This window comes from Sylvia atricapilla, chromosome 15 (genome assembly GCF_009819655.1).
Source record: "Sylvia atricapilla isolate bSylAtr1 chromosome 15, bSylAtr1.pri, whole genome shotgun sequence".
Classification (NCBI taxonomy): domain Eukaryota; kingdom Metazoa; phylum Chordata; class Aves; order Passeriformes; family Sylviidae; genus Sylvia; species Sylvia atricapilla.
Window position 1 is genome coordinate 134,140 of NC_089154.1, and position 71,842 is coordinate 205,981.

A 71,842-nucleotide genomic window follows, 5' to 3' on the forward strand; every position below is an offset into this window, starting at 1 on the left:
TTCTCCAGATTTGCTTCAAATCTCGTTATCCTTGGAAAATTCTGGAGTGCTCCCAAAGGTTGGAAATCAGGAAGAAATAGATTTGGAGGTGGCAGAAAAGCTGTGATGGAACATCCTGTCAAGCCTCATTATAAATGGAATTCAGCTTTCCTGGCTGACTTGGCAGGTCTGAAACACCTGGGAATGATCTTTTTTTTTGCTGTAAATTGGGAGTTTTAGGGCTCTGGCAATGTCAGGAATGGCCCCACTTCACCCTGGGTTTCCTGTGCTTCGTGATGGGTTTTAAAGAACTCAACAATTACTTCCTGTTCAGATAGAACTTTGATACAGAAATCTCTCTAAAATACATTAATTACAGCTCATAAAAATAACTTCTGGATTTTTACACCCCAGTCAAACCCAGTTGGAGATTCCAATCTGTTGTTGGCTCAAATAAAGCAGCAATTATCCAAAGAGGAAGGAAGCACCATCCATCCTCATCCAACACCACCTCACTCCTCACACTGAGGACTGAAATTCCATCACCTGTGTGTTTTGCAGGGAATGGCATCCCCAATAGGGAATTTAAGGATTGTGAAGAGAATCCAGTCCCAAAACACCTTCCCAGAACCATTCCCAGTGTGTCCTGATAATTGTTCCATGTCCAGCACAGACCCTGAGGACACAACTTCTCTCCCCAGAGCTTGGGGTTTGTTTTTCTCCAGGACTTGCACGTGAAGGAGAAATCTTTGTGTTGCTGAGGGCAGAGAGGGCTGGAAAAGATCCAGAAATGGAGCCAAAAAAAACCCTCCAAAAAAGTTTGCAATTCCCAAACCTGCAGCAGCCCCAGTTTCTCTGGTCCCAGAGGAGCAGAAGAGCAGCAGCCCCATCCCACAGTGCTGGGGGTGTTCAGCAGCTTTGGTAACTTACTCCCAGGTTACACCTCAGTGCAAGTGGTGACTCTGCTCTGCTTCCCTTGTCACCAAAAGAGCTCCTGGCTCCCTGAAATCCCAAATCTTTCCAAGCAGCTCTTGAGGAGGAGAGGGAGATGGTCTGGGATGTTTTGCCAAAAGTGGAGGAATCGAGGGATGAATCCTCCCTGGAACCTTCAGGTGTCTCACCCAGCTGTGCTCAGGCAGCCTCAGACTCTGGGGTTCATGGGGGGCTTCAGACCCTGCAGGGAAAAGGAGCAGTTTGACCGCAGCAGTTTTAGGGAATCCCTTCCCCAGAGAATTGTTTTTCCCACCCAGCTTACCTGGGCTGTAGGTGAGGGGTTGCCTTTGGGAAGGGGCACAGGAGGAGCTTTTATCTCTGCAGCCTGGAATAAAATGAGGTTTAAATGTCACTGGGGGTGTCAGAGCAGCTGCAGAACCTCCTCAGCCCCAGCCCCCCTCATCCTGCAGCGTTTTTTCCTGCTGGAAATCCCAGGAATTTCCACCTGTCCATGTGCAAGGGGGGACCAAAACACAAATACAAGGGGTCTAGGTCTGTTTCAGAAGATACTGAACTATTCCCGATATTCAAATTTCTATATCCAAGTTCACACAGTGGGATTTAAATGTAGTATATAATTGAAATATCAGGTGGATATTTTATAATTTCTTAAATATTTAGGTATTTTATATTATTTTCTGGTTTTATTAATTTTATTAATTTTAATTTTACATTTTATATTTTAGAGTTTACATTTCTTTTTATATTTTATGCTTTCTTTATATTTTTATATTTTATAATTTTATCTTTCATATTTTTATTTTATATTTTAAACTTTATATTTTATACTATATATTTTAAATTTTGTATTTTACATCTTACGTTTTACATTCTACATTGTCCTGACCCACTTTTTGTGCAGGCAGCACCCCGCAGTTGTGTCACCAGAGTGAGGATGGATTTTACACCCTCATAACAGGGGGGCAGAGGGCTCAAATGCTGAGATGGTGAATATATGAGGCAGGTATCCTCTTTTAGTTAGAATGGTTTCATTTATTAATGAGAAATAGAACCATTCCTCTGCGTTCTTACAAATGTAAAACCCAGCACATCTCTGCCATGCAGGGACCCTCACAGGCACAGTTACACCTCATTTAAATTGTGTTTACACCTGAAATCCCTCTTGGATTAAGCTCCAGCTACTGAGGTGTGCTTCAGATGCCTTGTGGAAGATTCCCTGGCTGATGGGGAATATTTGTGCAGTTTATGATTACACGGCCAAAAAGGTGACTCTGACCCTAAAAATGGCTGGGATTTTAAACGGATCTGAGGATTTGGAGATTAATTCCTTCTCTCTGTCTTCTGTGAGCAAGACAAGGTGATTTTCCTGCTGTCACAAGGTACTCACCTGGCCTGAAGGCAGCCTTGCACTGGCTGTCCCGGATGGAGCAGGTGCCCATGTAGCAATATCCCTCCCCAAAGTTGCAGGGGTGCCCCCTGACCCTGAAACGATCCTGGGAGCAGCTGGAGGAGCGGCCTGTGCACATCTCAGCCAGGTCACAGTCGTGTTTCACTGCCCTGCACACTGAGCCCGACTTCTTGTACTGACAGAGGGAAGAAATGCCACACTCAGCACCCAGCACCTCCACACTGCACACAAAACCAGCAGCTGGAGGGGGAAAACAGGGATGAAAATCTCATCTCACTGCACACGGTGTGTGAGGAGCAAGAGCCTTGTATCACTCTGTGTTGGATGTGTAACTTCACAGGGTTTTGCCTCCTGTGCCACAGCTTTTACTGCCAGGAGAAAATGGCCAAGCAAAGAAAGGGCTCATTTCTCAGGTATCCTGGGTTGTGAGTATAAGATGTGCACTTATTCTATCACCATCTCATTCTATCTCATTCTATCACCATCCTCATGAACTGTTGAATCCAATTGTTGGAGCGATGCTCTCCCCAGGCCCCCTCCCTCTGGGTGCCTTCAGTTAATGGCCCATCAATGCCTTGCCCATGGCTCACAGAGAACTCCCTCCGGGAGCTATCTCTCTTTAATGGGCCATCAAGGAGCCCCTGTGGGACTCATCATCCCATTGGGAGATTCTCCACCCAGGGGGAGGAGCCAAGTGTTCTCACCTGGATATAAGCTGGGATTTGGGACAGTACAGGCAGCTCTTACCCATTGGATTTCCAGAGGACCAGAGCTACCAGACCTTTTCTACAAGATCACTGCTTCAGGAAGACCACCTCACCTGGACTGCTTCTATCACCCTGCTCAGGTTGTATTCTGACTCTGTCAGTGGTCTTTTGTATTATTGCATTTATTTTATTTTACCTTTTTTCCTTTTTCTTCTCATTAAGTTGTATTTCTGACTTGGAGCCTCTCACTCATTTTACTTTCAAACCACTACATGATGGGAGGCTGAGGGGGTTGATGGTGGTGGTTAAGGATGGGCTGCTGGGCAGTGACAGGGGCTGAGGGAATGGCAGGTGTTCAGGGAGGATCAGGCTGGAGAGCAGGGAAAGGCTGGATTTTGGGAAAGGCTCTTCCCCCAGAGGGTTCTGGCAGTGCTCAGGCTGCCCAGAGAAAGGGCACATTCCCAAATCTGCCAGAACTCCAGGAGAGCTTGGACAGCACTCCAGGGATGCCCAGGGTGGGATTTTGGGGTGTCTGTGCAGGGCCAGGAGCTGGATCAGTGATCCCACATGTCCCTTCGAACCCAGGACATTCCATGATTCCATGACAGTGCCCTTGTCAGTGCTATTAAACATGGAGGATCAGTTCCTACCTTATCCCAGAGGGAAGGGAAAGGGAAAGGGAAAGGGAAAGGGAAAGGGAAAGGGAAAGGGAAAGGGAAAGGGAAAGGGAAAGGGTCTCACCTGGCAATTCTCACAGCAGTCCCCATGCACACAGGCAGCTCCTGAGCTCAGCTTGCAGCTCTCGGGGTCACTGCATTCGTTTGTGCACTCCTAGGACAGAAGCAGCAGTCAGGGCTGGGGACAGGGACACCAAAACACTGGCCCTGGCTGGGATGGAAATCTTGGACCTGCCCTTGGCTTTGTTGGGAAGCACCTTCCCTAAAACTCCCGTGTTTGGATGTGGGAGCTGTGCAGGGAACTTGAGGTTTGGGCTGAGCCCTGGGGATGGCTTTGTCCCACTCTCAGCTCCTCTGTCACCCCCTCCTGACAAACCAGGGCCTCATCTTTCCCAGCACTCTGCATGTCCCCAGCCACCCCAGCTCAGCAAGTTGATGACCACAATTTCTGCTTCAGCAAGATCTGATCTGAAGGACTCAGCCTGGACAAAACCCTTTTTGCTTTTCCTGAGGATTCTCCCATTACCAGGTACCTCAGGAGTGCCTGTCACATTCCTCTCCCTTCTCCACGAATCTATTGCCACAGGACAGAGGGGCAATGATGCTGCTCAGCTCTGGGATGTTGGTCAGGCACCTGGGCATGTCAGCCAGCATGAATTTCTGAAAGCTCTGCAGGAGATGAACTCCATGGGAATCAAGGAGCTGTGGTGGGAAAACAGGAGGATTTGTGGTTGGCACAGGCAAGGAGGAGAAACACCCTTTGGGAGAGAGTTGAAACAGGTGACTGAGCCCACAGCTCTTGGGTGTAATGTTTTTCTAAATACACAAAGTAGTTTTGGGTTGGTTTTTTTGTGGGGAAATATCTGACAATGGCCTGGGATTTCCATCCATTTTTAAAAAAATTTCACTTTTTTCTTTATGATTTGAATAGAATAACCTCACTGGACAAAAACCACTGCCCCAGTTTGTCCCCACAAGTCTTAGGTGTAAATATTTTTCTAAATATAGAAAGCAGTTTTGAGCTGGTGGGGGGTTTTTTTTTGTTATTTTTTTGTTTTGTTGGCTTTGTTTTTTTGGGGGTCTTTTTGTGGGGGGATATCTGACGATGGCCTGGGATTTTCATTTCCCACATTTCCTACAGGGAGCTCCCAGCTGCCATAGGTTGTTGAGCCCAGTCCAGATGTCAGTGGGGATGCCGGGCATGCACCAGGTCGTACACAAAGACGTTTTCTTCCCAGCTGGGAATTGCTCTGGCAAAACAGAGCAATTCAGGGCAATCAAAGGGATGTGTCAGCAAATGGACAGGCTATCCCTAAGCATTCATCCCACCACAGCAGCCTGGGCAAATGGGTCCCCTGCTTCTTCCTGCTGTTGGTTACTTTCCTGGGTCTAAGCAAGAGAAGTGTAGTGTTGGTGAGAGCTGGGGGGGGGGGGGGGCGGGGAAAGCCTCTGTAATCATGTTTGTAGGCGAATCTGCGGACACCAGGGACAAGGAATTCTGCCAACCTGTATATTCTAGAACACGTGGTTTTATTGCAAGGGTCGTGGGTAAAAGGGCCTTGCCTTCAGCCACCAGCCTTGGCTGAAGGGAAGTCCCAAAGAGAGAGGGAGAAAGAACAGGAGAGTGAGAGCTGAGAGAGAAGGGAGCGAGAGAGCAAGGTGGCAGGGGGAAGAGAGCAGTAGAGAGCAAGAACAGGGGGAAGAGGAAGGGTAAGAGTTAAGAGGAGAGGTAAGAGTTAAGAGGTAAGAGCTAAGAGAGCTAAGAGTAGCGAGAAGGAGAGGAGGAAGAGGTAAGAGAGTGAGGTCCTTGTTCCAATACATTATATCTTCTTTCGTGATGAATATTCTAATTTACAGTGACCAACCAATACAAGACACAAAATCCTATAGAATCTACATACAGCCTATAAGAACTACTATATTACCATACTGTGTTATATTTTAAACTCTAAAAACTACTCTTTAGACTTCTGTTTTACTACATTGACCTTTGGATCCCTTAGCCAGCAGAAGGGTATTGTTCAATCAAAAGGGATTCTCCTTCAGCTAGCTAGGCTATTATTTTCAGGTTATATAGTAACTAAGACTCAGTATCCTACAACTCAAAGTAAGCTTTCATTTCTATTTCGATTATAAGTTTCATATTTTCAGAATCTTTTGCTAAGCAATCATATTTATAAGGTTTCCCTGATTCATCTTCCCCAACAATGTTGTACTTCTATCCCTTTTCTATCCCCTGTGTAAAAAACACAGTTTGGGGAAATTTAGGGAATACTATGCCAGCTTTTCTTGCCAGTCCAGGAAAAGGCATTTATTTTCTTTACTGCTTTGGTGTGACCTGTGCATCAGCCTTGACTGGGCCACTGCTGCAGAGGGATGTGTGGCTGGAACATGAGCCTGCAGCTGACACAGAGGCTGTGATGTGGGAATGGGACTTTGTCCCCATTTTCCTTCCTCCCCAGGCTGTGTCAGCAGGGGATGACACGTTTCTGCACCTCTCACCTGTGGATGGAGGCCAGCTTGGCTGATCTGATGCCAATGGAGAACTTGGCGCAGTAGAGGTCGGCTTCAGCCCAGGTTTTGTTGATGGGGAAGTACCGGTAGCAGTGGCCCTCGTACTCTGTCCAGAAGAGTGGGCAGGAGTAGGCATGGACGGGCTCAGGCATGGCTGGGGGCAGAGCAGAGGACATCCAGCAGCTGGTGATGAGACAGCTCAGCCAGGAAGCCAAGTAGGTGGTGGAGGCAGCAATGCCCAGCCCTGCTCTCTCACCTCACCCAGACAAATAACCTCCAAACAAATGCAGGGAAAACCCAACTGCTGCAGGAGCTGTGCACAAGTTTGCAAAAGGCAAAACACATTTTAAAGTTGCAAGTTTCTCAGTTTCAGCATATGTCTAAATCAGGAGGGACATTCCAAGCTAGCTTGACATCATTTTAGGTAGAGGATGCTTAAAATAAAGGCACTGACATTTGCTACTGGGAAAACCAAGATAAGTAAGGGTTTATCCTCTCAGCTCTATCAGCACCACTGGAGCCACTGTGCTGGGATGGAGCTGACAGCCAGGGCTGCAGGGTTATGGCCATGTTGTGCCCTCCTGCAAGGACAGCCTGCACCTCGTCCCTCCAGGAAAGGCCCATCCCCTGTCCCTGTCCCTGGATGCAGCCATGCACGTAGGATTTGGATCCCAGCCCCAGGAATAGCCGCAGGGAGCGGTGCCAGCCTATCTGCCTCCCACCAAGAGATAACACACAGCTGCTCCTCCTCCCCTGTCCCTTCTCAGCAAAGTGGGGAAGTTGCCCCAAAAGAGGCTACTGTGGGGGCAGGATGTCCTTTGGAGCCTTTGTAGTTGCCGCTGTGTAAACACAGCGGTGGCATTAACAGTGTTCCAGCCTCCTCTGTTCTGCTCCCCCACATGGGGGAAGGATGCAGCACTTGGGACCCTCCAGTCTTGGGGCACACAGACTTAACTCTCTCAGCTGGTGGTTTGTGAACAGGGGGGAGTTGCCATCTCCCCTTGAGCCAGTTCCACATCCCCAGGGAGTTGTGGTCTGGGGTCAGTGCTGCTGTTGAAGCTAGTGGGGCAGTGGGCAGGGTGGGCGTGCAGGGGGTGAGGGCAGATGTCAGATGCCATCAGACTATCCAAGCAGGTAACAGGCTCAAGCCCAGAGAGGTCAGGGTGGTGCCTCCACTACTGAGGGGCCAGGGGAATGGCTTTTCCCGAGGGTGAGGAGAGCAAAACCCTGGCAGCAGCAGCAAGGGATGTGGCAGAGGCAAAGGAAGCAACAGTGTGAAGAAAAGGAGAGGCAAGGTGAATCCAAAGCAGCTATGTGCCAGTGCTGGCAGCTCTGGGTGATAATTTCATCTTTCATCAGCTCTTTCCACATGGGGAATCTCTGAGTGTTCTACAAACAGCCACCAGCCAGCTCCCAGGGTCCCTGCTGCCACAGCCCCCTCCCAGGTGACAAACCACAAATGCAGAGTCTTTTTTTGCCTCCTTAGCAAGACCAAGTCAACTGCCAAGCTCTGTGGGGCTGTCACCCCATCAGCCTGCCTTGAGACCCCCAGCCATCCCTCCTGAGGAGCTGAGACTGGGGGCAGCTCTGCACCCTTCAGCAACAAACCCTTGAGGGGCTCAAGGGGCTCTGCCATCCTCATCAGCACTAATTATGGGCTATGGAGGAAAAAAGGTAAGGCTTGCTGGGCTGGAAGAGCAAAATAGCCTTTGGGGAGAGTGGGTAAGATAAAGACAGCTCAGAGGTGATGCAGAGTTCAGTTCTCTGATTCATACCCAGCCATAATTGCACTGGGAAGACCTTAGAACAGCCCTAGGAGATGCAATTTCCTTCACTGTAGCAATAGAGCAGGACCAGGAATTCCAAAAGCTGATGTGATTCCTGGGAGTCAAGCCCTGCTCCCCTCATGCTGGCCAGGGCTCTCTGTCTCCACCAAACCAAAGCAGAACAAAGGTCAAACCTTCAGTATGAAGCTTCAGCTTTACCACCAGGTCACAGGTGAGGCATTTACCTCCATTCAGGACAGGGCTGGGATCTGGTCCTGGCTTGCAGAGACTCCAGGTTGCTGTTCCTTCCCGCCAAGGACAGCCCAGAGCCTGTGCCAGACAAGGCACCACCAGCTGCCCAAGCAATTGGGATTTCATTATAATGCCTTGACAAAAATCCTCACCTCTGGCAGCGTAGTGGCAAAATTCATAGGGCTTAAACCCAGCAGCATCCCCTGCAAATGGAGCCTTCACTCCGAAGTGCTAATTGCAGTGGGCATCCCACTGTCCTGGCTCAAAACTGGTCCATGGGCACCCCAATTGCCAGGGAAAATCAGTTTGTTCAGAGCAGCTGAAACCAAGTCAGAAATTGAGACAGTCCTTCTTTGTTATTCCATACTGCTTCCCATTAAGTAGCATTAATTTTATGAGCTTCAGTGAACCAGAGGTGCCTGGAGGAATTTAAGGTTAAATATACCAAAAAGAAAAATATGGGAGGGCAGCTTTTAATTAGCATCTTTTCTGTTAGGTCAGGATCAGAGGCTTTGGCTGTCTCTTTGGAGGAGAACTTCTGGTCCCAGTTTTTCAGGCAGGAACAATTAGAGGAGCTGCTTATTGGAAATACTTGTAGCAGAAAGACCATAAGAAATCTGATGTTGGTGTTCTGAGTGTAAGGGCCTACTCACAGCTCTACAGGAAAGCCTCACAACCCAAGCCAGCAGCTGTGTGTGGTATTTTGATCTAGAAGGTGACAGGGGAAGTATTTGGGATTTTTTTAGACCTAATCCTCACTTTTACGCACCCCAGCAAAACATCAGCTCCTCCACACAAGGCAGGATCAGCACAGCTAGTGCCTGTAGCATGGGGGTTCGGGCCAGCCCCAAGTCAGTTCATCCATTTATAAAGTTTTGCCCTCTCTGCATTTGTGTCAGTGCCAAATTGGAGTCTTTTTTATTTATTTACTAGCTGAGCCCCACTGTAGAAGTACCAAGAAAATCACTTCTCAAAATCTTACAGAAGCTGGCACTGCTCTGCCAAAAACATTTCACTTCCCCAGCTGGCCTATTTCCAACTAGAAATAATTAACTGAGAAAATCCTAGCCAGCTTCGCAAGGGTTTCTCTTCATTTCAGGATGCTCCTGGAAAAAAACCCTACCACTACAGTTTCCCTGGACTCAGCTGGTGAAAAGCAGGTTTGCTCCTGAAAACTTTATCCCAAGGAGCAATGCTGTCTCACTTCCAGGGATCTGCAAGTTTGAGATGTGAAATATGAGGCTAGGACAAGATTAGCAAGAGTTGCCCAGGCAAGAAACACTCCTGAGGGGCTGCAGCTCCATCAAAGGGTTTTGGGCATCCCACCAGCTCAGGTCAGTGCTGGCAGCAGATACTCTTCTTGTTGCAGAGAATCAAAGAACTCCATTTCATCAACAGATGACAGCTTTCCTCAAAACTTAGAGGTGCTAGGAGACACCCCCCCTTGGCACATCCATAAGCTAATGCTGCCATCTGACCTGAAAAGGCAACTGGCAGCAACTGTTCTCTGTTGACAGCAGCTGAGAAGATCCCTGTCCTGTGCAAGTATGGGTCCTTCCCAGGGCAGAACCCCTCCCCCAGGATCTGAGGGCTGTGGTGGTGGGAGTGAGGGCTGGGCAGAGGTCCCAGCTGGCAGAGCTGGGGCTCAGGAGCAGTATCCTGGTGCTCACCAACACCAAGTCACCTCTCACCAGCTCAGGCCACGGGGAGGACCAGCAGCAGGGCTTTACCCAGGCTCGGAACTGCTGAAGCTGTGGGGAGTTAGAGGGGATGGGTGAGACAACAGGGCTGGGACAGGGGACCCCCAGAACCCACCCCCAGGATGACTTCAGCAGGACCTGCCTGTGGCTGAGCTGGAGGTGCCAGCTGAGCCAGGTGTCCATCCCACCACATCCTCTTTGTTGAGTAAACCCACAGAATCAACATTTAAACGGGGTTGGAGGGCAGGAGCATGTGGCAGGGACCAAGACAGTGCTGTTGTGTGATGCCTCAACTCCCCCACGGCTTTAGAAGCAAGTCCTTAAGCCCTGATATTATAGTCACCATGGGCAAACAATGCCACCTACATGTTACTTGCAGTATTTGTTTTTCATTAACAGATGAAAGAGTGTCACACTGAGCATCCACCTTCAAAGGAAGGGATCAGGGGAGGGACCTTGGTCTCAGTGTATCTGAGTGTTGTATGGAGCTGCAGGGGATGGTATGTTCAGTGATGGGCATGATTCTCATAACTGGGCAATATTTTACACACCCTGAAGTGCTTTTAAGGCACATGTTACAAGTTTTCAAGTAAAATATTAAACATCAGTTGAAGTCCATCAGGAGAGACATCCTCTCACACTGAGGGCTTTGCTTTTAAAAATTCTTTAATGAAACCAAGCTGGTTTTACAGCTTCAAATCCTCTGCCAGGTATGTTTGTAGTCGTGAGGCTACAGCCGGCAGCAACGCTCTTGCAGCCGGCACTGACAGATAGAACTTATCTCACAGTTTTTTTCCTCCTTAATTAGTTTTGGCAAAGCTCCCACGGATTAGGCGTCTGGCAGGAAAGCCAGGCTTGTGTCGATCTCTTTTCTCACCAAACAGCACTTAAGGAGTCCCTTTCCACTCACAGTCTCAATAAACCTAACAGTGTTCAAACTAACTTGGTGCAGCAACTCTCACTTGCACCGACACGGTGGAAAAATTTGGAAGAAACCTAAGTGACATACAGCAGACAGCAGCAGCTCGGAGCAAAGAAGGGGAATAAGGGAGAACCCCGTATTTGTTTTACACGCAGTAAGCGTGAATAAAGGAGGAGCCCTGATGGCCCTCAGCCTGTCCTGTTGGGCTGCATGGGCACAACCCTGCACCCTCCATGTGCTGCCTCCTGCAGCGATTCCTGCACCGCACCCGGGCACGGTCAGGGGCAGGGCCACGGCAGTGTGGCTAGCAAAGGCCAAAGAGCCGACCTGCCACACGGTAACAAAGCCACTCCACACCTGCCATGTTAGAAATGACCAGGGCAGGAGATGATATTAACTCCTTAAATGCCTTTGTTTAAAAAGGGGAAACTCGAGGGATGGCCTACGCCCCTGCTGCTCCACCGAGGAGGAGGTCCAAGTCGGTCCTGCCACTGCCCTCGTTGCTGCAGAGCCGCTGCAGGGCCGGGAGTTCGCCCTCCCGGGTGTTCTCTGGAACTCAATTTGGCACGTCTGGTCTAGGGTTGTCACCTTTGCTCAGTTCTCCAGTGGTCATGGCGAGAAGGCAGAATCAGTCCTCCGGTAGCTGAGGGTCCTCTCAGTATTGTAGTGTCTTTCCTTTATTTGGATTTTGTATTGGGTTGCAGCTTTTGGACCATTTTGCCAGCAACTCCACTTCCTCTTGGAGTGGAGCTTCATGGGAGTCCTTGGGTTTTCCATAAGGGTGGCAACAGCAGTTTGATGGGCAGGCCGGGCACTGGCAGGGAACGGGAAGTGGAGCAGGCAGAGGGCAGGCGGGAGGAGCAGCAGAGGCCAAGGGGTGTACAATACAAGGGGTAAGAAACTGGGGTTTGGGATACAAACTCTTGAGGGAAGGTAAGGGGCATGCAAGTTGTTATGGATACCAGTGCACTCAACAGTAACAAGTAACAGTAACCAAACTTCCAACACTTGAACAACTAGGAGTCCCTTAATTTTATTCACTTCATGCCACACGAAAACAAAGCCACTCCACAGACCTCGGTCAACGTCGGGGTCGCCCTTGGCGCGTCCCCATGGCGAAGAAAAAAGCTGATTTCAGAGAAAGTCAGGGATTTCTGGAGCAGGGGGAAGCCAGCTGCCAGCCCTGCGGGAGGCACACCCTCTCCGTCCCTGTCGCCATTATCGCCGACGAAATTACCGCGCCGAGTACTCACCTTGGCCGATCCTGATGTTGGTCTGGGGGAAGGCGTGCGCGGCCAGCAGGGCGCACGGCGGCCGCTCCCGCTCCGCCGCGGGCTCCCCCGGGCGCGGGGACGCTCAGGGCTCGGGGGCCCCTCCGGCTGCGGGTCCCGGGCAGGTCCCGCCGGCTGCGGGGGTCGCGCTCGGGCCGGGCCCCGCGGGCTGTGGGGTGGCCGCCGGGCGGGGCGGATACAGGGGCCACGCTGCCCCCTCCCCTGAGAGGCAGCTCCTCCGTCCCCGGGCCCGCTCAGCGCATCCCACAGGGGACCCGCCCCCGGGGCGCTGCCCTCAGCCCGCCCCCGGCTGAGTCCGTCCGCGCTCAGCGCGTCCCGGCCGGGGCCGAGGCCGGAGTCCCGTGCACTGCCCCTAGCCCGGCTCGGGCGTACGCTGCTCTCAGAGAGTTGTTGTCACCCGCCGGGCCGCAGGCGAGTAAGGACATCATCCCTCCTCACCCTCCCAGGTGCATCCCGGGGCAGTGTTCAGTGTCCCCATCCCGGGGCGGTGTGCGGTGTCCCCATCCCGGGGCAGTGTTCAGTGTCCCCATCCCGGGGCGGTGTGTGGGGTCGCCATCCCGCAGCGCCCCTCGGGCAGCCCCGGAGGAGGCTCGGGGCAGGCCGGCACCTCGGGGGTGACAGACGGGACCCCGCTCCGGCAGGGCCCGGGCAGGCGCGGCGGCGAAGGGCGAGGGCTGTGATCACACCGGGAGCGGGCACCTGGGGAGGGAGGCAGGGAAAGGCTCCCAGGGCTGCAGGGCAGTGGGGTTTAACACGGCAGTGCCCCATTGTGTGGTGCTGTTTTATTTGGTTTGGTTCAGTTTGGGGGGGCTGGGGTTTATTTTTTTTGTTTCCTGTATTTGGTTTTGGATTTTTTCCCAGAGCAAGGCAATGTGCTGACACACCTGAACAGCCTGGGAGAAGGAACCCCCAGCTGTGCCCAGGGCTCAGAGGCTATTTCAGGAATTCACTCTGTGCCCATCTGCCAGGTCCATGCTGGGTCCATGCCATCATGTAACAGCAGAAAACTTGATACAACAGTCTGTACAAATACAATCCAGCATGTCTACTTCCTGTGGTCAACATTTTGTTACACATAAACTTCAAATTTTTAAAAACCCTGTATAAAATCCTTTTCTAACTGTTGCACTCATAAGCAAATAGTACAGGCACAAATACTAGACAATTTTGTAGGCCTGTTCAGTTTCCAATTTATGCCTTAAATCAGCACTGAAGGAACTGCTTGGGAATACTCTCAATGCTGTTCCCTTTTTATTCTTAGCTACAGATTAACATTTTCAGCATTTTTGACCCATTTTTAGAGATTCAAGTATGAACCATTTGGGGTGACACCAAGCTTTCAGTACAGTAAAGCATCCAGACTTACTCCAGAGACAGTAACTCGTTCAATCAACTTTTCTATATAAAGTTTTCTTCATATTAAATAAAGGCTTTTAAGAATACCTCCCCCATTCCATACATTGATCTGAAATTATCTGGTTCAAGGAAAAGCCTACTGCTACAGCAGAGCACTAAAAATTAAGGAATTGTGATTATCAGAAGACATGCCTATTCCCTTCTTTCCTGTGTGCCATCCTCAGATACAGCCAGTGTTACAAACAACTTCTAGCAAACTATGGAGCAAAAAATCCTTGAACATATTAATCTACTCCCAAAGAACAAATTCATGTTTAAAGGGGGAGCAGAGATCCTGAATAATTTTTATCCTGATTTCTAACAGCCAGACTCGTGGCAGCAGCATCCTCAGCACAGCTGGGAGCAGGGAGCCCCTGTGCTGCCCCTGAGCCTCAGCCCTGAGCCTGGCACAGCAGCTGGGCACCGGCTTTGCTCCCAGCACTGGGAAGCACCAGCACGTCGTGCACACAGTGCCAGCTGGAGCTGCAGCTGCACTCTGCGTTACCTTCCAGCTTCACCAAACTTGAGATGTGCTTCACCTGCTGGCTGCAAAGCCAGGAGCACAGCCACAATTCATCCCTCCTGCTCCTCTCCCTGCCACGCTGTTCTGTTTGCTCTGCAGGCCAGGAGCTCCCCAGTATGCTTCTGTTCTGCTCTTATTGACCTTCCCTCTGGGTACCCTCACCAATTGTTGGCATCCTGTGTACATGACTGCTCCTCCCTGTGGAACAGACACCTTGTGGCTTCAAGGACAGACTCCAGTAAGATTACCTTCTGTTCACATTTCATCCCCAGTTCTGAGCAAAGCATGTGTCTGCTCTTCTGGATGTCCTGAGCTCATTCTCAGGCCCCACATGGAAGAATAATAATGTCAACCACAGTAACTGCTGGAACCATGGCCCCTTGCCTGAGCCTTCATGAGTTACAGGAACAGCCTCCTACAGCATAAGCTCTAACTGCTCCCAGTTCATCTGCAGTGAATAACAATGGGGTAACTGCCAACATTCTGGCTTTTTTTCTGCCATAGGCATAACTGAAGGAGCTCAGCACAAAGGTGAATCCAACAAGTATTACCCCAATCTATGTGACACAATTAAATATAATTTTATTTTCAATAAATATACAATCTGCATCATACCGGACAATATGCTGTGGAAAAATAAAATGTACAGAAGCAACCAACAGAAGAGTTTGACTGTAGCTAAATTCACTTGGTGACCTGAAGAACTACCTGGGTAAACACACACAACACAGAAAGAGCCACTGCAGTCTGTGAGAAAACTAAAATTGTGTTTTCTGGGTCTTCTTAACTTCCAAAGTCCCTGGAGCAGGTTGTTTTTTTTTTTTTGCACAGCACATGTTTGAAAGGACACGAGCTGGTTTTCCCAATAGAAATGCTATTGGAAATGTTTGTTTTGCTATATGAGCGCTGAATCTACTACGCACACAGACTGCTATGAGACTGGCAGGTCACCGCTGATGGGACATGGGATCTGTGTGGGATCCACATCCCATGTGGGGCCACACAAACACACACACTAACAGCAGCTGAATTCTGTTAAAACTAGTACAAAGACAAAACTACAGTCAGAATCGATTTCACCACAGGTTCTACCATTTAAAAAATATTCTAGCCTAATTACCACATTCATCAACAAGAGCACACGGGTACTTATATCTCTGAGAGGATGAGCCATGGATTTGGACTGGAAGGACGACAGAGGCAACTCCCAGCTCCTCCACCCACTCCGTGCTTCCCGTGCACAGCCCCGTGCTCCTGCCGTGGGGTGCAGCCAGCTGAGCAGTGCTGGGGGCAAGCAGCCAGAGCTCCGGCCCCAGGGGAACAGCTGTCCCCAGTGGGACACGGATCGCTGAGGCCAGCACGGCTGGCTGGGTGCTGGCAGCCACTTGAATCCAACAGAGCTGCTGTGGGGTGCGTGTGGGGTGCGAGGTGGGGTGTTTCAGTCATTTTGGTTTGGTTTTTAATCCGGTCGATTGCCCCCTCATGTGGCCTCAAGGGAGGCGGGCGAGACGCGGTCGCAGTCCTGCCGGGAGCGCAGGCTGTGCCACTGCTCCACGGCCGTGCGGTGCGCGCTCAGCATCCGCCGCCAGTGGTTGGACTCGGGGGCGCCCGTGGAGTACTGCCCGATCACAATCCTGCCAATGAAGTCATTGCTGCTCTTCATGTTGTGCCCGTACACTGGGGAGAGCAGAAACAAACACTGTTCAAGGTACAAACACCACTCGCCCCCCTGGAACCCTGCCCCAGGAAAACAAATGTCCTACAAATGTCTCCCCCAACACCAGGAGCCACCATTTTTGGCATGTAACTCGGCATCTGAAAAATGTAAGCGAAACAGGAGCTTGGGAGGAATAAAATAACCTGTACTACAGACTGAAATACAATTCAAATAAACAAGACACAAACTCACGGTTACTACGGTACTTACCATGAATAGGTAAAGCAGATTCATAAAATTATGTAGGTTGGAAGGGATGTCAAAGATCATCCTATTCCAACCCCCTGCCATGGACAGGGACACCTTTCACTGGAGCAGGCTGCTCAAAGTCCTGTCCAGCCTGGCCTTGAAGGAGAGTTACTTCATGTAAAGAAGAGCCAAAAGCTCTGCCTGGGCATCATGAAATCACAAAAGCAGCCCAGCAGCCTGAGCCCAGGGAAATGCAGAAGCAGCATCCCAAACTGCCCTCCTCCAAACGCACAGCACACAAAACATTCCAGCGCTAATGGACAGCCTTCCCTGCTCGGAGACAGGAATTACACAGGTCTAGGCTGTCAAGTAGGATGTTTACACAGTAACAATTTGCCATAATTATCACTGCAGCTACTTGTTAAATGTCCAGGAAAGCAACTGAGGGATAGACATCAACCCAACACCCTGTCCTTTGGATTAGCCCAGTCTGCTGGAACAGAAGATCGCAGACAGCAGCAAACCCTAATGACGGGCCTGATCCTGGGAAAGGCTGAACACTCCCACCAGACAGGATCAAAAGCATTTGGTGTGTTGCAAACTGAAGCCCTGCCTCAACTCATTAGAAAGTTGAAACAAAGTCTTTGCAAGTTGAAGCCAGGATATCCACAGGCACTGCCTGGAATATTAACGATTTAAAAATCTCCTCAGAAAAGAGAGGGATTTTTAAGGGCAAATGTCTACAGGAGGTCCAAATCCAGCTGGGCTGGTGCAGCCAGAGCATGGTTCAGCCAGAGCCTGGCATGGAGCCCCTGCTAGCAGCACCAGCTCTCCAGGGCTGCTGGAAACCAGCACCGGCAGCAAAACAAAGTTAGGGAACCCCCATGGCATCACCCCGATGTGTGCACATTTTCACAGGCAGGCAGGACACCAAGCACAACACACTCAGGCTCACTTTTAACCACGTACCTTTGTCAAGGCTGTGCATTTCCTATTATAATACACCCCCAACTGATCAGCATTACTTTAACCTGCCCCTCTGCCATGTCCACACTCTGCACAGACTGGTTCCTCACCTCTGTACCAGTCTGGGAGCTTGTTCTGGGAGACTCAGGCACCACCTGCCAGTGCAGTCCTGACATCAAGTACTGCCAGGTTACATCTCACTTTATCCATTCCGACAGGTCTGACACAAAGAGTTTATAGGCAGAGATGCTTCTACTCACCAAATCACCTGTGGATATTTTAGGTGACAGCAAACCTTCAAATGCCCAAGTAATTTGTTCAAATAATTGCTCTAAAAAAATCTACCCTGCAACTCACAGCCCTGTAAGTCTGTCTTCAAACGACATTTAGAAATGATCTGGGGTTCACCACCCCAGCAGGAAGGCTGCTTCTCTTCTGCCTGTCACCATCAGTTATCTAGGGCTGATGCCATCAGGACGTGTGCCCCTGTCAAGGGGCTAGGCTGGTGTTTTTTGGAAAGGCCACCTTCTGAGGACACAGTCAGGAATTCAAAGTCATCCATCTCCAACTAATACACAGCTTGTCAGGGTTATTAACGAGTTCTCCCACAAGGCAATGGATCACAGGTGTAGCTAGCAGGACTACAATAAATGTTTTGCTGTGATTTATTAGCCTACAGAAATCAAAGATAGTGATAAAACCATGTAAAAATATCCCCAACCCAAAATTTTCAATAGGATATTTGGGTTGTTTTGGTTTTGGGGGTTTTTTGTGGGGTTTTTGTTTGGTTGGTTTTTTGTTTATTTTATTTTGTTTGGTAAAATGAAAGAAGATGCAGCCTAATCCTGGGAGACAGTACCAAGTAATCTAAACCCAGAAGCCTTACAGGTCATCAATTAATCACAGAATAAATTAACAGTGGAGAATTACCCCAGACATACCAATTCTCCAAAAATACTCCATGCCAGGACTGTGGAACAAGCAGGTGTGCTATATAAGGGCAGCTGTTATTCTGCTGTTGATCCAAGTATTTTGAATTCTTGTAATGCAGCCTGCTAATCTCATTGTGTCAGGTAATTAGCATGCTGAGTCCTTTGGGGTATTAATGGGCTAATTATACAAGCATTGTTGCTTCTATCATTAACTGCTGCAGATAGCACAGAAACATACTGCTCAGAAACAGAGAAGACATTTTTCCAAGGCCAAATGTTTATTCACACATAGACCATAAGAGGTAGCACTAGAGTGACCTCAGGTTTACAAACTCACCGCTTCACCACAGCAACTTTCTCAGAAGATGAGAGGTCTTTGTGTGCTGAAAATTCAGCTTTACCTATCAGTTCAGAAGCCTTTTAAACTCAAGGACATACCTTTCTGGGAGGCTAACTGCTGTATTCCACTGATAAATGGCCAGGATTTGCTGAGCAATCTGCTGATGGCTGAGTTCATCAAGCTGTGGAACAGACCTTACCGGAGAAGGGGCTGGAGTTCACATTGAGAAGATAAACCCTTTCCTTTGCTCACATTCAGCAGCACCGTTTCCCTGTTGCTGACACCAGTACTTCAAGACCAGCTTGAAGTAGGAGCCACGGGCCCAGGTGAGCAGCTGGAAGCAGAGACTGGTGCTCCTGTCCTGACACAGGAAGGGGAAGCATCTCCCCCAGTCCTCCCCTGGCTGCAGCAATCCCTTCTCAAACAGGGGAGGAACCATTTCCTTCAGCACCAGCAAGCACCAGCTATTGCTGCAGTGTTTGCACTCAGGTCTGACCCTTCAGCCTGCCCCACAGCCCTGCAGTGGCAGCACACCCCAATGCACACACAGAACCCTGTGCACCACCCAGGGACCCACCTGCACTGCTGTGCTCAGGCACAGCCCCACAGTTACAGCTGCCCAGACACCAGGTGAGCTGCACTCCAGTGTGGGGCTGGCCCCTGCCCTGGCTAGAAGGGGATCTGCTGGTGCAGCAGTGTCCCTGGAGAGCCCCTTGGAGCAGGAAAGCCCTGCAGAGCTGCAGCACAACCTGCAGACAGGCAACCTCTGCCAGAGTCCTGCACACAGAGGCAGAGTGACACACACACAAGCTCACACCTTCAGCCTTGAGGGGTAAGAAGCTCCTACTCTTCCAGCTAGTTCCACAAGTGAAGGTGGAGAAGCTCCACAGGCAGCAGTTGAGCACTGTGCCACACACTGAGTCCAGGTGACTGTGCAAGTGGACTGAGTTGTGTTCCCCGATGTCTGAACATCCCCTGACGAAGTCTGAAAGGAGCTCATAGTAAATTTCAGATTCAATCTGCCCTTGGCCATACAAACAGTGACACCATAGAGCTGCTCAATAGCAGAATATTAAGTAATTAACATTTGGGATTTTCAGACTGACCAAGACTCTGGTTATGGTAGATGCTGCTTTTCATTTAAGAAGCATATTTTCCTCAGAGAAGCTACACACCTGGTCTCATGAGCTCTTTTTCCACTGTCACACACCCATTTCTAGGCCAACACAGAGCAAAAAGCAATTAAAAAAGCAGAGGTCAAACCAATTCCTTCTGCAGCTGCTCTTTAGAGGGACACATTTGGAAACAGAAAGGCTTCTTTAAAAGGCATTCTTTATAATAGAAGTGCTGAAATACAGAAGAAAATTGCATTTACTTATGTCCATTAAAAGGGTTGAATGCTTGAGGACAAGGTACATGACGTAAATAAAACATTTTCCAGTTATGTACTTACTGATGCAGTCCTCCTAAAGGATCCATACCCAACTGATGGGGGCCTGGGTGCCACATGCAATGTTTCTTTGGGGTCAGGACCCATGTCCCCCACAGGGGTCCTGCACAGGAGGGAGGCTGAGGCCCCCAGCCTGGCTGCCTGCTCCCTGCAGGGTGGAGGCCAGGCCATGCCAGGCACTGTATGCCCAAAAGCTGCTGCCCAGGAGGGCAGCCACTTCCAGGGGATTCAGTGGGCCTTGGAGCTCCAACATCTGGCTCTGGAAACAGCTCTAGCCTGAGCTTTCCCTTTTCTCCTCCAGCGTCAATCACATGGAATCACTTTTTGCCAGTCAGCTGTTTTCCATGTCACTCTGTAATTAAACATAGTGGCCTCAGCCCTGGCACCAGATCCAGCCAAAATGCCAAAATGCCTTTCATCTTTCCCTCTCCTTTGCCTCTACAATGCTTGCAAACTGATTACTTGTGCAGAGCACAACTGCAAATCATTGTCATCTGTGAGTCATATGCAATAGTAAAATTGAGGCTGGCATTTCAGAAACTAATTCACCCTTTGATTGAACATATTAGAATCCTTGGAATGATGAGGGAGGAGCACTAACTAAGAAAATTTCCTTAAGCTAACTTCAAGGCTATCAGTATTATTATTATAATTATATCATTATTGGAATGGGGACAAGCTTGAACCTTGCAGCTGGGGCCATGAAACATCTGCATCTCCTGCAAACCCTCTGCCAGGTGTGCTGGGCAGTTCCTCAGCCATTACTCAGCAGTTCCTCAGCAGTTCCTCAGCAGTTCCAGCTGTGCTGTACTGCCCAGTATGGCCACACAGCACCTCTGCTGCTGCCTCTCCAGGAGCAGCAGCAGCGAAACCTCAGCGTGCTGCAACAGCGGAGATAATAATAAATGCCACAAATAATTAACTTTTCTTCAGTCACCTACACCATCACCTGCAATGTAATTAAAACCATTTATCTCAGAGAAAAGAAACACTAACAAAAACATGCCCAAGCCTCTACACAGGCATGTGGGGGGCAGGGTCCCCCTGAGGACACGGATCTCATGGGTCTCTCTGGCAGAACCACAACCCTCTTGGCACTGACCCATTCACACTTCCTGCATTTCCCATTCAGTCTCAGCACTTGGTGAGGTCTCAGAAAGGGCCCCTTTCGCACACCTGCCCATTCAGGCAGGTAGTTCCTCACCCCATCCTTGGCAGGCAGCAGCCAGTGCCCAGCAGCCAGTGCTCAGCCCTTTCTTGCCCAGCCCTTTCTATACCCAGCCCTGCTCGTGGGGCTGAGCTGCCAGGTTAAATAGGAAACAGGAAAACTGCTTCTGAACTGCTTGACATCAATATTAAAAGGTTGTTTAGTGCAGAAAGGTGCTACGAGGAGCAGCAGCAGCTGGGCTAATGATGCACACTGAGAAGGTCACAGACATGGCCCAAATCCTGCCTCCTGCTCCTCAAGCATGGCCTCTCATATTTAGTAGAAAGGAGATAAAGGCACGGGAGAAGATTTTGTGGTTTCTCATTTATCAATTTAATCTCCATCAGGGTCTGATGGGCACATCAAACTCTCTTTCCAGCATTCCTCTGTGTGACTACTCTCTGCAGTGGCTGCACCTGCCCAGCTCCAGAGGGAATAGGAGCCGCTGGAGTACACACAGACCCAGCACACAGCTGCCGCCCCAGGGGGGAGTGTGCCACACCAGGAGACTCTCTGGAAACCTCCCCCAAGGGCAGCCTGTGTGCTCTGGCTGGGGCTCCCTGCATGTGTACCCCAAACCAGGTGTTTGCCTAATCACAGAGCAAAGTCCTGCAGCAGACAGCAGTGACTCAGGGTGCAGGGAAAGTGCAAATGCACAAGTGTGTCTTGCAGAGATCTCAAGGGCATGCAAGGGATGACACATCATGGAATTACCTCATCAGGAGAACTGGAATAATGGGCTGGATGCATCTATTGCAACAGCCCAGAAGACACTGAAAAGCAGGATCTATGGCTGGCTTTTTCCATTTCCAGTTCCCCCTTTTCTTAAGACTGTATCTCAGTTCTCTGCATTATGAGCCCCAGATGCAGCAAAGCACACAGATGACTTCATGCATATTTACAGACCTCACAGGCAGAGGCTCCAGCAGCAGTGTCACTTACCACCTGCAAACACAGGCAGGGACAGCCATGCAGGAGAGGCAGCCTCTGCCTGCACCATCATCCCTCTCCTGTGACACAGGCCAGACACTGCTCTGCTGCTCACAGCAGCTCCTGCTACCCAGACTTTTCTTCATTTGATACACAGGCAGATTATGGCCTTGCAAGACATTTGAACAATTCCTTTCACTACAGTGTGAGCCAAACAAGATGAAGGGCTGAGGTCAGGAGAACCATGACACTGCTTAAATTAACGTGCTTGGCAAAAGGAGCAAGAACTCATCGTCAGCCTGGAGAGAGGAGGGTTTTCTCCTTCCTTTAGGAGAAAAAGACTACCAAAAGATTCCAGTTGTTATAACCATGATGGAATTAATTCGTTCTTTCTAGATAAATATCCTGTATAAAACATACGCTATATCAAATGCCTCTGTCTCCTTGAAATAAAAGGATGGTGCAACTACGGCTTGTTTCCAGGAACAGGATAACCCCCATCTACAAAATAAAAGAAGGAGTCTCCTGAAGGAGATGGGCCTTCTCCTGAGATAAGATTACTAACGACCCGATGATCTTCACCTGACTGGAACCTTATCTACAAACGGACCAGTGGCTTTGTATAAGAAGTATCAGCTCTGCCTGGAATCCCATTCATCAGACCAGCAGAGGGAAAGAAAAGAAATATGAATTTGAAACTGCCGCAGAGTGGACAATGGGATGAGGCAACTTTTGCCTCAAGCAAGAAAAACTGTATAAAACTAGACTGTGTGCAGGCAGGATTTGTGAACGGGGAGGGATACGGCACGCTGTCACACCTGAGGTTCACCCAGCACTTGATCCTGGGGTCCATGCTCTCTGATTGATTTTGGCTTTTTCCATAAAACTCTATTTCACAATATTCTATTAATAAATTGGCATTTTTTATGAAATTAGACTCGATATTTATAACACAGAGAACTCCAGGACAGACAGTTTCTGCCACATCAGATACAGTAGATTTATTAAGCAAGGCCACTTGATGAATCTAATTCTGCCTTCTAAGCAAGCAACAGATCGGATCAGGAAGCATCAGCATCTTTGTTGCTCTCACCCTGATTAATGGCATTTCACTCCTTGGTAACGCAGTTAGCCTGCTGCAAAAAGCCAAATTCAACCCCAGAGCACCTTCCCTGAGTGACCCCAAAAGAGGACTGACCTGCAGGACCCCACTCAGCATCTCTGACAGACACTCTGCTGTCACCTGCTCCAGGCTGATCCAGTACCTGCCATGGGAGTCACAGAGGCGGACTGAGAATGGAGAGCAGTGGGGTCCCTTCTCCTCCCACAGGAGATTTGTACATCAGGAAATATACACAGAGCCACTGTGAAGAGACTCTGCAGGCAGGCTGGGCTTCAGGGACCAGCACATCTCCCTGAGCCCCTCTCCCAGTGTCCTGCTGGGCCACCAAACCTGGAGCAAGGCCTGGGAGGGCAGGAGGCACCAGCCAGGAGCTCACTGCTCTCCCCAGACCTGGGCATGGACCATATGGTGTCTGCTGCATAAATGAATGAAGTGTTCTGTAACTGCAGACACAAAGGCCAAATTCTGATCTAAATTCAACAGGTATAAATCCCCAGAAAACAGTGCTGACATCAGTGGGGGTTTTCTTCCCATTTTTTCTCCTTTGGCTAAGATAGGATTACACAGGTTTAATCAGGGATCAGGTTTTGCTTCTGAGCTCCAGATATGGGAAATACACACACAGTCCAATACTTCCAAATGTCTAGTAGATGACAAGAAACAATTTTCTAGCAGTGAGTTGTCTAATTATTAGTCCATCTAAGATGTGGTGCTCAACATGATAATATTTAAAAAAAGAAACCACTTCCTCCTCCTGCATTCCAGCATGGGGAAAAAACAGTTTCATTTGACTCATATATTAGAGAAGATTTCTTCCCTATGTTATAAATATTGGGGAATTCATTCGGTTTTTTAGATAGATATCCTGTATAAAAATATATACTGTATCAAATGCCTCTGCCTCCATGAAATAAAAAGTGTGATGCAACTACAAGCTGCTTCCAGGAATAGGAGACACATTCATCTACAAAACAAAGAAGGGTGTCCCTACCAGGAGATGGGATTGCCAACGACCTGGTGATCATCACCTGATTGGGATATTATCTACATCGGACCGATGGGCATGTGAATGCCAAGCTCCCGTAAACCTACTCAAACGCCCCAGCACTGCCTGGAAAACCATTCACCAGACCAGCAGAAGGAAAAAAAAGAAATACGAATTTGAAACACCAACAGAGTTGACAATGGGATGAGGCAACTTTTGCCTCGAGCAAGAAAAGCTGTATAAAAGTGGACCATGCAAGGGCAGACTTTGTAAACGTCTGGAAAGGGAGGATATGGCATGCTGCCGGTTCTAGAGTTCACCCAGCATCAATCCCAGGATCCATGCTGTCCGACTGACTTTGGCCTCTTCCATAAATTCTATTATGCAAAATTTAACAATAAATTGGCATTTTAATGAAATTAGACTCGCTATTTATAACACCTGCATCTGTGTGCAAAATACAAAGTGCCTGAATGTTTGTGGGAAAGCAAAAGCAAGAGGAGAAAGTAGAGATGAGCAAGTCAAAATGTAGATGTGTGATTATTTCAGACACATGGTGGTTTCTATCCCTGCAAACAGCAGCTAGAGGTGATGCTGGTATCTCAAGGTCAGACTTCCACATAGCCAAGGAAATCAAAAGGCATATTTCAAGCATATTTCTGGAGAAGCCTCGGGACAAAAACTTTATCAGCCTTCAACCTCCTAAGCTAATTGGGTCATTTGGAAATTAAAATAAATAAGTATCACTAAAAAGCCTTGCTATCTCTGCATCCTGTTGAAACAGACAGCATTGCTTAAAAAAGAAAACATTTCACTGAAAGCAACCCAATAACCAGAACTACACCATTATCCATACACACCAACAATCACTATTTTTTCCCCTTTAAAAATACAAACTTCATTAAGTGGTCTCCGTATATTCCTAAAGGCCAAGGGAAAATGACCCAACAGAGGAACCAGGTATATGGCTATTGAACTGCAATCTGTTATTTTAATCAAGTACTGCCTATTAACTGGAAGATAATTACAGCCCTGGAATGAAGCATTTTCCCGGGGTCTGAAGACACAGTTTTTACAGCACCTGGGGCACTGAGGTGGCTGATGGCATTGCTGGGCCCCTCTGCTGTAGCCTTTGAAACCACAGCTACAGGTCTGCAATGTCTCAACACTCTCTCAGAAAAAAAATACTCAGAAATAAAATGGAAAAATTGGTTCTAAATCTTTACAGAAAACAGAAACATTGGCAATTTAAAAAACATAGTGAAGAGTGAGTAGGATCATCACATCCTGCTAGAAGACAGAATTCCCATTAGCTGCACCCTCAGCCAGGACTGACTGTGAAGACCTCAGCAGTGCAGGTCACATGCATATCCAGGTCCTTCTCTCCACCAACAAGCACACCCTGCTTCCCTCTCCCACGCAGAGCATCCTGCCCTGCTGGAGCCATGGCCACTTTCCACACAGCAATGGAGCAGTGGGCTGAGCCCCACCCCTGCCCCCCATCAGACACCACACCCCAGGGTACTTCCTAGCCCAGCTACACTTTCAGCCAGGTCAGAAGGCAAAGCAGATTTTACCTCTACAGTTGCACAGAGAGCACCCAGAGCATGAAGATGATTTCTCCCTCTTTGAGGACCCTACTTGTGTCACAAACCATAACGATCCTGCCATGCAAACATGTCCAAGAGCTGATTTAAATGGATAAAGAGACACAGTCACCACAAGGACCTTGGGGAGACAAACATCCCCTGACTGTGAGTACTGAAGGTTGTCTTTTTTATGGTAAGTGAAGAAAAGATGCTCAGAAGTCACTGAGCCACAGTTTGCTCTGGAGTGCTGGTGGTTTTTATTGGGCCATCTGGGCTTTACTGAAGTGCAAACAGCATTACTGACGATTGTTATTAACATCATAATCATTAACAAAATACTAGAGTGCTCAGGTTTTGTCTGTTGTCTGCATTCCTGCTGCACAGCCCAAGCTTTCTGACAGGCTGAGATTTAGAGGACAGCCCAAAATCCCTCAGCAGGGAGAGCACAGTGTCTCTGGGTGCCCATCATCCAGCCCTCCCAAGCACAGAGGCTGCACTTGCATCTCAAATACTCTTTTTTCTTTATGGAAATGACCTTGGGCAGCTGCTGCCAGAGCTGCTGTTGGGGCCAAACTCCACCTTCCCCTTGTCATCAGACAGAGTAACTAACACCCCGGTCCACAGGTGTACATGGTAGGAGAACACTCTGCCTTTCAGAGTCTACCCCATTTCCCCACAGGAGGGGAGTCCATGGCTGGCCTGCAGTCAAGTAGAAGATAGCACACAGTGGATATGTGTCAGGTTGCCAAAAAAAAACCCCAGAAAATGGAAAAAAGAACCACCCACAAGAGTGCATTTCGTTCCAATATGCATATGGCTGCTCATTACCTAGACAACATTTGATGAAGTAAATGAAAATCAAACATCCTCTCTATCAGCTGTTGCCTCACTTTTTTTTTTTTTTTTTTTTTGGTCAGGACATTAAACTTGTTATGAGTATCAGTGGCTTTCCTGGTTTCAGCCTTTTTTTTTTTTTTTTTCTGGGAGAAGCTGTTAACAGACAATACTTGTACTTGCAGCAGCAATCCTGACCCTGGCTGCTTTTTCCTGGAGGGGATATTACTACAGAGCTCATCCCACCTCATTCTGGGCACTGAACTGGGACATGAGAGCTGGTGACAGCTCCAGTAAGCGTCTGAGGAAGGAACAGAGAGGAAGGCAGGAAGACAGCTGGTACAAGGTGTCCTGCACCAGTGTGGAAGGAGAAGCATTTTGGTCTGTTAATGCAAATAATTTACAGTATTGAATCTCTGTATGCCTAAGGAGGAGGAAAGACCAAAGAAGCAGTCCAATCACCCCCTCCTCCAATCCTGGCTAAGGCAGAGCTCTTCCTGTGCTCATCATCTTGGAGGCACCCAAGGCCCCTCTCCAAAACCAGCTTTGCTTCAGCCCTGAGTTTGGTCTGGAGTTCAGCTCTCCAGAGCACCCCCCAGGAATGCAGGAATGGTGCTTTACCATATGTCTTCAATGTTTGCACACACAACCTTTGCTAAATCACAGCAAAACAGTGCAGAAATCTATACCAGAGTGCACTGAACACAGATAGCTTGATTCAAGATACACAGGAGAAAAATACCCAGGGGGTAAAACAAAGTTAATCTTACTTTGTCTGGGTAGTGCCTTACTTTGCAGTGTGATACCAGCCCCACTTGGAGCCAGGAGCCCCAGCTGATGGGAACTGGCAGAATTCCAGGGCTTTCTAGTGAAACCAAGCCAATGTAAAGACAGCTGCAGACTGGGTCCAAAATCAGAAGCCACAATAAACATTCCTTTAAATTATTGAAGACATACTCACTTCTGGCTCCCATGACTGCTTTTACAGTTCTCTCTCTCCATTCAAAGCATCATCACCCACCCTTAAAGTAGGATTGTTTTGTTTTCAATTGGACTTTGACTCAACAGCAAATTTAATTAACTGACCTAATGGACTAAAGATGTGGATTAGAAGAGAAAATAAATAAAAAACAATTCCAAACAAAACACACAAGATCACTGCAGCAAAAAAAGAACCCCAAAGCACCTAAGTTAAAAAAACAACAAAACTACACCCCAGCTATGCAGAGATGCAAAATAGAGCTCCTCACATTGCAAGACACCCAAATTGGCAAACATTTGTTCTTGATTATTCTTAACAGAGTGTGGTAAATGTAATGTATAAATTCGTGTATCAAGGATTTGGTTTATTAAAAGCTACTTCCAAGCTACTCCTTGGAATCTCCGAGATTCCAAGACCTGTGGTGCAAGCCTCGAAACCTCAAAATTTGCAACAGAAATGACATAGCCGGACTGGAGATGGCCCATTCATCAAGGATGGGCCTCCACTTAACAGCTGCTTGACATCTGATGCCAATCTTGATAGAGGATCCTGGAGGATGACCAAATCAGCACCCCAAAGACGAGATCCGGGAAGACTATCAAGTCTTCTCACACTTACACGGGAACCTCTGACAAGACCTCGCTTGGAAATAAAGAGATACACCAATATTTGGACTTTCAATGGATTTAGCCTCAGGACAAATAAACCGTATAAAAACCCTTACACCAGGACATAGGGTGTGTGGTTGAGGTTGGACGGTACCGTTGTTACTGTCACTCTGCCCACCCAACATTCGATCGATGTTGTCCAATTTTTAATTGGCTTTTTAATTGTTTTTTTATTGTTTTTTTAATTGTCTTTTTAATTTGTTAAATAAATTCTGTTATTTTTAATTGGCTTCTTCTCATTTATAACAAGAGGATCCCAAAGCCCTCCATGAGTCCTTAAGCTGCAGGATACTGTACAGTGCCAAGAAGTAGCTCTATGGGGAACATCACAACCCCCTTCCCAGAACTTCAGAAACTCATTTCAGCAGAATCCCACAGATGCACACAGGAATAAACTGGTGCTGCACTCTCTGTTGGGGACACACCTCCACCAACATCAGGAGCAAATCTGTCACTCGGATGAACACTGAATGTGGGTCAGCATCTTCACCACCACCATGTCCCCTGATCCAGAGGTCCTTGTGACAGACAGTGCAGGCACTGACCCAGCAGGAGGCTGTACACACAGCAACATGACCAGCACCCCTGGCTCCAGCTCTCTGCTGCCTACACCAACCCCACATCTCACACCAAAGTGTTCCAGGCTCAACAGAGGCAATGAGATATTAATTTTAAGGAATTAAGGACTTTAGTTAAAATAGATATTGCTGACGTAGACTTCCCTTTACATTTTGAAGAATAAAGGACTTTAGTTAAACTAGACATTGTTGACGTAGACTTCCCTTTTACTAACTAGACATTGTTGAGGTAAACTTCCCTTTTTTTTTTAACATAAGCCTGATTTAAGGAACCAATAAATCAGGAGACCTGTCAACTTAATCAATAGACTCCAAGAACACAATGTGATCATAAATCAGATAGTCTTGAGAAAACAGGATCCAGGTGTCACCAACACTAAAAGGTTAAAAAGGCAAAGCGAGGAAGACCCATCTTACTTCATCATTTTGAGACCCCACCCCATAAAAAGGACCACCGACCCATTTCAAAGAACAAACTACACATGCTTAATTGCTTTTGGCTAATTACCATACGAAGTGGGGAATGGGATGGACCAGAGTCATGAATATGCATTTGTGTTTTGGGTATTCAACACTTTTGTACATAAAAAGACCCTGTGATCATCTGTAAATTGCGCGTGTGTATTTGGGAGCTATCCCTCACGCTGCCCGGCGTCGTAATAAACATCCACTTTCTAACTTCAAACTGTTAGAGAGTCTTTGTCCATCATAGTTGGATATTGGTGTTAGATCAATATCCATATTTTTTTAACAAATCAGCACCAGCCCAGGGAGCCCAGCAGCACTGTGACCACACTGCTCCTCACCCTTCAGTCCAAGAGCACCCAGGGGAATGGCCCCACAGCTCCTCCCAAAGCTCTGCACCTTCCTCCCCAGCTTTGGGATTGCTGGAGACACCTCTGGCCTGGGATTATTTATTGCAACATTTAGAGCAAGCAATATGTCACTTGGAAATTGAAGCCTCACTTAGGAGGCTCAGTGCTGAAATCTGACTGTGTGACACAGGCTGATGAATCAGCCAACTTCCCACTGGCTCATTTGGGAATACACCCCTTTGCAGAAAAAAAACAAACCTCAAGAGATCCACTCATTGATCCTAACTTCATTCACTGTGGTGAGGAGGGTGCAGGGTGTTTCTCTCACCCTCCCTATTGCAGAGAGGTTTTACTCTGTTTGCCTTTTCCAGTAGGAAAAGGGGAAAACCAAGAATCAAGTGATTCACACCTGTCACAGGATCACCTGATGGAAGCTTCCAAGAACAAATTCAGTGCTGCACATGCAAAGTACAGTCAGGGTGACATGCATGCCAAGCAGTGATAAATTACAGGTGTTTTGCTGAGGAAATTTCTGAGCATGAAGGGCAAAATTTAAATTGCTAATCAGCATCACTTTTTATTATAACATGTTTGAAAACAAACTAATGAGTTGGAGTAAGCCTCCTTGAACCAGCTTTGACACCTGTATCTTCCAAGCAGAAAGTAAAATTTAAAAATACTTTGAAATACATCCTTTCAGAAGCAGATTCTTTTCATCAAAAGAAATGGTGGGCAATGGGTGGCAAGTTGTCAAAAAAGTATTTGTGAAGCATGAGAGTCCATGTGGTGAGAGAGTGTGGGCCCCACCACCCAGCCTCTCTGACCCGGCAGAGGGCAAGGTCTGCCCCTGCTCCTGATGATGCCTGAGCTCCACAGCGTGGGTGAAGTCATGGCAGGGGAGGGACCCCCACCCTCCACAGGGGTCCTTGCAGCCCTGCTCAGGGCTTTTATGGTAGCAAAAGGCAGAGAATGCCACCAGCCTCAGCAGGTTGCTGGCTAGGACTGCAGCCCAGCCAGGGACCATCCCTGTGCCCTGCCACTCCTGCTCACAGCACCAAGGCTCCACTGCCTGTCTTCATGCCTCAAGAACAAATACAGGAGATTCAGGAAGTGTTTAAAAATAGAAATTCCTATCCCAGCCAAGCATTTCCAGCGCTGACAAAACTCTTGAGTGAGGTCAGCACTGAGCCTGCTCGTGGCCCCCAGGCTCTGGGGTCTGGATCTGGGTCCATCCCAGCTGTGCCACACAGGGCTTGGTACTGAGTCCCAGCCCTTTAGAAACAAAGACATGAGCAAGCCCTGCTTACAGAACAGCCAAGGTCACTGTGGAACACATTTAGGTGCATCCTCTCACCAGCAAACTACATCAAGTAACAGAAGTTCTTCTGCCAGTGCCTGGGCTCTGTGATTGTTCACTGCTGTCCTCTCATTCTTCTCAGCTTTGACTTTATGCCCAAGTTGGGTGTCACTGAGAAGGGCAATTATTGCTCCTCCTCTTCCTCTGCACAGAAGCATTTCAAATGAGACCAGTTAAGCACAGAACCGACTCCCAGCCAGATCCAGCTGTCGGGGGGCAATGCTGGGGACAGCTTCTGCAGAAGACAGAGTGCTAATTAAGCTCCCCAGGAGCCTCCAGTGATGGGCACCCCTTGCAGGGTGGGACAAGCAGTCTCCTGCACATCAAGAGTGGCTGCTTTGTTCATCTCAGAGCCAACCACGACCCTGCAGAGCTGGTACCACCACCACAATTACCTGTGAACACCAGGCTGGCATTCTCCAGCTCCTCCTGTGGAACCTTGAAGCTGAAGGACTCATTGTAGAAGGGATCTATTGTGCCCCGCATGCAGGAAGTCTTCTTAGTCTTTGTTAATTTTAATCCATGAACAAGCTGAATTTTCACAAATGGATCTGGCAAAAAGCACAAAGCACAGGCCCTGTGTTAGGGGGACCATGAGTCAGCAGCCCTGTGCATGAGGGCTGGGCCCCACAGGGATGGACTGTGCTTCGAAATGGCCTTTGGAAACGGCTGGGACCTGGACCCCCACACTGCTCGCAGAAATTGGCAGAGTGGGGACAAAAGTCAGGCAGCTGGATTAAAAACATTCCCTGCCAAAACCACAGTTAATGCCAGCCTTGACAGAGACCACATATACTGTTCTTTTTGGAAAATGTCAATATTCTGGCGGCAGCACAGGCTGGGGCAGGAACGTGGGAAAACCACCTGAGGACAGAGGCACAAAGCAGTTCCCAGCCAGAGCTCCCAGAGCCAGCAGGGAGCAGTGCCCACAGGCCTTACAGAGCACAGCACAGGGGGATCAAAGCTCCTGCTTCCTCATCTCAGCCTGGCTCAGAGATCTTTACTTCAAATTTGGCAAACCCTCCATTGTATCTCAGGGTAAGTGTTCCAAATACTTTCATTGTTGTTATCTATACATACAAGACAACAAAGCTTGTATTAACAGGACCTGAGCACCAAATCCCCCTGGGTCCCCCACAGATTTCAGCCTCACTGGTCTGCTTTAAAGGCACATACAATCTGTGCATGAGTAATGTGAGAAATGCACTGCCCTTTACCTGAACCTTGGCTCATGTCTGTCTGAAGCAGCTGTTTTGCTCTAATGATGTCCACGTTCAGTCTTCCTGCACTTGGTAGGTAGTTTAGAGACAACAGCAGCTCTCCCAGCTCCACTTCATTCTGCAGAAGAGAACGTGGAAAAGAGAACGTGGAGGTTTAGAACAGAGCTTAGAGGGGAAGAGAAGGGAGAGAAACTAAATAAATCCCTTTTGTCTAAGTGCCTGAAAAATTACTTTTAGTCACGCTCTGAACTGCAACCAAGAACCATCTGGTGGCTCCTCGTGCTAAGCAGAAACAAGAAAGAAATTATCCCCAAACAAAGATCTTTCTCTAATCACCAATCCTTTATTAGCTTCCCAATAGCCATGCAAAGAGGACCTATAAGGAGGCAGGGGGACATGGTCAGTAGCTTCTACCTGCTCCATCTGTAATGGTTCCAGGTACCTCTGACCTTATCAATGTGCAGAACACAGACCCACTGGAGAAGACATTCTCTTCCTGCCCAGCCACTTGGGAAGTTCAGACATGCAGTGGTTAAAGCATCCCTGGGTCACAGCAAGGCAGTTGAGAGGAGATATTCCCTTGATCTACCAGAGCCCATGGCACAGCCTGACTGTGCCCTTGCTGCTCACCAGCCTGCACCATGGCCACAGCTCCACATCAATACAGCTGCTCAACCATCATTGTTTTTCCTTTTACTTAATGATGCTTAAAACTAGTAATTAAAGAGCTGGAGAGCTCACATCATTACTCCTCAGACATGAGGATAACCTCTTCCCCCCTTGCCACGACCTGGCTCTGAGAGGCTCTTACTGTCAGATGCAAAATACACATACTGAAACAGCTCTGGAGACTGGAAACACACCAGCCAGCCCAGGTAGGGAATTGATCCATCTGCCTAATGTCAAGTCCACTCAGGAGTGCAGAGCTAGTGCTTCATCCCAAACAGTCAAACAGTCCAAAACCAACCTAGATCAGGCGTCCGAGCCCATTTCCAAGAGGAAAAGGAGCTGCAATGGTATTGCAATCCTAACAAAAGGTTCAAATATCTTTACTGATCCCCCAAATATTAGATTACAGAAACTAGAGACTGTGAGTAGACAGTAAAGTAAAAGGCTCTCTCTCAGAACAGTCACAGCCTGAACTGACCCAAAGAACCAGGTCCATAAGCAGATGGGGCCAGCACACAAGTCACAATCCCTAGCAAAGACATCAGTGGCTCAGGGAAACTGAGGCTGGGGCTGCTGGGAAAACCAACCAGGAAAAGCATCTGATATCCTAAAGGAGTGACACTCCAATTCCTTTTGTCACAGCATCTTGTGGGTCACATTGTGGGGCAGTATTGTGACTCCACAGCATCCACATTCACATTTAACACATGCATTTCCTTTTGTTGCTACAGTATTTCTACCTCACCCAGAAGGCACCTCTCTTCCATCAACCTGGGCCAGCTCCCACACCACAGTGCTGTTCAAGATAGGATGTTTTACGTTCTTTCCATCAGAAAGCCACTCCCCAACACAAGCCTGACCCAATATGCACACAATACTCACAACTCTGGTTAGTCCAAGCCATACTTACACACACCATGGTGTGCCCTGGGGTTGCACGAGGTAAGGATCTAAGAGTCTCACTTCCAAGGTGGTCTAAACACCATCTAATTGATTTAAACTATCATCTTTCATTCGATTTTGCACAAAAATGCTCCTATCAGGTCTGTGGCTGGAACAGCCTGCAGACACATTTATCATCAAGAACAGTCAGTGATTTTTAATCCTATTTTAATCCAGGACAGGATGGAAGCATCACAGTGCCCACACCACCACCCTCAACAGGAGGCACACGAGGCAGCCCTCTATCCCAGCTCATTTTTTATAACATATAAACAACACTTTCAGCAAACCCAGTCCTTCTTCCACTTGCATTCACTGCTGGTCAGGTTCCATCAGGCCTAAATTCCTAGAAATTCAGGTGCATTTGGACAGTGTAAATTAGGAAACTGATCAGCAATTTTACTACCTGCTGGGGAGAGACAAACAGCTCCAGCTGCAAATACCAAACTTCTGGCACAACCAGGTGGCAGGCTGGTATGGGGCAGTCACCTCAGGCTTAGAGTGCTGAAAATTTGCATTAAGATTTGGGATAATTACTTGTGGAGTAAGTTCCATTGATGGAACCTGTTGATCTTATCCAAGAACTGCAGGAGAGAAGGCGTTTCCCTGGCCAGAGAGGAGCCATGGAGCTCAGCAAGGGAAGCATCTCCATGCTTCCAATTCATTGGCATTTATGATCCATTTACAAAAAAGAGCCCATTTTACACTGACAGTGTCAGGCTGCATCTGTAACACCCACTTAGGCATCGGCAGGAGAACCATGTTCCCCTGCAGAGATTAAGGAACGAGCCATTACAGTGTAACCATCACACTGCTGCCCAACACACCCAGCTTCCACAGGAAAACGCAGGGCCCAGTTTTTCTGCAGGACCTAACCTAACACGGACTTCAGCACCTCAAGAAAAATCTTTTGGGCTATCTAGGCTTAAATTTCAGAAAGGAGAGATATAAAATGCTATATTCTGTAAGTGTGATCCACTGAAGACAGCAGATTATGAGTAGCTTTAATCAGTCTCAGATCAAGCCTGATCTCACAAATCTCAACCTTCTGCCACTTCATGCTTTTCAAGAGCGCCCACATTTGTGTTAATTATTTTGAGGGAAGGACCATAGAGCCCCTGCCTCGAAGGCCATGGCAGGATGGGTGTGCTCAGCCCCACTGCAGGCAGAGCAGCAGCAGCATTTGTTATATTGTTTTCAGATTCCCAGAGAGCTCACCCCCCGGACAAGTGACTCAGCCTTTTCAAGGCACTGAATGCCAGCAGCCAACTGCCTCTGATGTTATAACTGCATTACTTCTAGCTTAGCCACAAGGAGCTGGGAAACGTGCTTCAAATGCTGCCCGGTGCCTTAGGGGATGTCGAACACGCAGGAAAATGAATCAGTGCCTGAGCATCACCACAGCTGGCACTGTCCCCGCCGTGCTGAGCTGCACCAAGCTCACCAGCTCTCTCCTGTGCTTCAGTCACCTGCCATAAGCAGCAAACACTCCAAGAATTCATGGGCTGCCCCAGGAAGCAGGAGGTTTTCATTCCCTGCGCTTTTCCTGACAAGCTCATGCCACGGCTCCCTTTGCTGATGTGATAAGTCTTGCTTACTCACAGCTTGGAAACACTCCGTGCTGCCAGAACCTGCCTGCCTCAGCCCAGCCCCGTGCTCAGAGGCACAGAACATCTCCTTGTGTTGTGTCTCACATTGGGGCATCCTCAGAGTTCATGGGCTGAGCTGAGGAGAGGGGATGTGACTTGATGCACAAGAGGTGCCATGGGCACACTGCTCACTGTAGAGTAAGGAATTGCCCCAATTTTACGTTTTCTAGATCTTTTCATCAGGAAACTACAGTTGGTTTTGCCTTCAATGTTTTGCTCACAGCAGGCAGCATGCGAGACGCCCTCAGCACCGCCGGCCTAAGGCAGCATTTCAGCTGCCATTATTATGCTGGTGATGAGCTGATTCGTGCCGAGATCCCAGATGACCCTGAAAAAGCAATTTCCTGTTTGATGAGATGCCGGAGTGACACCAAGTCTGGGATGTCTGAGACTCTCCTGAAGCTCTGATTAACAGTTCACTCCTGGCTGTATTACACTGCCAGGTTGGATTTGCAGCCTTGGGCTCGCCTGTGACCCAGAACCTTCTCCAGTTACTGCCTGGGCTGAACCCAGAAGTTTTGAACCAGAACTTTTCTGTTCTTTTCTGTCATCTCTGAAACACAAAGAGACTCCCCGAAAGGAGATGGGCCTTTAATTAATGCCATTCTCACATCTTGTTTGGACCACATAATTCCTTTGCTCACAGCCCCCCAGACTGTTCCTTGTGCATTGCTGCAACACCAGCAAAATTCTGCAGCTGAAACCTTTCCCAACAGGAGCCAGAGCACATTACCTCAGCACTGACATCTATGCATTGCTCCTAATGAAGTTTCAGAATGATTTTCCTCCTCAAGGTTATCTGTGTTGGTACCTCCAGGCACACTAGAAAACTGATGGTTTAGAACAGCTTGCTCTAACAGGTTTTCTACAGCATCCTGTGACACAGTCATTGTTTTTGGAAGGTTGAGCTATTAAGGACCAGAACCTGAGAAAAAATATACTTACCAATGAATAGGAGCAGTAATATTCCTACATAACTGACACCAACTGGATGTATGATGAAGAGTGTCACAAATTCCCTTCTAAAGTCAAACTGGCTTTGCATCAGTTTGAAAGGCCACGACAAAGCCTCTATTGTGCAAAAAGCTTTAGGAAGAAGATATCCTATGGAGAAGTCCTGCTCCTGGACCCCACCAGCCTCTCCTCTGGGTTCCTCCTCCACAAAATACACTCCACAACACCCCAGTCCTCTGCAGGAAGGGCAAGGAGTGAACAGCACTGAGGGGAAAGGATGAGGTGACTGAGAAGACAGATAAGGATAAAGAGAGAACAGTGAAGAAGAAGAAATTTTCAGTGCTGGAGCTTTAAAGACTCAAAAAGGAAAGGTGAGGGGGGAACCACAGAAATGGAACTGAGGAAAAACAAACATACAGAACAAACATACAGAAAAGAAGATGGTAGAAAAACACAAGACAAAATATGAAAACAAACCAGAGGTTAAGAGCTAAAATGTTGTCATCATGATGGGCAAGCATCCATCGCAGCATCCCATCACAGTTCTAACTTCAGTGACATGTGGGGCGGGGATTTCCTGCCCTCTGCCAGGCTTTGCCCAGGGCATCTCCTCCACTGGCCACAGGTGAACTTCCAGGGTGATTTTAACATCCAGCTGGTGAGCAGACATGGCCCCATGCAACTACCTTGTACCATCCTGAACATCAGAACTGACAGGTCATTCTAGTGCACTCGTAGTATGAAGTAAAAAAGCAAGCCCAATACACACTCCTTCCACTATAAAAATGGCTTGAGGGAAAACAGAATTTCATGCTATTTTCCCACCACAACTAAGCAATTTTTTTTTCTTTTGCAGAAAAATCGTCAAGCTCACATCACTGCTGGTCTAAAACATTCATTCCTGCCCACTCAAATCTGCCAAAAGAGAAATGAATCATATGTCAATAAAATTTGGGGTCCTGAACATGTGCTTCAGAATTAGTTTTAGTGACAAAATATGTAAATCTGAGCCCAGCAACACCGAGGCCTGCCAACTTCATTCATTGTAATTAAGCAAAGCCACACGCATTTCAGGGGATATTTAAGGAGTGCAGAGTGTTCCTATGGGGACTGGACTCAAGAGCCTTGCCATGAGCAGCTACTGCGCTTTAGAAAGGCATTAATTACCCTGCAAGAGAAAGCCTCCTAGAACTACCAAGGATAAAGAATTTTGCAATACCTGCACTGACATTTTCCACAAGGAATAAGTCCTTCTGCTCAGCTGCTGGCTCTGATGATGCATTGGGCAGCAGCTCCCCCATGCTTCAGCTTGGGGCTCAATCCCCCCAAACACCAAGTGTGTTGACCCCAGCTCAGAAAGTGCTTGTGTGCAGATACAACCTTCTGCCTGAGGCTTGGCATGCAGTAGTTTGTAGCTCTGGTTACTCAGGCTGAGAGGATAGCCTGCTGCTCAGCTGTACTTGGGTCCTCTGCCCACCCACTGCTAGCAGTGAGCAGGACAGTGCTGCACAGCCAGTGCTGCACCTCCTCACAGCAAGGAAAGTGCTCTGCTTGTTCACTCACAGCAGCTTTCTGAGCTGGTGATGAAGATATTTCTCCAACAATGAGGAGCTGTACATCCCATCCACAGGCCTAAGGAGCTGGGTCCAGCTCCCAGGGGAACCAACAGAGCTGTTGGCTGTAGATGCTGGACCATGCCTCAACTGGGAGAAGCTTGCTGTCCCTGCTGATGCTGCACATGCCAGGAGACTCCTGGCTTTCCTCACCTTTTGCAGCTCACAGTGTTGGCACAGCCCTGTAGTAAGGCAGTTTCGGCTCTGGGATGAGGGAACTCAGTGTGACAGTGGCACAAGGATTAGGCACCTGACTTTATCAGCACACTCTGTGTCAGTGGCTTCAAGGTGAAAACAGCAAGTGCAAAACAGATATTCACTTAGCTCATGGCATTTGGCCACCTTCTCTGCTCTTTCACAATGCCTGCTGCCCTCTCACTCCCACCAGCATGAAGAGAAAACTTCTCCACAGCTCCTGCCATCCGGATTTACTTTCCTCCATCTCTCTCCAGCTCATGATGTTTCTGTCTATAAATTCCAGGTTAAAAAAAAAATCACGCACTTTGTCTCTTTCATCTTCACATATCATGTCTATGACTGTCTGTGTTTCTCCCCCTTCTGTTACTGCTTTTCCAAACACCTGCTTCAGCCTTTTCTCCTGTGGCTGTGGGGGTGCTGCCAGCTGCTGCTCCATGTCACAGCCCCAGGGCAGCCAACCCAGACTGGCAAATTTTCCTCAGCTAATGATCAGAACTGCACCACAGTGGTTTGTGGTGCTCTCCAGGATCCAAGGACACCTTTTGCAAAATAAAATGCAATTGAACGTGTATATATATATATGTATATATATGTGTATATATATATATGTATGTATTTTTTTGTCCCCATCCATCACAATCTCTCAACACAAAGCACACTTCAGCGGGCTCAGGTTCAATCCAACCAGAAACTGATAAAGGCTGTCTGTCCCTCAGCTAATCAAGCAAAAAAGGGAGAAGTATGAAAAAAATTGTCAGCATGTCAAATCTATCCTTCCACAGGCAAAAGGCTCCAACTAGTATTAAAAAAACCCTCAGAAAATTCTAGCACAAACATCACTGTTATCAAGAGACATTAAAATGTATTTTTTCAAAACAATAAGCATTACTGTTTTATTTCTTCCAGGATTTATCTTAACCCTTTGATCAATGAATTTAATCACCACTAGGATGAAGCATGCCTTACTCAATGAACTTTAAAAATTTTATAATTGAGAAAATATGGGAAGACGATGGCAAACATCATCCTTGGATGTCTGTACAAGCACTGTTGATCCCTTTACAGTTGCAGTCTGCCAGCTGAGGTAAAAACAGCAAAAAGATATGAAAGGACCACTTAACTGATCAAAACGGGGAGGAATTTTTGCCTAAGTTTTTCTGTATGATAGCAAGGGCATAAATGCAAAAGGCTTTTAAGCCTGTGCATTCAAATGGACTTTTGTCTTTCTCTTTCCTTTTATAAATATCAGAAATGCCAACTTCTGCATAAATAATTTATCTTGAATGCTGGTGAAGCAGACAGCACTGCTGAAAACCGCAGTAGCTTTCAATGAAACTTTGGAGAGGGGGAAAGAAAGAGTTGGCTCCGAGCTTGGCACATAAAGGCAGAGATGATCTTTTCTAATCAAGGTCTGTATTAGCTGTGGAATGAGTCCATGTTACTCATAAAGAGATGCAAAACACAGAGAAGTATTTGTCATGCAAAAGTAGGGAGCAGGGGGAGAAGCAAAACTGCATGGTGGGAATCACAGGAGGATAATGGGATGCAACGACATGCCCTACTAAAATACATGTTCAGGGAGCCCATGACTATGACTTGTCCACCGCTTTCAAAATTTTATTTTCTCGCCTGAACACTGTTCAAGCTAATCCCATAACATTCCTACTTCTGTTACAGGAAATCCAGCTGGCTCTCCTGCAGTTACCTGGAGCCCTTATCTTCCTCCTTTTACACAGTGCTGCATGTCTGAGCAAGAGAAGAAAGTGCTCCCAGCCCCTCTGCACACACAGAGGGGGCAAAGCAGAGTCAGAGCCCCAGCTGGCTTCACTTCCAAAACACTGCTTGGAGTATTTCCCTTCCACAAGTGTCTGATCATTAATTTCCACTGCCAATCAGACTCTTGAACCCACAACATAAAACAGCAGTGAGGCCAGTGATTTATTGCTCATTTCATCCAGTATCTCTGGCTATGGCACCCTTTTGTGAACACCTACAAATCAAAGAAAAAGTGAACCATCCAACAGGGCTTAATTCAGCAAAGACTCCTTGAAAATAGCAATTTGTGAGCTGGAAAGGAACCGGGAGAGGCCAGCTTGTTACAACAACTTCGTGTGATATTCCTGTCTTTAGTACAAACATTTGAGATGCTGTTCACACTATGTTCTCCTCTTGCCTTTTCATGGGGTTCTGTGCATCTAGCTATGTGAGTGATGCCACTAGTGGTAAATTTGGTAGGTAACTACCATTCCTGGCTGCAAAGCTCAGATCTTTCCACTGAACAGCCCTTTACTTGGCTGGCAAGAAGGTGGCCCTTTCCTGAGAACAGAGGTGAAAGCACACAGACCCTCTGCATCTTCTCTTCCCATCCCACTGGATGGTTGAAATGCCCAAAATGCATGCAACATCCCGCTTGCATCAGACAAATATTTATGGCAAATTTAGTTTCTTCAGGCATCTGATGAAAATAAATCTACCACTCCTGTGCAGATTGTTGCTTTTGCATTATGCCACAGATCTGGGCAGATTACATCTTCTACATGTTTTATTGAATCAAATCATTACTGAACTGGCAGCAGGGGTTCCCCTTGTGTCCTCAGAGCACAGGAATGACCTGGGTGTGACAGCATTCCTGAGAATGGATGCAGGTCGCTGCAGTGACAAGAAACACCTTTCCAAAGGTACAGACTTCCAGAGCAGGCTTGAATTGTTCTCGTTTAAGCTGACGTAGGATCTTTGCTCATGACTATAAAAGACAGCTCCTCTACCTCACACTGTTAGTTATAAAACCAGTCACAGGCCCACATAATCCCAACCCAGCAGATGCTGTGCTAACAAAATGACAATTACTAATTAGAAACAGCATTACTTGCCAACAGGCAAAGGAACCACACACACACACACCAACTCCCAAAACAGCAAGAAAAACTGTGGCAATAATCTGATAAATTCTGTTACCTGAGAACTAGGCACAAGGGCTTTCCACCAGTGTCCACCTTTCACAAGGTCTACATCGCTCAAGGGCACTGACACTTTGCCAATAACACAATGACGTGAGAATTTGTCAAAATCCACTACAGTTAAAAGCAGAGTTCTTCTCTGGGCTTCTAAAAAGGGGATTTCAAATGTGTACCTCTCCTCAAACACTGGGTTCTGCGTTTTGCGTTTCACTCCGGTCTGCTTGGAGTTCTTCTGGTCAGGCAGAAGGCAGATCTTCACATAGGGGTTGGAGTGAGCCATGTCTTGCCTTGAGCCATCATAAGAAATGGGAGGAGGCAGATCTTTAGCCTCAATGACTCGCACTATTAGGTAATTATGCAACAGATCATACTGTGTGCTAAAATGCAGCATGCCCAGCTGGTACTTGGACAAGATCTCCTCATCTGTCAAGGAGTCCATGTCATTGCCATTTGAGTCAAGAGAGTACAGCTTTGGTTCAAATTTTCTAAAATAGTCATCTGGGGTGTAGGTTTTTAACAGGATAGTTGGCTGAACTATTTCTTTCTTGGCTCCTATTATTCCAAACTCGATGGGTTTGATGTCAATTAGTGGAGAACTTGGCCTCCTTGACTCCAGGCCTGAATGAGAGAAACACACAAATGACTGTTAGAAAGTCCACTACAGCAATTACAAAAAATTCAGAAAGTGAGAAAAATCAGCTTTGGGTGCACCTTCAGGTACTCTGTGTCTGTACAATACCAGCACAGGCTCTACAGTGGGACTTTTAACAGCACCCTCAGCTAGGCTGAAGCACAGCCTTGCCCGCACTTTTCCTCCCTGTCCATCTGCACGTGCAATTACCCTGCTTGTGCTTCAGCAAGAAAAACAGGGCTGGCCACTTCCACTGTGCTCCTGTGAAATAGGAAGAGATTTTTATCAATGTGCCTTCAACTTGACATGGTTCCCTGTCCAAAAGATGAAAGAGCAGGCACTACAGTTTGATTTTCACCCCCACAAGAATTACATTAACGCTAGAAGGACGACCTTACTTGAGATCCGTCGCGTGAGGCTGTAAGTGGACCGTGATGTATCTGACGACGATCGCCTTCTGTCAGGGGAAACATCGTGAAGAGTGGGAGGCAGCTCGCTGATTGTATTATCAGAGTCTCCATCTTTGTCCTCATTTTGGCTGCTTATCCTATTATAATGAGAGACCTTTGGATGATTCAACCCAGCACAAGGTGTATATACAGAATAACAACGTGTTCTGGCATTCTGGGGCTAATCTTGGGTGCTTGTCCCTCAATGCTGTGAGATATCTTCTGATCTATCTGGCAAGCAAAAGGCAAAGCAACTGACTTCAGACCTTTTTAAAAAACAGATTCTTCACCTTTCTGCCTGTCTTTCAAACAAGGTTTTATCAGTATTAGAGCATGACACAGGCTACTAAGGCACACATAACTCAGATGTTGATCAGAAATATTCTACTTCCCTCTAAAGAAAAAAATCAAACCAAAACCCCACAAACCACAAACCTCAAACAGTGGCTTCTTGCTGTAATTCACAGCTCTGGAAGCACAGACTTCACTAGGAATGAACCAGCACAGAAAATCACAATGCTCAGATATCCCAAACCTACCGCACACCTCCTGGTAAAATATTGCAGGTTTGCCAGTAAAGTTTCAAAACTTGATCTTACAGACACAATTCATGATTTGCTATTTATTGGCACGCCTTTTAAAATATTTGGCTGCTTTTTATCGACTTCTATAAACCAGATGTGATTCTCAGCAGACAATAACTTTACTGTCCAGGGACCTTGGTGGGAGCAGGGAAGTTGGCAGATCTAAATGACAAAGCAAGTTTTGTAGCACCTTTGAGAAGACTCCACAGAAGGCTGGCATCATAGAGAACTCCACAGGTAACTTCCCTTTCAGTTTGTTTAAATGTATATATGTATACACAACTTATTTTTGTATAAAATGACATTCTAGTTAAAAATTCCAACATGTCACAGCTGCAGTGGCTCCTGAAAGAAGCTAAGATCTCCCAACTTTGACTGAAAGAAGGGCAGGAGCAGATAGTAACAACTGTAGGAGGTAAAGTCTGCAGCTGTGTGCTCAGAGGGGAGTGCAGCTGATGGAAATGGAATCACACAGTGGGTACATGATGTGTGGTGCATCCTGTAAAACAGCCAGTCCACCAGACAGAAAACAGCAGCACATCACAAGGAAAGCATTAGCACAAAATGAGCAAAGCAAAGGGGAATTCTGTGTGAATTTTGCTTCCAAACCACCCTTTCTATGTGCTCAACTCAGCTGGATACAAATGAAATATGTTGAATAATTTTGATTAGCAATCAATGACTGGAGCAGAGCAATTGATATATTTGCAAAAAGCAGTAAACTTGCAGAAAAGCCCAACAAGCATAAAAACAAACAAGCAAACTTCCCAAAACCAACTGGAAATTCTTATCTAAGCCCACAAAGTTCACAGCAGGATCCATAAAAAATTTCACCAAGTCAAGACTCACAATACTCATCCACAAAAAAACAAAAAACTCAAAAAAAACCAAAAAAAACCCCATCCCAAAACCCCCCCAAACTGTTAATAATCAAAACCAAACCCTCTGCTAAAAGGGGCGTACAATATTTGCACAGTTCTGCAGCCCATTAAAGGCAGTCCAAACCATACAGTTTGATATATAATCACTACTTGGAACACAAATAGCTTTTTCATGTCTAAATGCAGGTCCACACAATCACAGGTGGCATTTGGATATGCCTGTGTTTGAGAAGCAAATGCACAGAACAAGGCAGGGTAAAAAGGGAATCAGGAAGAGAGGCATTAAAGATGTTCTACAATGGGTAAACGTAATAGTGAGTTAATAACATACAGATGACCTTTAGTAAGGAAATTGCTGCTGAGCCACAATAATTTTTCCTCAAATAAACTTTGGCTCTGGTTAAAGCAGCTCTGTTTCTGTTTAATCCAAACCTTTGGAAAGAGGAGTCGTGTCCTGATTTCAATTCAGTCTCACAGTGTGCACTGTTTATCTTTGGGGATTGTGTAGAATATTCCATAACAAGCAGCTCAAACATCCACTCTCATTCCCAGGCCATTTCTGCAAGGACCAGGATGCAAGTGCTCCTCATGAAATAACAAGAAGTTCCCATGCACTCAGGTCAACACAACCGGACTCACTGCAGGAATGTTTTTATGGGTTTTTTCTAAATTGCCACTACAAAAAATTCAGAAAGTGAGAAAAGTCCATATTATCCAAAGAGGAAGGGCTTAAACTTGCAGCTTTATCATCCACTCCTGAATTTCCAGGACAATGAGGTGTCTCAGCCGCCAAAGGGAAAACCTAGGGCCAAAATATAAAGGATGGGTCATCAACCATGGGCATTTCCACGTCTGCTCATTCACCAATGAGGACCATAAAAACAGTTTTCCCCTGGGGAGTGGGTAGGAAGGTGAGGAAGACACAAATTGCATTCTACATTTAACCAGTGTCTCAGGCCCATGAAGAATAGGCAAGATGGAGAGATCTCAGCTGAAAACGTAGATCTATTTTTAAAACACTTTCAGGCTGCAAGCAGAGAACACAATAAATTGATTTGTTCCCAAATTCAATGTGTGCATCTAAATGCAAAATAAGGTGATGTCAAAGCTATTTTTCCTTGTAGGGGTTTACACTAAATACAAAAGCTCCCTCTTCAAACATAAGAGAGAAAAAAATTAGGGGTTCAACTGGCATACACAGACCTCTGAGCACTTAAAAACACTAAAAACCTTATTCTAAGAACAAGTCCAAACTCTTACTCTGTTCACACATCTAACTCCAGAGATCATTCCCTACATCCAAAAATGCATACAGAGATATAAAAATATAAGATCAACACAGTGAAAACAGAATTCTTCTTTGTTTCGAAATTCTGAGGTAACGTGGGATCATTTGTGTCTTAAAGAAGCACACAAGAAATTTGGGTCTCCTATTCATCAGCAAAAAAAATATACCAAATCTGGCTCTGGCCTCTGCTTTTGACTTTCTTTTCATCTTCCAGACCCTTGTTCCTCAAGAGGCTCATTTCTTCCCCCTCTCCTCTCAATCACATCCCCTTGGGTCCTCTGCTTCTTCCTATCTTTGCCCTCCTCACTTAAATAATTTTTCTTTCTCTTTGTCCTCCTGACTTAAATAATTTCTGTGCTCCCTCGCCATTTTTCAGCAAAATCACCCAGGAAGCACAAAGCATTATCACATTGTCTGTCACCAATCTGGGTCCATGCCAGCTCAAGAGGAGCCCACAGCATTTTCAAACAAGCAAAGCCTCATCTCCAACTTCTACATCAATGTATGTCAACAGGCATCCTTAGAGATCACAGGTTTGCAACTGTGTCGCAGGAGATGGTGACTTCAGTGACCCCAAGGTCTCCTGGCAAAGCAAAACTCCTTCTCTCCTGTGTCCTCCTCTTTGGTGCCTGCTGCCCCTCTCAGGCTTTACCTGTGGGAACTGACCTTCCCTCAGCATTAGAGCAGAACAGGAGACCCCAACTGCACCAAACCACCCAGAGCTGGATGGAAAGATAAATAAATGGCCTGGGCTGGGGTCACAGGGACCCTTCCCAGGGCTGAGCATCTGCAGGTGAACCATAAAGTGCAATAGTGTTGAAGAAATGGGCTGTTTTTCACCAGAGAGTGCTGTCCTCTGCCATGCCAAGAATTTATTTTAGAGACTTTCAAATGGAGCAGGACCAGAGGGAAACAATACAGGCTGAAGAGAGCATTTTATGAGTCCAAAGGTCTCCATGTTCTCTGCCCATGGCAAAGTCCAAGTCATCTGCAAAGCCACCATACATCTGAGATTTGAGATAATAAGAACAGGGCTTCAGCATTCACATCACCTCCTCAGCCAGACAGATAAAGAATCCAAGAGTCAAAACCTACACCCTGGTACAATCACTCCACACCCCAAAACACACAGGATGTCCCTCCTGCTGCTAAGCATACCAGGTAAGCTCTGAATCACGCACTTGCCACAAGCCCAGCTACTTGTTCCCAAGATGTAATTGCTCCTGCACCAATCTTTCCACGTCCAGTACTGCAACCTCATCACTCACTGCGCTCTCCTGTGCGTGATGCTTTCCTATTTAGCATTGATTTTGTTTCCATTCCACATTAATTGCAGGTGAGTACGTTTCTGAGCATATATTAGACTCTTAAATACGCTGCTCCACATTTAAAAAACATGCTAACACATCTTGAACAGCTCTATTTTTATTGCTTCAGTATTAATTACCATCCTGTTCTACCTAAATTCAAAGGCGTTCGTGGACAAGACTGCGATTTAGGCCTGAGAAAATTTATTTCTTGCAGCATCAAGACATGAACCTTGCAGAGCTGACACAGAATAACAGCACATACTCACTGGAGTAGATAAAATTACCTGCGTGCCTCAATGCCCAGGCACCAAAGTCTGAGCATCACATGATGCACTGAATAGGCCTCTCCTGTGCCACAAGGACACTGAAGCTGTGTCCATCAAATGGTCTGCTCCACAAAGACAGCCCAGCCCAGCTCAGCTCACAAGGCAGTCACTAAAACGCCAGAGAGCTCTGCTCCCTTCTTGGTTTCACTACTGCCTCCACGGGGTCACCTCTGTGCTGCGGATTCCTGACTGAGAGGGAGTAAAAGAGGAAAGACTTCACTGACTTCCTTTGTAGCAGATTTGCAAACATACTAATCAAAGCCCCAGATAAGACCTGGTGCTGTGGTCCTTTAATGATTTGAGAAGAAATTCTGAAGAGTACTATGGTGATGCAGAAGATCAAGTCCTGCTAAACGAAACTTTAAATTAATTTCCCCTTCAGAGCACATAGGAGCTATGCCTTTCATCTGCCTATATGATAACCACCTTCACACTAGGATAAGAAAGGATTTCAAAACAACCTCATCAGCATTTCAGCCAAGCTGAAGTTCTCCAAAGGGTTGGTCCATTTGAAGAGGAAATAGGACTGAAGATGAAAGGCATCTTTAGAGAAGGGGGCGGAGCTAAACCAGTTATCAGCTTGTTATGCCAGCTTACAAAACAGCTTCTGTCTCACCCATCAGAAGAGGTTTTTACAAAGACTAACCTTGCAATTTGAGTTAAAAGAGCTTTACTCCTTTTTCACCATGCCAGGAGTAGCCTGCATTCCCACCCTCAGGAAGTTCCTGCTCTCTAAGTGGCATCCTCTGAATGTCACATTGCAATTCATATCAATACGCTCATCACAGCTGAGCAGTCCTACATCTTGGTTAAAGCTAGGAAATCATGCATCTAAACTTACAGCCAGGCTGGAGTTTGAGCAGGAAAAGGTCCCAGGATTTCAACTTCATCTTCATTTGTTTGACAACAGCTACAGTCGAAACACTTCTGACAACAATTTCTGCAAGTCCACCGGCACAGCAAGAGATCAGAGATTCGAGCGAGCAGACCCTGGAGCCATTGCAAACCAAAGTACAAGATTACAACCCATCAATAGCTATTGAGAAAAAAACACTCAACTGTATTTGTGTTTGTGTTTCTCCAACAGAACATTAAGAACTGTATTTATTTCATCTATACCAACAGACAAGTGCTATGCAGTTACCAGCCCAGCCCCACTGATGGCATAACAAGGAAGGAAAATAAGCATTCTCTGCAGGTATTTTCCTGTCTAGTAGCAATGTATCATTATGTAGGTTGGCAAGAGGGTGATTTACAAAGCACTATGGCACAACAATATGCTGAAGTGGAAACATGCATATTCCTCCACACACATCAACAATCCAATATATCATCAAACTTAAAACAGAAGGAATTAAAAACAGAAGATAAGTGAAAGCTTCAACTTAATCCAGCAAGGATCTATTTAATTGACACAGCAATGTGAACACACTTCATCCCTGTTGATGTACAATCCATATACCTGGAGAATTACAGCCCAACAAACTCACCACTAAAATGGATTAACCAGAACACACTACCCTCATGCTTCTGCTCTGCTACCATGATTAATTTAATGAAGAACTTTCAGTGATATTTTTTAGAATAATTGACCCAGAAAAGTCTTTCATTTCCTAGGCTTCTGTGGTGGCACTAGCAGCACCCTTTGTAACAGAGCTGTGTCAACTCCCCACTGGAGCAGCAGCACCGTGCCCCACTCCCATGCCATCCCTATAGCCTTCCCCCCACTTCAAAGCTCTGCTTTGAGAGGAGGAGAGAGACAAAGCTCAGCTCACTTCCCGCCACACCAACCCCAACTTCATGAGAGAGAGGGCTCATAAACAGCACAGGGGCACTGCTCTGTGGGCACGGTGGGAGACACGCAGGTGCAAGGGCACAGCATCTGCACCCAGGATCAAACTGCTTTACAACTGTGTGTGACCTTGAAATGATCCTGAGAAACTGAAGAAATAAAGCGTATGAGAGATTCTCCATAGTTATCTCCCCAAACTACTTGCAACATTTGCAGTATTCATGAGTGTGGACCATGTGGAAGGGTTTCTTCAAAGGAACCTGATCTGCAGGGAAGACTTTTACAGGAACATGGCTTTTTGCTACAGTAAAACACACATTTTTTTCCATAAACAAAATCTGGGCACTGCAAACCAAAAAATTACCAGCCCAAAATGCAGTGCATTACTTAATATCTAGGACATCAGTAAAGAGCAAGAAAACACGAGACAATCCCCTAAGGATGGAGCAAGGAGACAGCGGGGAGTGAATCATCAGATTAACTCACCTCATTTATTGGTTCCAACTGTCCTTTTAGACATTCAAAATGAAGCAAAGGGGAACAAAATAGAAAAGACAAAAACAAATTAGCAATGCTCAAACAATTTTAAATTTTCTGCCATTACATGCCCCAGCCTGGGATGAGTGTGAATTTCTGGTAAGACAGTACCCTATAGATGCTAGAGGTCTGACTGGGCATCAGCTTCTGCCATTTCCAATCCTTCTCTATAAAGCTCCTTCTGCTCCTCCTTTCCCACAAGTGAAACTCCCAAACCCATTCTGAAGCATGAAAATCCTGCTCATTGCTCCTTGCTAATGGGTATCACATGCAACCACTTATTTTGTTTTCTTTAATAACCTGCCTCTAACTGCACCAACTACTTGCTGCTGCAAGCCATATCCAAAATTTTCAGTGGAAGAAAGGCTTTTTTCCACATTCAGCCCATATCAATACATTCCAAAGACAACTCATTAAAGCAACATTTCTAGGAAGGGGTACAGACTACATTACATACGCCTCTCTGGGCACCTTCAGCATCATCCTCAGATGTGACTTGAAGAACACAAAAGATAGAATTTAAAAGCTTGAGTCCCACACCCCATTCTAAAATCTGCACTGCAGCCACCTCCCCAAGCCACAAAGAAAATCTACAGCAAAGGAAGAAGTCATCACAAACCAGTTTTTTATTCACAAAGCCACCCTTGGAACATTATATATATATATATGTATATATATATAATAGACCCATTTCCTTTGGAGATTCACTAGCATTTCTGATACCTCCTGAAATGTCTTACCTATTGCATTCTCTTGATAATGTCTATAAGTTTCCTATTTGTCCTGGCTGTCTTTGCATATGGGAAACTCCTAAAAAAAAACCCAAACAAACACAAAACCACAGAACAAAACAATACCAAAAAAACCCCCCATGAAAAGCTCCATCCTGTTCTTCCAAATGCAGAAATTGGTTCGTAGCTTTACACTCATGACATGACATGAGCATACTTTTCTGAAGAAGCCGGGATGTAGAAGTTGCCTTTAGTTCCAATAATTCTCCCATGGCTCACGTTTTGGTGCAAGGCTTCCTTTTAAACATCTTGGAAGCCAGTGCTTGTCAAAAAAGTCACCACTTGCTAGGAGCAGTTAAAAAACTAGAAGAGCTACAGTGCAATGAGATAAGACAGTGATTACAGATACCCATGTGCTAACTGTTTAAGAAAATGCTAAATGGTTAAAAGGGCTTTATCATTCCTTATTAATGCAAAGTTGCAGCCAAAGCGACAGCGGTTTAGCAGAGCTGCAAGGAGGCTATTTAAGCTGCTCTCAAACAAAGCGGCTGGATCGGTGCCACTTGCCATGCCAAGAGAGGGCTTTTCCAAAGGGCCCGCAGGGAGGGACACACGGCAGGCTCACACGGAACACCCTCCTGGTCATCATCACTCACGGCCATGTGCAGCCACCACCCCTGTGTGCCACCAGCCCCGAGGGCACACACCGCCATCCTACAGCACCGTGACAGCGTGAGCTGTGACCACCCACAAATGGGAGGGCAAGGGACAAGGACTGAATATTACAGTGCTGGAGAGGTAAACAAGTCAACAGCACCACGGAGGGCTGAAATGCAGGGGCCCGTGAAAGGAAAGCAAACACGACCACCTGTTCACCCACCGTGCTGGCACCAGGCACGAGGGGCAGGGCTGGGGAAGGCAGGGGTTTAGGGAGGGCTGGAGCTGGGGGATCCCGGGAAACACAGCAGCTGCGATGTGCTCAGCAACGACTGGGGAAGGGCTCAGCATCCAGGGTCAGCGAGGCACCATCGTGCTCTGCCACATCATCCCAGTCGGCCGAGCAGAGAACAGACCAGACGGGAGCCTCCAGCCACGAGTGAATCCTCATCAAGGGCAGCCTGGGGGCAGGGCTCCATCTCCACAGCCTGCTGCAGGGCCCCTGGGTGGGGGTTACCTGCTCCAAGTTAGCACAGCCGCCAATCCCAGCCAGGTCCTCAGACCAGTGACAACAAACCACGGTGGCAGTACCCCCAGGAATGCTGCAGCAGGGTGGGGTCCTCACTGCTCTCAGGCCGCCTTCTGCCCCGCACTTACACCCCAGGAAAGGCTCACAAACTCCATCGGCAACGGACACCGCAGCCTAGGGACAGCGTGGTCCCCTCAGCCACACATCCCCCACTATCTCACCATGACTGAGACGCCGGTGTGGGGATAACGGGGCGTTGCTGATGTCCTACTCCGCACTCGGGTAGCCCCCACCTCGTACCCACGGGCCCCGACGGCCTTGCTGCTGAAGGCCTGCCCTGCCCCACTCCAGATCCCGTCGAGCCGGGAGCCCCCAGTCCCGCAGAACACCTCGGGCGGGGTCCACCTGCGGCTGTCCCAGCCCGACTCCCGGGGCATCTCCCTCAGCATCCCCGCTCCCATCCGCCGGGCGCGGCGGCGGCTCAGCCCCGAGCGGGAGGGGACCGCGAGGGCACGGCGGGGCGAGCCGAGAGGGACACGGCCCCGCGGGGCACGGCTGGCGCCGGTAGCGGGGTCTGTACCGGCGGCCGCGCGGCTGGAGATGCCCAACCGGCTCGGGTTCATCGCGGGCTGGGCGGCTGCGCTCGGGGCAATGGCTGGGGAGTGGGTGGCTCGGGGGTCGCTCAGGGTCTGACCCAGCCCAGACACTGAGCCTCACGGTGCTGGGAGAGCTCATCCATCACGGCGCAGCCCGAGACTCCCCGCAGCCCAAGGCGCGGGTGTTCCCCACCCCGCCGGTGCCCCCCACCCGCCGGACCATGCCCAGGCTGGGCGGCCCATCGCATCTCAGTCTGCCCGCAGGGTTCAGCATCCTCCTCCCTCCAAGAAATCCTTGTGCGGGATAGGGATGGGCTTCCACGTCCCCGCGGTCATCCCGCTCCCCCAGTAAAGAGAGGCCCGAGGACTGCTCGCCAGCCCCGCAGGGATCCTCTCCTGCCCCGGTGTCTCGCTAGCAACAGCTGCTGGCCCTGCTCCGGCCCCGGCCACGCCCGGCCCCTCGCCGGGGGTTGCTGTCGTCTCCGTGAACTCCTCCCCAGAAGTTAACCCGAAGTTGCGCACCCGCCCCGGGCACAGAGCACGGGGGGGGGAGGGGGACACCCGCCGCGGCACCGCACCCGTCCCGCAGACTACCCAGAGAGACAGCCCCCGCTCCATCCCCTGGGGATCCCCCCTGGCCCGCCGCTCCGCACGCACCTGGATGTACGCCATGGCTCCGCGGGGCTCCGCGGCGCGCACGGCACCTTCCGCCGCGCGGCCCCACCCGCGCCCGCCGCGCCGCAGCGCGGCACCGCCCCGGGCGGGGGGACGGGGGCGGCCCCGCGGGCAGCGCTGGCTCCGCAGGCGGCGGTGGCAGCGCGGGGGTCCCTCCGCCCCGGGGGCGATGGGGCGGCCGGCGGGAGCGGGGCCGGAGCTCCCAGCGGGCGGACGCGGCTCCCGCCCGGCCCGGCCCGGCCCTGCCCGCGGAGCCTCCGCGGGCCCGCAACAGGTCCGCCGCAGCGCGGGCGAACACTGACCTCCAGAGGGCCCGGCGCGGAAATTCAGGGATGCGAACCCCTCCTGGCCCCCGGGACACGGTGCCGGTGGAGGCGAGGGACGGCTGGGCAGGTGCGAGCGGTGGCCGTGGCTGATAAAGCCATTTCACAGCAGCGCTTTCCCGCGAAGAGTTCGCTGGATGAGAAGACGCACCTGAGTTTCCGGAATAGATGCAGTTATTTCGTGAGCTTGAATGAACGGAGTCAAAACGTACAAACTCACACCTTCTCCAGCTGAGATGAGGAGCTGGAGTGAGCAGTGAGCTTGTAACCCACAGACCACAGTGAGCATCCTGTCTCTGTGTTGGGTCCAGCCAGAGGCAGGGTGGGAGGGAACGTGGTTCGGCAGTGCCAAATCCCAGCACGGAGATGGTTGGACCTGGAGAACTCAAAGAGCAAAACACTCCTGAGGTCAAACTCTTGAAAGGGAAAGCACAGGAAAAGTGGAGCTTTTCAGCTGTTCTCTTGGTCACCACCTTGGTGCCACACAAATTGGAGGCTTCCCAGCATCCTGGTGTAAACAAAGTCTTCTGCCCTCGATTTTGGAGGAAGCTTTCAGGCTACACTTCTGGCCCCTTCCTGTTACATTGATTCACTCTGAACCCCGGAGAGAGGCGGAGAGAGGCAGGGAGAGGCAGCAGCTTTCAGCTCAGACCAGCTGGATGGTCAGGGCACCTGTCTGACTCGCACCAGTCTGACTCACCACATTTCATTTTACTGCGGTGAGTGGTGAAAACATCTCCTGCTCTGGAGAAGGGGACACTACAGCTTCAGATATTGGCCAGCCTAAGAACACTGGTGACTGCTGCTCCCTGTGGTAAGGAGGGAACATCTGGGCCAGGATGTCTTTGGAAAGCTCTTGCATTACTGATCTCATTTAATGGCCCATTTAAGTTCTCACTGAATTCAATGAAAAACTGCCTTGACTTCCGTGGGAAGGGCCATACTCTGAATTTTTAAAAAAAATAACTGTCTTTTTCCCCAAGGAGAGCAGCTACTGCTTTAGAAGAATAATTATCACAGTGTAGATAAGCAAGAAGAAGCCTATAATTCTTACTTGTTTCAGGCAGTTTTGAGCATATGATTAAGTGGTGATACAAGTTATTTGTCAATTTTTGCTCTGCAATTTCTTTTATTTCTACTTCTTTCCAAGTGCCAGTGTTTAAAATGTCAACCTTTACTTTGAATATTGTTGCTCTTTTCACCACTGCGTCAATGCTGCTTGCAACAACCAAACACACAGATTTTTTTTTCATGTTGCAACATAATGAGGAGAGAGGCTTAAGCTTTCAGACAGACTTTTTTTTTTTGACTCTGTAAAGGCAGAATGCTGTGAGTCACAAAACTGGCAGGCACTACACAAACATTATATGCATATTTGTACTTATTCCTTTAAAAAAACTTATACAGAAGAGAAAGATCAGATGCTGCATTACTTCACAGTGACTTTTTCGGCTGACACATATAAAAATTATGAGCCAAACAAGAAGAGCAAAAGAAGTCTCTATGGGGAGTCGCCAATACTATTGATTTTTACATTAAAGGAATGCCCTCTTTTTTCCCCTTCACATGCTTTGCTAGCAGCTTTTAGCACAAAGCCATAAGATACAGGTTCTCCCCTTGCACACTCATACATATACATGCATTTAAGTGCTTTTTACATCATGGCATGAAGGCTTTTAGATGATTTTCTCCCAGCACACATCTTCACTAGGCAAGCACAGCTCTAACCCAAGGAATATGACAAGGATTCAAAACATTAGACAGGTGGTTATTGTAAAATCTAATTTCAAATCTGCATATGGCTGATGCTCTGATTAAGCTCTGCTTCTACAGCACTCAGAATAAACAGATCCATTTGACATGATGACAATATAACCTTTGGATGTCATTTGCTGTGCACACTCTGTGTCTGATAAGATCCATTCCATACTTCCCACCAGTAATGGCTGTGATGCAGATGGTGAGGCTTGCAAGTGCAGACTTTTTAAGCAGAAAACTAGGAAATGAATAGTGCTTTTGCAGAACGGGATTTTATAGCAGATTTCTATTCTTACTAATACACACTGGGAATAACATCAGCTACATCCAAAGCACGCACTCAAAACATCACAACCAGCCCAGCAAGTAGCAAAATCTACCTCCAGCACAGCAAATCAGTTCAGCAGCTTCTCAGACAAACCAAACCAGGGATGTTGGCATTAAAAATGCTGTGCCATGCCCAAACCTACCCAAAGATTTTCAGCCTCTTTGTGCCTTAAAGTTAAGAGAAAAGAGCATCACTCTGAAATGTAAAGAAAGCAAAGGAAGGCAATCTGATGGCTATTTCAGAGCATTTTCATTTGAATCATACTAAAGCAGTTGACAGTGCTTTCTGCTGCAAGGGAGAAGCAAGAAGAACAGAGGCTGTACAAGGTAAGATGAGGTGTTTTCCTCTGCTGGTCTTTTGCCAAATCTTGATTATCACTACTTGAGCCTGCTGGAATAGCCACCTACCACTCTGCCTAAAAATAAGCTTTTTATCTCCAGATGTTTTTATAAATGGCAAGCCACTGTAGCTGGTGCTTCCCCACTGCTGTTGGCAGCTGATAAAGGTCCATCTTCTCTTGTCGTTATAGAATTGACTTCATTTCCTCACAGCAGCATCCCTCCAATAAAGGTATCTGCAATTAACTCTTCAGAACCATCTCTAGCAACGTTTGTCTCTTTACAGACTTCATGGAAATGCAGTTTCTTTCCCTGTGTGGTTTTCATGCCTTTTTCTTGGGTTTGTATCCTGAAGAGGCAAGTCCAGGAGGACTTCAAGAAGTCCTGGGAATTCAAGAAGTTCTGGGCAACTAGAAGCAGGACTGTTTCCTACAACCTGTACCCAAGAGACGCCCACCCTCCCAGTCTTTCAGCAGCAAGGATTAGCTTTAACTTTGCCATAGGGACCTGTATTTATGCTAGCTCTATGACTCAGTGGCAGGGGCAGTGGCAGGGAGTGTCTGAAGTGAGCTAAGCTGAGCTCTGTGCTTCCTGCTGATGGCAAAGCTGCAAGCTCAACCCTGCCAGCTGCCTCCCAGGCCCACGTGCTGTTCCCTTCAGTCCTTTCTCCCAAATTCCCACTGGGCATCGTGTCCAGACAGCTCAGTTTGGAGTAGTGAAAGGTTACCCCCTTCTCCTACATCATTCCTGGTGTACTTCAGGGATCAGCAAGAAGCCTGGGCTCCAGCTTCAACTCTAGCTCAGGCTCTGGCCCCTTGAGGCATGAAAGAGTCACAGCAACTGATCTTGTGCCAGTGATGATGCAGTTTCTAGGAGGAACTGGGCTGACATCAGTGTGACAGACACAGATTCCAGCTAGTGACAAAAGGGGAAGGTGCTACAACCCATGACTCACCCAGGCTTTGGTCTCAGCTGCCTCTAAATCAGCCCATCAACACCACAGACACGTTTGCATCTGTGTGATGTGGAGTCGAGACACCATTTCCAGGCTTCTGCATTGCCAGTGGCCAACTGCTTTTTAGATTTCAATGCATTTCCCTCCTTCTTCTTTGCAATTTTTCTAAGTTCTTATCCCTTTCTGGATTGATACTACCTATGCCAGGCTCCCCCTCTTGTGACATCTCCCAGACCCAAGTCCCACCTGTAGCCAGGAGGAACCAGCTGGTGCTGTGCCTCGGAAAACTCTCCTCTGCTTCACTTCATAAACAGCCTCTGCTGATGCTGCATCTTGCAGCACATCTCAGTTATTAACCTCGCAGCTCCCTAATTGGTAGTATCAGTAAAAGCACATTTTCCTCTTTTCTTAATTCTCCAGATAAAGCAGTTAAATTTGATCTAACATCCTCACGTCCTCATTGCCTCATATAATTTGTAATGACCTTGCCTATGCCACAAAAAAAAAATTGCAGCTACTTTTTTTTTCACTCACACACTTCCTAGTTTCTCTTTATCATACACTCTGGCAGGGAACTGAATGACACGGCATAATCTGCTAAAGATTTTCTGTAGTAAACAGAGAGAGAAACCACAGCCAAAGGGCATGCAGCCTCCGAGGAAGCAAGCACCGTGTGCTACGGTACCAAGCACTCCAATGCGAGTTCCTGTTCACAGGAAAGCTGTCTCTGGAGGGAGCTGTCACCACCCGATGAGGTCATGCTCCACTCCAGCAGCTGACCACGGCCCAGCTCCGCTCTGGCACAGCAGACACCTCGGTGGCTTCCCACAGTGTCCCAGTGTGAGCCCAGTGATGTCAGCAGAACGTGTTGAAGGGGCATGGTGGCTGCTAGGTCAGATGTATAAATAGGAATTTGAGGTCGTGTTTTTTCAAGGAGCTCGTTTGGCACTGAAGATGGGACCTGTGTGAGCTGTGACTCACTGGGTACCCCCCGCGAGGAGGCACAGCCTCGGCAGTGGGAGAGCCTGGAGGAGGCACAGCGCCACGGAGACTCTTCTGCTTTGGAACTCATTCCCTGCATTGAGGCCAAAAAAGCTTGGATACGGTAGGCTTTGGGTCAGGCTAAAAAGCCTAGAGTATTTTCAGACTTCCGAGGAGAGAACCTTGTATTTATACGGAAGTTTAGCTCTTCAGTTGCTTTTGTAGTTGATTTTGTTTATGACTGGTTTATTCAAGCTGTAGAGCTGAAGAGTTAGCTGCTCGATTTCTTTTCCAGGCTCACAGTTATAACTGTTTGCAGACATAGGACAGAGCTATTTTTGTAATATATATCATTACAGAGAGAATATAATAATAATCTCAAAGTCCCCACTGAAGTAAATTCCTAAGGAAGAGAGGTCTATTTTAGAAGTAAATATCTACTTTGTTTTTTTCAATTTAATGACCGAGAAACAAGGAACACCAGTCTGAAGCCAATCAGTCTCCCCATTTCTCAGGAAGACAAATTCAGTGGAATAAGAGTCACTCCTACCAAGAGGAGCTGGGTGGGAGTTGCAGATGTGGCTTCCCAAGCCCTGGGCGATTGAGTGTGATCCTGGTGAAGGGGCTGAGCAAAAAGGGACAGAACCTAGGCTTCAAGGTGACACAGCTTTAGAGATAAAGGTACTCAAGACACTTCCAGTACCCACCTTAAGAAGTAAGATAATATCTTCTAAAAAGGCCAGAGTGTGGGATTTAATAGCCTAAGACAAACTCTGTCTCAACATCATCTGTCTGAGACTCAGGGACAAAGTTGTAAAATAAATGCTGAGAGCTTTGGTTGTGTTACAGACTCATGGATGACTTATTTTAGAAGAATTCATTCCCTGGAAGTTGTTTGAATAACTGGGCTATGACTTTTCTCATTTAATTCACACTAATTTGGCAACTCACAATTAATATTTATAGTAGCATCAAAAACTACATCAAACCTAGCAAGTGTACAGGGAAGGAATTAGAATTTACAGTTTCTCCTTTCCAGCAGTGGCTTAAAGATGTAAATTGACACAGAAACAGATGTGGTCAAGCACACTTTATTCAACTGAATCAGCAAGGCCTTATAACTGAGCCCTGGCCATGCAGCTGTGAAATACAGGAAAAGTTATCCAAAACCATTTCAATGTAGCTTGTAAGAGAAAAGCTTTTAAATTATGAAACAAATTAACAAAACAGAAAAACAGAGATTGCTTAAAGCCTTTGGAAAAAAACAATATCAACGTCAGCAAAATCCACTTCTGCTGTAAAGGAACAGCTACAAGAATATGTTCAGGATCATTCAGCTGCAAATATTAAATCATGATTTGCAAAAATATGCCAAAGATAGCTTCAGAATTCAACAGGTTCAGAGGGCCATGACTGGTTTTATGACAAAAGGTTCTCTTTCCAGTTGTCTCCTCACAGCAGCAGAGACCATTACATCTGGTTTTCCCATTCTGCACATCTCATTAAGCAGATGTGCAAAGTACTGTATCGTGCAGTAGAGCTAAACTTGGTGGGCTAAAGGAGCAATTTGCATTCTAAAGCACTGCAGTGCTGTAGCTGAGAAATAAATGGAATTTCTGAATATTTCCTTGTAAGGACCCCAGTTTCACCTGTCTGTTTCTGTTGTTGAATTCTTTCCCTCCTCTCCATTCTATGCATTTACCCTCCAGCGTTTTCAGTGGGACACAGCTCTGCTGTGGAGGAAGGCTGCAAATCCAGCTAAATGCAATCAATATAAAGAAACTGAGTCCTTTCTAAATTTCCATCTCACAAGGAATCTCTTCTTTGGACATTAATGGAAACTAAAATCACTGCACACACAGCAGCACACACCCTGCTCTCTGCCATTCAGAGCTGAACTTGGAAGGCAAACCTGTTTCCATCACAGACTGAACCAGCCTCCCATGCAAATGTCTTCTAAAATCCAGGTGATAACATTTTTCCTTGCTGCTGGGAGTTCCCCTGGGTGTCTGACTGAAAACCCTGTCCTTGCAGATCAGATGGGAACACTTTTGATCTTGGAGCTGCTCTTTATATCACATAGATAGCAGCATGTTACATTCCTCCCCCACAATAACTTGCAGCTGATTGAGCAGTGCTGTCAGGAAGATGTCGGTGCTCCTAAACAATGTCCTGGTGTGGGTCCAGCCCCACCCTGCACCTCATCCCATAGTGCCAATAGCTCAGCCTGTGTCACCTGCCACGATGGGTGACAAATTGCTTCCACTGGCTCCAGCAAAGCAGTTCCTATGAGTCAAGGGCTGCTCTAGCCCTCTCCCAAGGAAAGAAGGTTACTTGTCCTCCTCCCTACAGCATTCCTTTTACAGCCTTGGACTGAAGACCTTGTTAGCAATACAAATAAGTTTCCAAGCAGAAAAGGGACAGAAGTAAATCTGATCTCATCCCGGCTTCCTCCCCCACTAGAAGAACTAGAGTGGCTGTGGCCAGCACGTGACTGCCATCTTGTCCCCATGCCACAGGGATGCCATTGAAAGGTTATGAAAATACTGTGCAGGATGGAGAAAAAGGCATCCATCTGCTCCCTTCACTGCAAGGGCCTGCTGATCTAATGAAAACAAATCCTAGGTGCTCTCGAGGGGCAAAGATGTGCCAGAGCAGTCAGGACAGCATATTCTGTGTGTAGGGTCCTGTGTTCAATCAGAGACGCAACTTATTTACTTAAAATTAACCTTCTGCTCTATGGTTTCAAAGTTTCTAGGGCAGCTGTGTTTTGCTGACCTCTGAGAGTGAGCAGTTTTATACAAATAAAATACCTGTGCACTTTACATGCAGCCAATCTAGTGGCAGTCAGGCAAACAGGTACTCAAACTGCTGCACTGCGGGAGCCCTTTGAAATGAAAGTCTCATTATGAAGGTCTTTATAAGCCAAAGAGATAAATTTCACCACTGAACTGACCCTTTTTCACAGTCCCTCCAGCTGCCAGAGACAGGTGAACAGCACTTTGACCAGCTGACATTTCAGAAGGCAGGAAGCAGGGCTCACACATCTTCCACAAGAGTTAAAAGCCCTGATAGGTTTGGTTGAAGAGGTTCATGCATATCCCATGGTTCTCCTTCAGAAACACTGTCATATTTTCCGTTGAGGGCTGACTCTTCTGATGACCATCCAGTAGTGACCATGTTCCCTAAGGTGATCACCTGTCCCTCCTTGCAGTGTACCTGCTGCCTTCCCTACTTATCTCTTTCCCCCACCATCTCCCCTCCAGCTTATCTATGTGGATGTCACTGTTGTTGTTTTAAGTCAGATACTAATCTCATGCAACAGCATCTCATTATAATTAGCTCTTAATTGCCACTTAACACAGGGATCATTTTGGAAAGCCATAACAATTCTCCCTTGAGGAATTGAGAGTTAAAAGCTTGTTATGGGCCCCTATACACCCTTTGGGTAATGAAAATTATTTCAAGAGGCAAATTTAAAATGCTGTTGTGCACACAAGGTTTATATGGTTTCCTGGAGCACTAGTGGCATTTTCAAGGAGCAAACTACAGAAGTCAATTTGTTTTGCAACCAGTCTCCCTCTGTCTCTCCCTCATGCACTCACCATGTCTGAAAGTCATTTCATGTAACTAAAAGTGGGAACAGTTCAAGAAGCACCTGTAAAATGCAAGGGGTTAATGCCACTATAAAGTTGCATTGCTACTGCTCTGCTGGAACTGGTGCCCCCAGCCAGGTGCAGCACATTGTGAAGAGTCTGCATTTCAAGGTAGGCAGGACTCAAAGAGCCAGGAGATAAACAGACTGTCAGATAAAACTCATCCTTAGGCACATACAGAGTTTCAGCCAAGACTTCCTTCATTCCTGAGCAAGTTAGACTCCTGAGAGACTTGAAAATGCACAATTTGCCAAATTCTTACCAAGATCTCCAGAATCCCCACAGCAGAAGCTACAACTGAGTGCCAGTTCACTGTATTTAATCATCTATCTGTCAATGAGGAGACAGAGAGGCCTGATGCTTCTCAGGTACTGCCCCATTCACACTGTGCCAACAGGCACTTCAATGTCTGTTCACAGCACTCAGGAAAACACCACACTGAAATAAAAGGGGAGAAATGTTGCTTTCTCAGTGCCTACTGCTTCTGTTCTCCTCCCCACCCCCCCCCTTTTTTTTTAATATTCAGGAGATGTCATTATTTTTGGTAGAGCCTGAATGACTGCTGGGCTCAAGTGGCTTCTGGGGAAAGCATAAAGGCTCTGTGCCAAAATATTTTTTGGAGAAGTGTCCATAATTCACAATCCCTATGACTAGCAAGTTTCTCTATTTTGAAACACACTTCAACAAACTTCCAATGGGGCATGACAAAAAGAGATGCTCAGAAGACACACTCATACCCCCATAAAATCACCTCTTGGGCAGCAGCCCCTCCACCAGCAAACAGACCCAGAGGTGAGAACTGCACAAAATTCAGGGTTCCTGAAAATCCCTCCTGTAGAAGCCAAGTCTGCATAGCTGATTTAAATGGGAAAAAAAAAAAAAAGTCTGTAATGTGCCTGTTCATTTGCTGATGTTTTTATGCCTAAACGTGGTCCTAGAACTTCCAAGAAGTAGTAGGAATATATTCCTAAATGCATTGCACAGCACAGAGAAGTCTTTTGCAACAGAAATAGAGGAATGACTCATTTCCTTCATTTCCTCTGTAGCGGCTGCTCTGGCCTTTCACTTGCACGGGCAGTGGAGCAGCTCCCTGTGCCATGTCTGGAGGAACTGGAAAACTCAAGAGCAGTTTCCAGCATGTGTAAACCTAACTGAATTTTGACTTGTCTTCAAAACCAGAGATCCCTAACTGTCATCTGGAGGAGCACGGGAGACAGATTGGTAATCCTGCCCAAACACTCCCTCCCTCGATGGGAGTTTTGTATTTCAGCATTTTAATTTTGCACAGGATTAAACCCTGAAAGAGAGCCAAGAGTTGCCCTCCCCTGAAGCAGTACACACATGGATTTGCCAGTGAATTCAGCTCCAAGTTTCTCTTCTCCCCTACGTGAAACTGAAAGGAGTGTACTGAAATTGCTGGGGAGAAGTGGGCTATGGGTTGGACTTTGCTACTGTTCTTCCTTTTTCTACAGGTATTTTTTTCCAGTCAGTACAGTGAGACTTCTCAAAGCAACCCTTTGACTTTCTCCCCTATGAACCTGTCATAAATTTTTGGTAATTTTTGGTAACTTTTCTTCTTTAATTTGATAGCTGGTAATCTTCACAGCACTATCTCCATCAAGCCAGTCTGCTCATTTCCTTACATCCCCTTTTTCCCTCCACCTCCACCCCAGATTATTGTGGGACTTTGTAGCAGGGATAAAAGCCAAATATCACAAAATCACTAACAAACCCTTGTCAAACCCAGCCCAGAGAGATGAGTATTCTCTATGCAGCTCTGGTCCCATTTTTTTCAGGGCTTTGGTGGTTGGTGGGTTTTATTTGTTGTTGTTGGTTTTGTTTGTTTTGGTTTTTGTTTTGTTGTTTGGTTGGTTTGGGGTTGGTTTGGGATTTCTTTTTGGTGGGGAGGAACTCCCAGAAGTATCAAGAAAAGCAGCTTGTCATTGGAGTATACCAAATTCTTCCAAGTCCCTTAATCACTATTGCTATCCTTTAAACATAAAGAAACAAGGCTTAGCACAGAGCCCCGTACATGATGACATTTGATGCATACGTGTTACTAACAACCTTTAAGCGTTTTGCATATAAATCCTTACTTGAATCCACAGGCTGTTTACACACACAGAACACACAGAACCTAAATAGCTCTGCTGCTGATCTCTTACAAAGCGGTTGCAAATATGCCAGTTCTTGGCTATTTATTTAAAATAGGACATTGAAGGCACATGCACAAGAGCAGAGGTAGTCTATTAATTAGCCACCTCATACGTTTGAGAAACCCAGACAGATCTATCCATGGTCAGCCCTCCATATCCTGCTTATTTTAGAGCTGGGAGCTACTTCAGGCCTCTCAGTTAAGGACAGCACAGTGCTCCAAAAGCATCAGCACTGAAGGAGAATCCCTGTGCTTGAAGGGGTGCCAGTCCTTGGTCCTTCCTTCACCACCAGCTCCCAGTGCTGTCAGCCCAAGAAAAGTGTCACTGGCTGCTCTTCTGCCAGCTACTGAAATTATGTCACTTATCTCAGGGAAGACTCACCATGCAGATATTTAAAGAGGTGACACAAGAAATAAACCAGCCTGGACAGGAAAGTTCCTGTGTCTGAAATATTTTGGACCTTTATGAAAATGGAATGCACAAATAAGTCTCCCCTTCCAGACAGCTTTAACTTGCATTAGCAGTATTTGATCAGCAATTCACTGCTGACCTTAGCTGCATTACAAGGAGGTATTTGCAAAAGGATGGTAATATTTTAAGCAATTTATCCAATGAGTTGGATGCAAACAGGCTTTTCTTTAAACATCAAGCATGCAAGTCCTTAGGCCAGTTAATTTTTTGTTAACAGATTTATCACAAAAGGAAAGTACTGTGTTTCTTGCCTGTTGAATAGGAACTCAGGCTTCAAACAGAGAAATACTTCAGAGCAAGGACTGAATGGAGACCAGAAGATGGCTATTGCTTTTAAGGAAGGCATTAATAAGAGAGAATGTTATTAGAGGTAAAGCTCTAAATACATTTTCACCATGCCGACTTGGGTGGCTGAGTATTGACACTAAATGTTGACTTTTTCCAGACTTTGCCAGCAAGAAGCCTATTAGCCACCCTGTGCCAGCAACAGCTGCCCCTCTCACAGAAGCAGCTCCTGCAGAGTAAAAGCAGGCACACAAAGACCTGGAGAAAGCCACTTCCAGCCTGGCTCTGATACAATGATTTAAAAGCTCAGGGTCTTGCTGTTTTTTCATTAATAGGGAATACCAGCACAAGCCATGTGTATAGTTCTTGCATCCTACCAAAGACTCATGAAGGACAGGTAATTTGCTGGCTCATCCACAAAACTCCAGCTGGCATCAGCAGGACTTTTCTCATATTTAATAAAAGCACGACCTACACGGTTTGGAATGGAGGGTCTGCACATGCCATGCTGAAGGATCACACTAATACTGTGAAATGAAGTCCATGCTTTTCATCAAGCACCAGAAAGAGCAGATTTGCAGCAACCCAACACTGGAGCCAAACAAACAGGAACTCTGAGCAAGCCAACCACAAACCCCAACGTGGTCCATGTCAGAAGTCAGCACCAGCACAGACAGTGCCAGCCGTGCTTCTCTCTCTTCTGGCTCCCCTCCACATCCCTCTGCACGACTCCCAAGGCGTGGATGTCCTGCTTTTCCATCATTTTGCCATTTTAGTAGTCTTCTAAAGAGCACATAAACCTGCCAATCACAGTTCTCTGGCTGCAGGTAGCTTTTAGTGAAAAAAAGGCAACAAAGAATTTAAATGTTGAGGCACAGATGCTTTAACACAGTTGTTTATTATTACAGTAAAATATTCAAACAAAACCAACTTTTCATGGAAACAAAGTGCAAATGTATTTTGGAATTAAATAGGAAATGAATTTATAAATGTTTCATTAAAATAAGCTGACACTTCGAGCCTCTAAACACTTTTAAAAAACCAAAACAATAGCAGCTGAACACTTCAATTTTATCTTTGGTCTTATAATTAACCAGCAAAAATTAGTTGTACCAGGAATGTCTATTATAAACAGATATTTAAAATTTACATTACTCTGCAAAGATTCAATATCAAAAGAGGAATGTTTCCAAGATATTTGGAGAGAAAAAATGTAATGCCTTTAAGAAACAGAATTTTTCAATACAAAATGAAATTACATATATGAATTTTGGTACTGTAAATTAACTGATTCTCTTGCAGTTGTGACTCCTCTTCCCAATCAATGTTCAATAAAAACAACTTCATTTGCACAGTCTTTGCAAAATTAGGTTGCAGGGAAGAGAACCAAGAGCCCAAGTTATTGCTAAATCACATGCTCTTTTTTCTGTGTTTGTGTTTCTGTTTACACACACATAGGCAACCCTACTGAATCCATGCTGCATTATAACAGCTACAGCCTTAGCAAACAGGTGTTCATAACTTTGTTGCGTATCCATGGGCTGAGAGAGGAGGAGGAGGAAGGCAAAAGGGCCACAGGATTACTCATATGGGTCAAGTCCATGCAGATAAGGCCCTGTAACAGCTCCAGCACACAGCAGGCACCATGCTGTCATGTTTCTGTGGAATAAGATGAATGTTGTAAAAGAAACTCAATTTCTATCAGCTCCCTTCCTCAATCATATTCATGAATGCATGATTTAGAGCAGATAAGGAGAATACATTTAATATCTCAGTTGTACACCTGAGCCACCAAGTGCACAGACACTGCTTCATGGCAGGATGCCCCCACTTCAAGAAGGCTCACTCAAGCTTAAGGGGAAAGCACACATGCATTTTCTCCATCACAAACTCAAAACATGCCTTGCTGAGCAAAAAACTTGCGCTGAAGATCCACCTGCATACCTAATGAAGTGAGGGTGTGCCTCACTTTTTACCCTGGTGGACTCAACTGCTTTGGAAATATTGTCAAAACAAAACCCACTTCAATCTCTTTACCCTGCACTCCAAATCCACTTGCTTTTAATAGTTCTCCAATTTTACCCAATGTCCTTTGGCTTTTTTACAGTGCATCTTCACTGAGAGTTTACCATCATTGTCACTCATCCCTCAGCCCAACTTTCATTTTCTAAACTACTTACATTCTCCACCATCTCTTCTTGTCATGTATTTTCCAATGCAACTCTCTTCTCCTGAACTTACTACATTTTAGTGAGGAAGTCCTTACCAAGACCATCACAGGTTTCCACGTATTGTGACAATACTAAGCAAATGTACACCCCATTTCAGAGAACAGATCCCTTTTCAGAAACAGAGGCAGTGATACAGACAGACCGCTGACTGAAGTGATCATGATGCCAGATTTAACAGCTCAAGGGTTTTCATGTCAAGAGTTCAGGCAGCCACAACAGCCTGGGCTGGCCACCCAGTTCTTTGGGCAAAAGCTTCAATGGCTTTGACTGCAGAACTGCATCTTATTTTAAATACCAAGAAACCCAAACCTGCAAAAATAGTACGTATCATGGTCTGCTACAAAAAAGAAACCCAACAACCCAAAAACACCAATGTAGCTGACAGTCTTAAATACCATGTGCAAAGAATATTTGATCAATACTACCTATAAATACACTATTTGTATTTGTAGAAAGGAGAGTGCTTCAAATACAAAAATAACCCAGTTTGCGGGTGTGACCTATGCCATAATTACCTGAAAATATGACTGCAAGAGCAATTAAAGAAATAGATGGAAGTAGGCAAACATCTCCCTAGGGAGTGTTTCCATTTAGAAAAATAGATTTGTATAAAGTTCCATAGATTTTGAAAATGTTTGTTTCATGTTCTGAGGCACAGAACTGTAGGCACACCAATACATCAGGGAGAGGAAGATCAGGTTAGTAACTTCAGGCTATGCTAAACCTTCCCAGAAGTTACACTTGGTCCTTCACAATTTGAGAGTGCTCATTTGGGACACAGCATTGCAGGTAACAAGGCACATGCTCAGCTTCCTGAGCACCAGCAATTTAGCAACACATTTTGGGGACTTAATACATCAAATACCTGAGCAGGTGACCAAAAAAAGCAAGGACTCGAAATTCTGAATTCTCTGACACCCTGGCACACCTGTGGTAGGTAGCTAAGGACACTTGCAAACCTGGCTGCATCACAACTCACCAGATTATTCCAGCAACTGGAACATAACCAGACAAAAAGTGGCAATTATCTGCCTGATATTTATACTCAGAGGACACCAGAATGTGTACGCCAAGAATGCCACTGTACCACGAATCAGTGCTAAATAATTCTGAAGTGCCCTGAAATATTTTACTTCCTTCTCCCCATAATAAAATAACAATTTGTTATAGTACAGCACTAGAAAATCCCATCAGGGTTATTTGGTTCAAACACTGACACAATCAGACAACTGGTTAGGCAGCCATCTAAAAATCCCACCAAACTCCTACCAGGGAGCAGGAGGGTGCCAGAGTCAACTTATGGCACTGAGATTGGGACTGGTTTAAGGTTTGTTCCAAAATATAATACAGAATTTCTCATCTTGTTGTTGGTCCTTGTGGTAAAGCATAGTCTAAGAAAATAATACTTGAATACAGAAACGAATAATAAAAACCCACAAATGAATGAACCTCAGAGTATTTCTTTAAAAGATTTTCCTTGGGGTAATTCAAACACCACTCCTTTAACAAAATACTAATGCCTCCTCAATAGCAATATTTAGTGCAGCCAATTATCCTAAAAATAAGGCCTTTGTGAAAATAAAGTGCTATTTTTTTCCTTCTATTTGGATTTCAATCCTTCACCATAACCTTCACTTGAACACCTAACGTGAAGCTAGATTCTTCATCCTGTTATCAGAGCAGTTTCACTTCTTCCCTCAAGTTTACATTAACATGTGTTACATTTCTATTTAGCATAATGTGCTCGATTACCCAGGAAATTTAAAGCACGGCATTGAGCATTTCAAACTGTGATCCACACCCATGCTCTAGTGCTTATCACATCTTAAGAAATCTTGGTACATTGACGGATTGGGGAGTGGCTGTTTGCACTTAGAAGATTTTTAAATCCCACATGGATTTTGCATCATAAAAAGAAACTCAGAAAAAGCTCTATTTTGCCAATAAGACAAAAAAGTTAATACGGATTTCTAAAAGTGTCAGTTTGAGCCTTTTAGTTTGCAAACTGTCGACTGAAGGCAACTCTTGACGATTGTGGCACTTCCCCAGAAATGTCAAAATTCTCCCACGTATAACCAATGAGAATGAGAATCACGACCTCAGTAAGTCTTGGCCTGGTCTTCTCAGGTCCGGAACAAAACCACAGAAGCACATTTCATCAGTCCCACCATCCGCAGGCAGATGCAGGCTTATAGCCAAGTCCCGGAGAGTCCCTAGGTGTCAGCCGCTCTCCCAGAACCAGCTCACTCTGCCGGCAGTTCCTGCTTGTCCTCAGCCGTGTGCCGGCATGGGGCGGGCACCGGGCGCAGGTACCGAGGGCTGCTGTACATCCTGATGATGTGTGGGGCCTGCATCCAGGTGCTAATCAGCTGGAAGGCTACCAGGTCCAGAGTGGGCGCGTCAAAGACAGACAGCAAGTTCACGGGCGCCGCTTCCTTGAGGAACCGGGGCAACGCCACAGCCTCGGGGATGCTAGTGTTGCCCAGGAAGAAATCCATCAACACCTGCTTGCGCAGGCAGTCCCTGAGGTACACCACCAGGTCCTCCAGCCGCTCCACCAGGAACCGCTCATCCCAGGCCTCCAAGGGCCCCTGCAGCAGCAGGGAGAAGAGGGCCGTCTTCAGCAGGTAGGAGGAGAGCACTCGGCCCCACTGGGAGCAGAAAGGCTCCTCCAGGCCGTGCCTGCGGAGGTCCCGCAGGCCCTTGAGGATCTGCAGGCACTTCAGGTGGCAGGAGGCGGCCGGGGCCTGCTCCTTCAGCCAGCCCAGCAGCCGCTGCTCCTGCCGCGAGGCGTTGAGGCCCCAGAGCGCCTCGGGCGCCAGGGAGCCGTGAGGGCCCTCGGGCGGCAAGGCTGTGAGGTAGAGCGCGTCGCCGAGAGGGATGGCTGGGATGAGGCGCACGGCCATGGAGATGTGGCAGCAGACGTAGTCGGAGCAGGGCAGGATGTGCAGCGTGGGCGGCTGCCCGAGGCACGCCGAGAGGCTGACGCGGCACCGCTCCTGCAGCCGATAGCGCACGGCGCCCAGGCACCGCTGCAGATGGCCCTGGAACCAGCGCAGCACCAGCCCCGAGGAGAGGTGGCTGCGGCCCTGCAGCTCCACGCAGAAGCCCTCGGCAAAGGGCCGGCAGCGTCGCGTCCAGCCGTCCCTCGCCCACAGGCCGCAGACGAAGGCGCCGCACGGTCCCAGCCCGTCAGCACGGCGCGGCTGTGGCTCCAGGTGCGGCGGCAGCCGCAGGGGCACCAGGATGTCGAAGCAGTCGGGGCTGCGAACCTTGTGCTGCTCGTAGGCGCTGCCGATGCGCACGAAGTCCCCGCGCAGGCTGAGAGCCAGCGGGCCGGGCTGCAGCCCCTGCGCCTTGGCGGCGCGCACCAGCTCGGCCACCACCCGCCCCACGTGCGCCTTGCTGTGCCCCAGCACGTGCGGCGACACCCGCAGCTGCCGCGCGTGGAACCGCTCCAGGGCTCCGCGCCGCGCCCCGGCCGCCCACCGCGCCCCGCCGCGCCGGGGGCCGCCGCCCGCCGCGCCGCAGCAGCGGGCGAACAGGCAGCCAAGCAGCAGCAGCGCCGAGCCCTTCAGCAGTGGCACCCCGGCCCCCGCTGCCTCGGCGTCCCCCGGGCCCCCCGCGCCCTCGTCGGCCGCGCTGCCGCGCAGCGCCTGGTAGAGGCAGAGGAGCGCGGTGCAGAGCGCGGTCAGCAGCGGCCAGAAGCCCCGCACGCGGAGGAGGGAGACGGGCAGGGCGCGGCGGGGGCTCGGGCCGCGGGGGGAGCCGCCGCCCAGCCCCGCGGGCGGGGAGCGCCCGCCCCCGCCGGCCCCCTCCTCCGCCGCCCCGGCCGCCCCCAGCGCGGGCCCGCCGCCGCCCCTCGCCCCGCCGCGCCGCTGCCCGCCCCGGCCGCCCTTTCGCTCCGCCGCCGGCTTCCTCTTCCGAGGGACGCGGCCCCGCGTCAGCCGCCGGCTGAGCTCAGAGGAAATGCCGCGGGCGGCGGCCCGACGGCCGGGGGCGTTGTCCGACGGGGCCTGGCCTGGGGCGGGGAGCGGCGCCGCCCGCGAGGTCGCGGTTTCGCGACTTCCCGCTTTCTCGTTTTCCCGGTCTCCCCTTGCCCGATTTCCCGCTTCCCCTCTTTCCCGGTCTCCTGATTTCCCGCCCAGGCAGACAGTCACTGTTGCCCCCGCCCCGGGCACATCCCCCGCAGCCCTGCCCGTGCCGGCCCTGAAAGAGAAGCGAGAGTCGGGTTCCGCGCCCCCCTCACTGCAACAGCGCCCTGCAGTACGTTTCGGTGTAAAACTGCGAGTTCTGTACCCCCCCATGACGGCGGCGGTGTCGGGGAGCGCTCCCGCCCGGGCTGCGGGGCCGTGTCCTCCACGTTGCACGTTTTTCCTCAGATCAGTGTTTCAGGCCTGTCCACTGCAGGGAGGGGAGTCCCTCCAGTTCCCAGCTCTCCCTGAGGGCCTCGGTGCCGATGGAGCAGCTAAGTCAGGGTGGATACGGGCTGCTGCCGTATTCACAGCTGCTTGCAGTCATAGAATCATTCAAAATCCTTGGGTTTTTTACCTTGTGCCCAAATTATTAAAAAATTAAGAGAGAAGAAATAACACCGGGGGTTAAATCTACAGAGATACTTGAGATAGTTTTTAAACACACCTTTTGCTGGAAGTATGCAAAAATGTCTCAATTACTGATGGGGACAGAGTCATCATCCTGAGCTTCTGTTTGCTTAATATATATTTACAGAATTTTGAAGCTGTTTGCTGAAGTTTAAGGACCATTGATGTAAGCATTCTGCTTGGTTTAATTTTGGGTGATAAATTTCCTGCTGCTGCATCTGCACGGTGTCCTGGGTGGCTCCACGAAAGTGAAAATCAGTGCTTGAACACAAGAGACTGAACCCAGCAAGCTGCAAATGTTGTAACAAGGAATGAGTCAGAGAATCAAGAGATATGCCATACAAATGTTTGGTTATGTAATTTGTGTTTATATGAAACAAAATATGACTTTAGGTACATAAAAATAATACCTGACAGGAAGTAGCATAAGTTACATAGCCAAGATGCTGTATACTAAGTCAAACTAGGAAACCAAGGTCAAGAAGCCTGAATTAATTCACGGGCAACCAAACTAGGGTGAGAGTCAAGAGTACACTTGAGAGATACAAAGAGAAGTCCTAATCACTCCAACTCTGACTCTTGGAGTTACAATCAGGAGATCGGGGATTTTTAAAATTAAAAATAAACCAGACGTAAAGGCAAGAAACCGCAGACAATTTTGTAACATCTCAGCCAGCAAAATATTCTATGCCCTACAACCAAAAGAGTGTTTTCTGACAGTTCCAGCCAGCTAAGTCCATAGCCTTGCTACTCAGAAATATCATCCCACAAGAGCTGTATCTTGCAATGAAAAGCCAGGAAATGAAAAGCATCTTTTTTCCCACTCCTTGTTTCATGTTTTCCTATATTTCTTCAAAAGGCTGAATGAGGGGACAAAAATATTAATTGTTCTGCTCATTGCCTGTGACTCATCACTTCACTTTGCCTGCATCCCCAAAACTCTAAACTGTTTAAATAACACAGCTGTCCTGGTATTAACCTGATCCTTCAAGATGTTTTATTGGAAAATACTGTTGAACTCTGTGAACCCTTGGCTCACACATTCAATTTTTACTAGCCTGTGGGGTTTTTTTCACCCTCAAGCCCAGCATGTTTCACATGCCTTTGGACCTTGCTCCAGGCACACTGATTTTTCAAGACAGGCTGGGCTCTTTTCATGCAGGTTGATTTGACTAGCTGCACAGCCACGTTCAGGAGACAGACAGCTACATCTGCAGCAGCTGGCACAGCCCTTCACACCTGCTGCCCACGGGGAGACCTGGAGCTTCCCAGCGCTGCAGTGGTCCCTATGGGACTTCTGCACAGGGCAATGCTGCAGCTTCCCAGGCAGCTGTGGGACCCAGGGGCTGGAGCAAACGCAGATATCACCCCAGCCAGTGGCACAGAGCCAGGGGACTGCTGGCCCAGAGTGTGTGACCAGCCACATCAAGCCTGGCAGTGCAAACACAGGCTCAGCACATGCTTCTACATGCTCAGGTGGTGCTGGGGAAGACTCTCTCAGGCTGCAGAGTAACAGGCTGAAGGCTAATAATGTGACCTTAACATCAGAACCAGATTAAATCCACAGCTCTGATTTTTACCACTACTGTTTAAATTACTAGCTAGTCCTTTCTCTCCTCAGGCACAATGAAATCTGTAACGCCTTGGGCTGATAAAAGATGGCCAGTGGCCTGTTTTCTGGGACCTTGGCTGCTTCATGACTCCCTGAGCACAGGGTGAGTCTCTGAGAAAAATGCGGATTATATCAGAGCTAGAAGACATCCCAGAGGTGCTCAGCTTTATGAAGTTTTCAATAGCAATTGCATATTCAAGAAAAA

General features: G+C 47.5%; 2 protein-coding genes across 2 annotated transcripts; both read right to left on the reverse strand.

Annotated features, from left to right (window-relative positions):
• Window positions 1-15,329: 15,329 nt before the first annotated feature.
• Window positions 15,330-51,291, reverse strand: SYT17 (synaptotagmin 17). Its single transcript, XM_066330326.1, has 7 exons — window positions 50,890-51,291; window positions 47,264-47,439; window positions 41,983-42,131; window positions 40,952-41,571; window positions 31,969-32,089; window positions 31,147-31,302; window positions 15,330-15,766 (listed from the first exon to the last, which is right to left on the reverse strand). Exons 1-7 carry the CDS (start codon window positions 51,289-51,291, stop codon window positions 15,570-15,572), a joined length of 1,821 nt encoding a protein of 606 aa, XP_066186423.1. The 3' UTR covers window positions 15,330-15,569.
• Window positions 51,292-64,069: 12,778 nt separating this feature from the next.
• ITPRIPL2 (ITPRIP like 2) lies at window positions 64,070-69,728 on the reverse strand. Its single transcript, XM_066330328.1, has one exon. The coding sequence runs from the start codon at window positions 69,726-69,728 to the stop codon at window positions 67,665-67,667; it is 2,064 nt and encodes a 687-aa protein (XP_066186425.1). The 3' UTR covers window positions 64,070-67,664.
• Window positions 69,729-71,842: the final 2,114 nt, after the last annotated feature.

Coding starts and splice junctions, on each gene's coding strand:
- ITPRIPL2 (XM_066330328.1), bottom strand. CDS start 69,728: ATGGGGGGGTACAGAACTCGCAGTTTTACACCGAAACGTACTGCAGGG.
- SYT17 (XM_066330326.1), bottom strand. CDS start 51,291: ATGAACCCGAGCCGGTTGGGCATCTCCAGCCGCGCGGCCGCCGGTACA. Junction 41,572..41,982: donor CCTCACGCGACGGATCTCAA/GTAAGGTCGTCC, acceptor TCTCTCATTCAG/GCCTGGAGTCAAGGAGGCCA. Junction 31,303..31,968: donor AGACATGAGCCAAGGTTCAG/GTAAAGGGCAGT, acceptor GCTTTTTGCCAG/ATCCATTTGTGAAAATTCAG.